The sequence below is a fragment of the Rhineura floridana genome, chromosome 3 (assembly GCF_030035675.1).
Source record: "Rhineura floridana isolate rRhiFlo1 chromosome 3, rRhiFlo1.hap2, whole genome shotgun sequence".
Classification (NCBI taxonomy): Eukaryota; Metazoa; Chordata; class Lepidosauria; order Squamata; family Rhineuridae; genus Rhineura; species Rhineura floridana.
In genome coordinates this window covers 15,238,819-15,310,907 of record NC_084482.1, presented here as the reverse complement: position 1 = coordinate 15,310,907, position 72,089 = coordinate 15,238,819, and the positions used below count along the sequence as shown (strand labels likewise).

The 72,089-nt window shown below is 43.8% G+C and overlaps 1 protein-coding gene across 1 annotated transcript; it reads right to left on the bottom strand.

Annotated features, from left to right (window-relative positions):
* Positions 1–23,061: 23,061 nt before the first annotated feature.
* On the bottom strand, positions 23,062–36,620 carry KRT18 (keratin 18). The gene is made up of 7 exons (XM_061614601.1): positions 36,035–36,620; positions 29,542–29,624; positions 27,845–28,001; positions 27,506–27,670; positions 27,232–27,357; positions 24,100–24,323; positions 23,062–23,316 (listed from the first exon to the last, which is right to left on the bottom strand). Exons 1-7 carry the CDS (start codon positions 36,452–36,454, stop codon positions 23,199–23,201), a joined length of 1,293 nt encoding a protein of 430 aa, XP_061470585.1. The 5' UTR covers positions 36,455–36,620; the 3' UTR covers positions 23,062–23,198.
* Positions 36,621–72,089: the final 35,469 nt, after the last annotated feature.

Sequence of the window (72,089 nt, the reverse complement as noted above, 5' to 3'; positions counted from 1 at the left end):
TAATCTGACGCTAGAGGGCAGCACCAGGTTGCTTCTCTGTTCTGCGTAATCTTTGCTAGTTTTGCCTTGTGAAATTAAATTTATATCTCTCGCTCGCTCGCTCTTTCTCTCATCTACACCCACCCTTTCTCTGTAGCATATTTATCAAATAAACATATATATCAAATGAAGTGTACAGATATATGTTATCGTTCATGTAACTCTGGGCTGGTGGCAGCACCTGGCATCCCTTGGGCAGCTGCCGGGGCCCCAGCACCACAGCAGGGCTCATAGCTTACACCTGCCCTGGAACTTCCATTAAAAATAAACACCTCCAGCTAGTACTCCGAACAGTGCTGCAAAACTCGGTTTAGCATCCATATTGATTTCCTACTATGCTCCTGACATAGCATCACTTAGGGCCATTGTGGGAAATTTAAATGGTGGCTAGACTCAGCCACCTAGTGCTGCTTGTAGCACTGCTTGGAATGCTATTACTTGCCACCATCAGGAAAGTCCAAAGGACCCTACCAGCAGATCATGTAGTCTCTATGGCTGGCAGATGTCTCACTAATCTCCTCTCCAGGACAGCCTTCATAGTTCTAACTATTAAATTGCCATTTTATTATTCTTTCTCAATTTAAAAAAAATCTGGAAAATATCTGATCTCATCTATGTTGCTCCCCGAATACCTTACAGGGACACTGCACTAAGTGATCTGAGGTTACCCACGCTGTGCTCCTTTGCATATGGAAAATGTGTTTGTTCCTCAGCCAGCTGTTCTGGGCAGGCACCAGGAATGAGCCAGAATCACAGTGGGAAATTGTTCCCCTAGTACAGTTCAGGAACATGCTTGGAATCCTCTATGGAAAGGGGGAATCCTGATAGTGCAGTGTTTCTGTTCATATGGGAAGATTATAAGGGCATTCACCCAATTCATTTAGAAGTCTCCTTCAGACCATCCTGCATTGGGGCAGAAGTGGGCAGGAGTGGTGTATGTGGGGATATTAAGGGCACAGCTGCCCCTACACCCTTTGCTCATGTAGCACCTGAACAGGGCTAGAGAAGTATGCAGATGTCTATACTAAAGACTCTCCAGTAAGACCATATCTGCATTATACTTTAAAAACATAAACAGTCATGGCTTCCCCCAAAGAATCCTGGGAGTGCTAGTTTGTTGCAGGTGCTAGGAGAGCCTCTATTCCCCTCACGGAGCTATAATTCCCAGAGTTCATTGGGAAGAGGGATTGATTGCTAAACCACTCTGAGAACTGAAGCTCTGTGAGGGGAATAGGAGTCTCCTAACAATTCTCAACATCCTTAACAAAATACAATTCCCAGGATTCTTTGGAGGAAGCAATCACTGTTTAAAGTGGTATAATAGTGCTTTAAATGTATTGTGCCAATGGGACCTAAGTAAGGTAACAAACATCCAGAGAGCTAAAAAGGGCCAGGGCATTAGAAGGCAGGGTAGTAAAAGATAAACTGGTACTGCAATTGATTCTCCAGCTGCTGGTTTGTTTGGTTTTTGCTTTGGTGAAAACAGTAGGGCAAGAGGTTTGATCAGACCATGCTATGTGTGGAAAAAACAAAAGGAGTGCAACTTCTGGCTGAGATAAATGCCTGCTTTATGGTAACCCCCCTCTGAATACCACTTACCATGAAAACCCTATTCATAGGGTCGCCATAAGTCAGGATCGACTTGAAGGCAGTCCATTTCCATTTAGTTATTCAGGCCTTGCATCAGGTCTTGGGGTAGGTTACGATTTAAAAACAAAACGAGCCCTGCAACATTGGATTTATTGTACCCATAAAGCCCAGCGTTTATCAAAACGTCTGCTGACACTCTTAAAATATGCTGAGGCTCAGGAAGACATCTCCACAAGAGACTTGAAAATTGTATTAATTATGACCTGCATATTTTTGATGACAACATTGCTCAGCTGATTAGCATTGACTTTGTCCACAAGCAGGGTTTATGGTGCTGTAAAGGTCAGCATGCTCCTCTCCAGGTGGTGTGGTAGGGAATGTTTCCCAGTGTGCACCAAAACTAAGGAATATAAGACTCTGTGGCAGTATCAAACCAAACAATTTTGGCTTTAGGCAGAAAATACAGGTGACACAAAAAAGCAAAGCTTGGAAAAGTTACTTTTTTTGAACTACAACTCCCATCAGCCCCAGCCAGCATGGCGCTGGCTGGGGCTGATAGGAGTTGTAGTTCAAAAAAGTAACTTTCCCAAGCTCTGGAAAAAAGCACATGAGGGCTGAAATGCAAGTTTATCTTCCTCCATATGTCTTAATTTCCTGCACTGTTAAGTCTATATTACAGCCATTCACATATGTGGGAGACAGTTAAGAGGTTAAGCGCCAAGCTATAATCGAGGGATAGGGAACATGTGGGATTTCTCTCCCATTTGTCCCAGCCAGCATGGCCAGCAGCCATGGGTGATGGAGTTGCAGCCCCAACATCTGGAGGGCCACAGGTTTTTCATCTCTGCTACATGTGCTGGTGGTAGACCTGTCCCTTGAAATATCAGCCACATACATTTTAGAGGAAAAGGACCATGTGGATGAAGGGGATTGAAGCCTTCCCAAGTCTACCACTAACCTCCCTTTTGGCTGCATACACTTCATACATTTAAAGCACATAACTTCCCTCAAAGAATCCTGGGAACTAGTTTCTCAAGGGTGCTGGGAATTGTAGTTCTGTGAGGGATAAACTACAGTTCCCAGGATTCTTTGGGATAAATCATGTGTTTTAAATTGTGTGTACACAGCCATAGCCCCTCCCACATGTGTTTTTCTTCTAGCCAGTCTCATTCCCAGTATCAGAGACTAGGTAAGACAGAACAGTCTGCAGGGAGGTAAGCCATGAGTGGGGAAGGATTAGCACCTCCAAACACCCCGTTTCACTCTAAAAAAATCAGACTCCAACCCTACTGATTCATAGTGGATTCAATGAGTCTACCACTGTGCCCACAATGGGTCTACCACAATGCTGCCATATGTAATTGTGAACCTGTGATACGTCCAAAATGCCTTCTGTCTGGAAAGTCTTGATGGGAAGAAATTTCCACAACTATGGGCCAGTCCCGAAGACACTTCACTCATTTTCTGTGATATGAACTGTGGATGATATCTATTATCAACCCCCCCCACATAGTGCACCTCTGCTTTGCATGATGTTTAGGTAATAGTTCCTTGTACTTTGGTAAATGTCTTTCAAAGCTCTGATAACATGGCCTGGGAGCACAGTGCAAGGAAGCTGGTGTGGCATAGTGGTTAGAGTGGAGATAACCAACATGGTGCACTCCACATATTGTTGAACTTCACCTCCCATCATGGCCTATTATCAGGTATGATTGGAGTCCCACACCACCTAGAAGGCACAATATTGGCTACCCCTGGGTTAAAGTGTGGGACTAAGGCTAAGATAACCCAGGTTAAACTCCCTATTCAGCCAATGAAATAGTACTGTTTGACCTTGGGCCAGTCACTACATCTCTGCTGGGCCTCCTTCACAGGATTGTTGTGGGGGAGAGAGTACATATGCCACTTTAATATCCTTGAAAGAAAGGTGGGAAATAAATAGGAATGTGGGACATATCTGGCCGATTGAGGCCTGAAAAAGCCTTTCTCATTTCCCCCCCTAGAATTATTGTAGGACTTCCTATCATTAGGAAGAATGAGGCAACCACTTCAGGCAGCTGGTTTTGGGTGTCATGAAAGCACAACAAATTGTTAATTATTTAAGTCCCATCTGCACTATACATTTAAAGCACAATTATACTACTTGGCTTCCCCAAAAGAATCCTAGGAAATATAGTCTGTTAGCATGCTGAGAGATGTTAGGAGACCTCCCCTCTTCCCCTCACAGAACTACAATTCTCGTAGTGGTTTAACAGTATATCCCTCTTCCCAAGGAACTCTAGGAACTATAGTTCTGTGAGGAGAATAGGGGTCTCTTAACATCCCTCAGCACCCTTAACAGACTACACTTTCCAGGATTCTTTGGGGAAGCCATGAGTGTTTAAAGTGGTATGTACTGCCTTCAAGTCGATTCTGACTTATGATGACCCTATGAATGGGTTTTCATGAGGCTGAGAGGCAGTGACTGGCCCAAGGTCACCCAGTGAGCTTCATGGCTGTGTGGGGATTGGAACCCTGGTCTCCCGGGTCGTAGTCCAACACCTTAACCACTACACCACACTGGCTCTCTAAAGTGGTATAACAGTCCTTTAAATCTATTGTGCAGATGGGGCCTTAAAATATTGTTGTTATGTGCCTTCAAGTTGATTACGACTTATGGTGACCCTATGAATCAGCGACCTCCAAGAGCATCTGTCATGAACCACCCTGCTCAGATCTTGTAAATTCAGGTCTGTGGCTTCCTTTATGGAATCAATCCATCTCTTGTTTGGTCTTCCTCTTTTTCTACTCCCTGCTGTTTTTCCCAGCATTATGGTCTTTTCTAGTGAATCATGTCTTTTCATGATGTGTCCAAAGTATGATAACCTCAGTTTCATCATTTTAGCTTCTAGTGACAGTTCTGGTTTAATTTGTTCTAACACCCAATTATTTGTCTTTTTCGCAGTCTATGGTATGCGCAAAGCTCTCCTCCAGCACCACATTTCAAATGAGTTGATTTTTCTCTTATCCGCCTTTTTCACTGTCCAACTTTCACATCCATACATAGAGATCGGGAATACCATGGTCTGAATGATCCTGACTTTGGTGTTCAGTGATACATCTTTGCATTTGAGGACCTTTTCTAGTTCTCTCACAGCTGCCCTCCCCAGTCCTAGCCTTCTTCTGATTTCTTGACTATTGTCTCCATTTTGGTTAATGACTGTGCCGAGGTATTGATAATCCTTGACAAGTTCAATGTCCTCATTGTCAACTGTAAAGTTACATAAATCTTCTGTTGTCATTACTTTAGTCTTTTTGATGTTCAGCTGTAGGCCTGCTTTTGTGCTTTCCTCTTTAACTTTCATCAGCATTCATTTCAAATTATTACTGGTTTCTGCTAAGAGTATGGTATCGTCTGCATATCTTAAATTATTGATGTTTCTCCCTCCAGTTTTCACACCTCCTTCATCTTGGTCCAATCCTGCTTTCCGTATGATATGTTCTGCATACAGATTAAACAAATAGGGTGATAAAATACAACCCTGTCTCACACCCTTTCCGATGGGGAACCAATCGGTTTCTCCATATTCTGTCCTTACAGTAGCCTCTTGTCCAGAGTATAGCTTACACATCAGGATAATCAGATGCTGTGGCAGCCCCATTTCTTTTAAAGCATTCCATAGTTTTTCATGATCTACACAGTCAAAGGCTTTGCTGTAGTCTTTAAAGCACAGGGTGATTTTCTTCTGAAATTCCTTGGTCCGTTCCATTATCGAACGTATGTTTGCGATATGATCTCTGGTGCCTCTTCCCTTTCTAAATCCAGCTTGGACGTCTGGCATTTCTTGCTCCATATATGGTAAGAGCCTTTGTTGTAGAATCTTGAGCATTCGTTTACTTGCATGGGATATTAAGGCAATAGCTCGGTAATTACTGCATTCTCTGGGATCCCCTTTCTTTGGAAGCGGGATATATATTGAACGCTTCCAGTCTGTGGGCCATTGTTTAGTTTTCCATATTTCTTGACACATTTTTGTCAAAATTTGGACAGATTCAGTCTCAGTAGCTTGTAGCAACTCTATTGGTATGCCGTCTATTCCTGGTGATTTGTTTCTTCCAAGAATTTTAAGAGCAGCTTTCACCTCACATTCTAAAATTTCTGGTTCTTCATCATATGGTTCCTCCATGAGTGAATCTGTCATCCTGTCATCTCTTTTATAGAGTTCTTCAGTGTATTGCTTCCATCTTTCTTTTATTTCATCTCGGTCAGTCAGTGTGTTCCCCTGTTGATTATTCAACATCCCTACTCGTGGTTTAAATTTCCCTTTCATTTCTCTAATCTTTTGGAATAGGGCTCTTGTTCTTCCCATTTTGTTGTCCTTTGCTATTTCTATACAATAACTATTGTAATAGTTTTCTTTGTCCCTAGTCGTTGCATAGTTGCATTTAGGGTTCTGACCGTGTTTCTATCTCCTTTTGCTTTTGCTTTCCTTCTCTCTTTAACCATTTTAAGAGTTTCTTCAGTCATCCATTGAGGTCTTTCTCTCTTTTTAAGAAGAGGTATTGTCTTTTTGCATTCTTCCCTGATAATGTCCCTGACTTCAGTCCATAGTTCTTCTGGTTCTCTGTCAACTAAGTTTAAAGCCTCAAACCTGTTCCTTATTTGATCTTTATATTCTTCTAGGATGTTATTTAAATTGTGCAGATGGGGCCCTAAAATATAGCAGTAGTGTATATGCCAGGTGCTTATGGAGTTTTCTTTTGCAGGTGCCAAAATAACATGAGCAGTTTTGGGTACTGTACACCTTGACTAGGGAAGGGGCAGGCAGGGATGCCATTTACTGCTCTGCCTCAGTTGGCAAAACGTCTTGTCTTAGCCCTGAAGCTCCAGACGGAGGAAGCAAGAGCCTGAGTGTACCAGATGTGGTCTGAGGTTGAGGTGTAGTTGTCTAGCACGTAGGAATTTGTTGTCAAAGGGTTGTGTCATTGCCCTCAAGGGTCATCCTAATCTCCAAAGTGTGCCTAGATGATTCTCTGTAGACCTGCAGATGGTTTCTGGAGCCGGCAATATCCAAGGGATATCAGTTGTATCTCTCCACAAAGATAGCTTTGTTTAAGAATTCCTTTGCCTTTTGGCAGGTGTATGCCTGGTAGCAAGCCCTTTCTACAAGATTTCTCCTCCCAAAAATGCAGAACTGAGAAGGAAGGCCTCAAGGGGTCCTGATTAAATTATTTAGGGGATCCCAGGGCAATAAGAATTCCACACACACTAGGGTACAATGATCTTTGTATCTTTTGTATTACAGAGATGTCATTAATTCACACAAATCTTATTTTGCATCATGGGATAGCCAAATTAGTGTTACAGAATGAAGAGAGAGAGAGAACTTGTGTTGTAAAACAAATTTGTTATGGCAAAAGCCAGTTGAGGGGAACTTGTGGCCCTCCAGGTGTTGCTGGATGACAGCTCCCATCATCTCTGATCATTGGCCAGGCTGATTGGTGCTAATGGGAGTTGGAATCCAATGATATCTGGAGGGCACCAGATTCCCCAGTCCTGGCATAAGCTTTCCTGAACTAACTTCACTCTGTTTCTCTTGCTTTCCTAATGTGCCAAATGTATTAACTGTCCATTAGCAGCCATTTATATCAGCTGGAAAGCCTCTTAAGAAAATCAGATTAATAATAATTAAAAAAAAATATTTATGAGTCGCCTATCTGGCCGATTATTCCTTAGGGTCTGTATATAGAGTGGCATTCCAGCTGCTTTTTTCCCCACAGGTAAAATCCAAGCAAGAAAGCAGTTCTCAGCATGTGGCCATCGTCCTCTCCCCCCCCCCCATTTATTCTGAGATCCATGCTGTCTGTGTCCACAAGGTCCCCTGGTTGGTTGCCTAGCACAGAACCAGGGTAGCACAACTATCAGACAAAAAAAAAGGAGGAGCAGGAACTCCAGATGTTATAAAATAACATTGATCATGAGTTGCATTTCAGGGAGGGGGAATCAAAATGTACAAATAATGAGTTGTATCCAACTAAATCATTGTTGGAAGTGTTGGGATGCAACTCAGCTTGATGGGAGTTTGTGTAGATAGAGAGGGAAACCTCTGAGCTTCCTAGACTGTCTTTTTGACCTAACCTGTGCTGTCCTTCCTTCGGGTGTATAAAATGATTCTCTTAGGGTTGCCAACCACATTTCCTGCTCCTCCCTTCTTTGTCTCACCTTGGTAGAGGATGCGTTTTTTCATTTGTCTGTGTTTCCGTTGAGACACAAAGGAGCATTCATGGCTCCTTGCAGCTCCAATTTAGTTGGCTAGAATCATGAATTCGTTGCTATCTGTGTATGTATTTCCTATAATAAACTAAGCTTTCTTATTTTCCATACCAAATGTCTCTGAAGGATTGAGACTAAAGGGAAGGCTACTCATACAGCACTCAACATACAGCCACTTTCAAAGCTATGTGCTATACTGTGCTAAGTTACTTCAACAATCACTGCATGTGCAAAACTGGAGGCAGGAGAGGGACATGAAGTTCTGTTGCACTCACAGAATTTGTTCCACATGTGCAATGATTTAATTGGATAGAGCTCAACATAAATAAGAAAAAGGACCATCAATCCAAAATAAAATAAAAGTGGGGAAAATATTCTCATTAAAGATTCTAGAGTTTTATTCTAGTTTTCTGGAGTATACTACAAAAATGTAATACAATATATCTATATCAAAATATGTCTAACAAAACCAAGTTAAAAAACAAACTCCTGTAAATGAAACAATTCCCAAAACAATTTAAAAAACAAAAACCCACTAAAAAGATGTAAAATGTACTGAGAACTTTTTTAAAAATATCAGAATATTCTGATATTTTGGTGTTTTACCATTTTTGTGTATGCCACCCTGAACTCCTTGGCAAGATAGAAATTTAATTAATTCATAAGTAGTAGTAATAGATTGGAAAACATGAAGATAAATAGTAAAAAAAATAGGTAGCAAAACAAAACAAGGAGCAAGGGAGAAAGAATTATTGCATTATTTTTTTATTTAGTTATTTATTGTATTTGTATACTGCCCCATAGCCGAAGCTCTCTGGGTGGTTTACAGTAACTAAAAACATTAAAAACAAATATACAAATTTAAAACACATCTTTTAAGAACAATTTAAAACACAATTAAAAAAAATTAAAACAATTTAAAAAACATTTCCTCAGCCAGACCTTTAGGAATTAGTCTATGAGGTGGTTTGCATTGAATAACCAAGCCAAATCATAGTTTAGCACGCATGAGCGTTCTTCTGTTCCCAGAGTGTGTGGGTTTCTGGAAATGAGTGGACTCCTGGAGAGGAAATTACAGCCACTGTAGTCCCCACCACAGTTCTCTTGGTGTGGTGTTGCTGTGAGCTCAGCCATGGTTTGGTTTAGTGTGTCATTTGAACTGGGCTCATTGTTTGTTTTGATCCAGAAAGTACCCATCACCTCTTGGGGGACAGAGAGTCAGCTTGCTACAAATTCCCCACTGGTCTGAAATAGCTAATTGGTGGGTCCACACACTGACAGTGAACTGACCATCTAATAGGTCCATAGGCAAGCATAGTTGTACAGTGTATTTCATTGCTGCAGGTTCACATCTCTGGGTTGGGCCATTTCCTTTTTCTTTTGCCCCTAGTAAGATGGACTAAACAGAAAACTACTAAAGGGCATCTTACCTGGGCGCTAATTCAGTTTCTCAACACAGACTTTCTCTTATCTCTGTCTAGGTTACAAACAGGCCAGGCTTGTATTCAAAGATAATGCAGCAACAAAGGGGCTTTTGTTTACATATGCCTTTACCATAATTACTTATCTTCTCAAGGCTATCTCCCTGGTGATTCATTCTTTCGTTGTCACACACACAAACACACACAAACACACACAGAGCCATAGGGCAATCTCTTCTGTCCAACTGGGTTCTGACTCCTCCCTCTACTTTGGGACACCCAATCCCTTATTTGGCAAGAATCTGCCTGAGCACTGCACATTTTGCAGTCATAGGGCACTGTGCCAACATGCCAGTTTCTCTAGAAAGTCCCTCCATCCCCCACAACAAGCATGCCTACAGTCTGACTCCTCACTGAAAACAGTACAAAGGCCATCTTATTTAAAAAAAAACCCAGATTCCATAAAGTCAACTAATGCAGGAAAAGCTGTTGTCCTTGATGCTGAGTGTTGCACAAGTAACTTTATAGGGATTACTAATTGCAAAATCATCCATTCCTAATAAATGATTCAGCTGTCACCTTGGGAGGCTGATAACATAGATTGCAGTGCTGACCAATTTGTTCCTAAGAATCCAGTACCTGAGAACTTGTGAAGAACCATTTCCTCTAAGATTGAAGCTAACCAGTCTTTTATCACAAATGCCACCCTGGGCTCCTACTGGAGGTGGGTTTTTTTTTGTTCCTCAGCTCAATCACTCCTCCCCCCACCCCAGCTGACTTTTCCTGTGCTGGGCATGTGGGCAGATATTTCTGTACTTGTGTGCGGACATTTAAAAAGAAACAAATCCCAGGAAATTTGCAAGAACAAGTTTTACCAGCCTTAGTTATCATTTTTCACATTGGGCAAAGTAGAGACTTATACGTTTTTCAAGAGTGGGGCAACATCTGTCAAGAACTCACAAGTTCCCATCGGGATCATCTCCCAAGCCCAGAGCAACTGATCCCGGCCAGGCACAACTTGCGCCTCCCTTACCAGGGCTGAGTTAAACCAACACCAAGCTTGCAAGGTAGGTAGACTGCCATCACCCCTTAAACCTGGTCACCCACTCTGGACCACGGGGAAACCCATGTTATATAAATTTTGTATAAATGAGCAGAGATCATCAACCGACTGAGATGCGTGTGTCCCAGTATGTGCATTTACCTATGTGGCAGGATTTTACCCTACATTAGGATCATTGAGACTTAAAACTTAGTAAAATAAGAAAAGCTACTTTATTTATAGAAATACATGGTAGATTGAAAGCCATACCTAGTTCTAACTAACTAAGTTGGAGGCACAACACCCAGGTTTGGGAGTTGCCCTCATTGCTCAGGAGAGAGCAGAGACAAAGGTGTCTCCTCTCTCTCGGACAGTCAAAGAAGAGAAGAACAAAGGGCAGAAGGAGAAGGGACAGATAAGCTTCTCTAAGCATATCAGTTTACAAGGAAGGAAGTTAGTCTGAGCATAGCACAGGTAAAGATGGGTAAGTGTAGCCAGCTAGAGGACCCTAACTCTATGTTCCTTCTGGAACACAAACGAAAGAATCCAAACAGGAGTTGCTCTTGCCTCACTTCCAACAACCCAAAGTGCCAGAAATAGACCTACAAACGATTCCAAGAGCCAAGAGCCTTAAGGCAAAATACCCAACTATACGGTAGTCTGTGGCTAATTGGCCAAGATGCTGGATTCAGAGCCAACTTCCCCCTGAAATGAACACATACTGGTAAATAAGAGGTAGCTTTATTAAAATAAAACTGCAAACATGTAGCAGCAAAATAATTCCTTAAACCAAACACCCCCAAGGGCTAGGTACAATACAAACATTAAAGTGACAGATAAAGAGTTCAAGTCACAGATAAAAATAACAAAATTGTCTAGCCTAATCTATACTCACACAATATAGATAAACCAGCAAAGTAACTTCATGGTTCCACATCTCCTCAGAGATGTGTAGCCTGGATAGCAGATGGAAGGTAAAACCCCAACATCACATAACACTAAGAAACATTGGGGAATAAAGACCTAAACTCTTGGTTCTATTTTTATGGGGAAAAGCCCAGCAACAGCCAAGAATTAATTAGCCAATGAGGGGGCTTTCTGATGATGAAACCTTCTGAAGCTTTCGTGCCTAGTGGTCACACACTTCTCCAACCTTCCCAGGCCTGTGACCTTGAGGTATCAGTCTTGACTGATAAGCAGGTGTTTACTGCTTAATTGAGTTCAGCTGTGAGAACTGACAGTCTCATGGCCTCCCAGAGGCCCTAATTGAGGCAAGATGTTTTTTCCACAATTCCTTGCCACAGAACCATTTTAGTTAACAACCTTAGAAACCAGGCGTTCTAGACAATATCCATTTCTGTTCTGTTTCTTTCTCTTTTAATACTGAGGTCTTGCATGAGAGAGATATTTACTTGACAAAGGCTTGCACAAGAGTGATAAAAAGGTCTTGTGCAATGGCTTTGTATTATTATTATTTTTTAAATTAAAAGTCTGATGTATGTACTATGGTTACGGTGTCCAAGGTAATCCCCCACATGCACTGAGATGATGAGAGAATAGCTCCTTCTAGCTGGGTTCTTGAAATTGTCCAGAGGAGAAAGGTGTGTTCTGGGGAGAGTTCAGAGGATATGATCAAGAGGTAAAGCAACAATCTCTCTTTTGATCTTTAGTATATCCCAGGGGATCCCAAGCAGTGATCTGGGGGACCACCAGTAGTCCACAAACTTCATTCAGGAGGCCTGTGGCATGTCCATATTAAATATTCATATTGATCTTTAGTTGTATTGTTATTGCTTCTTTTATTTCTTATATTTTATTGTATTACAAGTAATTATGTTTTTGCATGTTGTAAACCGCCTTGATGGACTTTTACTAAAGTGCAGCTTATAAATACTTTATTAAATAAATAAATAGTACAATAAAATAGAACAGTGGTTCCCAAACTTATATTTCCCATGCCCCTTGAGAATTTCTGAGAGTCTTGGCAGACCACTCAAAAAGATTTTTTTTCTGCCTGTTTCAGCGATTGTAATGTGCTATGCTAGATGCTGTATGATTTTTTAAATATATTGCTATTGCCTCTTTTATTTCTTACATTGTATTTTATGGTATTACAATTTGCACTCCATAGGATTCAAGTCTCAGTACAATTATAAAACACACAATAAGAAATAAAAGCATCAATAGAAATACAGTGAAAAGTCAATATGTGTGTTTAATGTGGACATGTTGTGGACCATCTGAATGAAGCTCATGGATCACTGGTGGTCCACGGCCACAATTTAAGAAATAAAAGAAGCAATAAAAAATACAATTAAAAATCACACCACATCTAGCATGGCACATTACAATTGCAACAGGCAGAAAAATCATGAAGTGGTCTGCGAGGACTCTCAGCAATTTTCAAGTGGTCTGTAGGGAAAATAAATTAGGGAACCAGTGGTATATCCCAAGAAGGTTGTCAGGTCCAATAGACCCATGACACTGTATAACATGTAGTTCTGAATAAATTCAAACGGAGGGTGACTGGAGTCTCAACAAGTGTGCTTTGTAGCATGCCCAGCCATGTAAGTGTGTGTGTGTGTAGCTTTAAAAAAAAAGGGGGGGGGAAGGACAGGAAAGCTTAGCATCAAAGACTTCTGGACCACCCTCTACTGCCCCTTGCATATCCATACAGTTTTTCTCTCTCTCTAAACCTGTGCAAAGGCTGCAGAGGCGGGTAAGAATCTTCAACTTCTTTGCGCGGAGCAATAAGTGTAGACAGCTGCAAAGGCAATTGGCCTTTCAACTTCACTGAAACTGCAAAACCCTTTACCCGTGGCTGGCACTCATATCTCCAAGAATAATATTTATTTATTTATTAAATGTATATCCCACCCATCTTCCCAAAGGGAGCCCAGTTATGACCATAAGCTTTCATTGGAATGTATCGTTGACTCGTCACCCACCCCCTGAGGCCTTCATTCTCTCAGGTGCCAGTAATCTGTTCCTTATGGTAGTCTTAATGTCCATGCTTCATTGATGGATGGTGTCTGACCCTGAATTAACTGGGACCTTTTCAAAGGCTCTGAGGGAAAGCTGAAAGTATCTGGTATAGGGATGCCAACATTCATTTTGGCCTCAGGGCCATGTGTGAGACATTCAGGCCTATCCCCAAGTCGCATTCCTAGGACAGACTTGCTTTCAGTACATTGCTTGCATGTGGGCTCTTCATCTCCCATCTTAAACTGTTCCCAAAATTGTTTAACTATTTGGGGCAAGAGAGTAGCGTTTTCCAACTTAATTGGCTTGGGTCATTAAGTCCAACTCCCTAGCAACAACAGGAATCCTACTTAAAACATATGGAAGAGAAGACGGTTTGATAGGTTTGATACCAATTCTCTCACAGCTACACTGGCTGCCTGTATGCTTTTGAGCCCAATTCAAAGTACAGCTTTTGACTTTTGACTCTCTTTACAGCCAGGACCTAGTATCTACCCAGATCTTTAGATCTCCATCTGAGGCTCATTTCCAGGTCTCTCCTTTGATGGAGGCAGGGAGGATGTTAACAAAAGAAAGGGCCTTTTCAGTTGTAGCTCCCCATTTGTGAAACACTCTCTCCAGTGAGGAACACCTGGCACCTCTGCTGACATCTTTTGAATTTAGCTTTCCTTCTGTTAGTTGCCCTGCTAAAGCTTTCTGTTGCTATTATTAGGGGTCACTTTGTGTATCTTTTTCTTTTTTGTATTCCATGTATTTTTGTGTAAATATATATTATAAGGTGTTTTCACTGATATTTATGCTTTTAAACATGTTGTTCAGTCACTTGGGGACCTAGTTCAAATAAATAAATAAATGATTAATTAACTAACCTGATTGATTAATTAACAAACCTTTGCCAATTGGTTCAGAAGGGCCAGCCCAAAATATTTTGCCATCTGTTGAAGGGCAATATGACTCCCCCTCCAATTCTACAGACAAAATTTGAAGGAATGGGCAACTTCAACACTGGTGATGGGACACCCTCCTTCTCTACAGTACCCGAGGGCAACAAACAAACTTAGAAGGGCAGAGAAGGCTAGCTTAGGGGTCTCAGGTGGGGGGAATGGTGGGGAAACAGGTGCCAATCCCTGTCATTTGCTTTCTGAGGCAGTTGCCTCACTCTGCCTAATAGTAGTGCTGGTCCTGGCTTTTTAAAGAGGCAATCCCTCCTACTGCCCTAAAGAGCAGCTTTATCTAATCTAGCCAAATGTTTATCCAACCTGATTTTCTCCAGTGACAAAGATTTCTAATGACTACAGGTCCATTCCAGTACTCTGTAGGAAACTGCCTTTTACTGAGAGTACTTTGAGATTGGAGTTTATTGTGGAGCTTGGAAGTAATTCATTACTTTTTTGAGTAAAGAGTGGGTAATTCTTTACATTTTGATTGTAATAGAACTAGGAGTAATTTTATTACTTTTGTGGAGTAATTGTAATGTTTCCAGCATTACTTTGGGGCATTACTGTTATGTAAATTTGTATGTTTGTTAAGCACAGAACGTCAGCGGTCTGAAATGTATGTGTGTCAGTGTGCGCGTTCACCTAAGTAGCAGGCTTTTACCCTGCATTGAGATCACTGAGACTTAAGACTTAGTAAAATAAGAAAAGCTACTTTATTTATAGAAATACATAGTAGATAGAAAGGCATACCTAGTTCTAACTAACTAAGTTGGAGGCGCAACCATGGTATTCCCGATCTCTGTGTATGGATCTGAAAGTTGGACAGTGAAAAAAGCGGATAAGAGAAAAATAAACTCCTTTGAAATGTTGTGTAGGAGGAGAGTTACGCACATACCATGGACTGCGAAAAAGACCAATGGTGTTAGAACAAATTTAATGAGAACTATCACTAGAAGCTAAAATGATGAAACTGAGGTTATCACACTTTGGACACATCATGAGAAGACCTGATTCACTAGAAAAGACCATAATGCTGGGAAAAACAGAAGGGAGTAGAGAAAGAGGAAGGCCAAACAAGAGATGGATTGATTCCGTAAAGGAAGCCACAGACCTGAACTTACAAGATCTGAACAGGGTGGTTCATGACAGATGCTCTTGGAGGTCACTGATTCATTTATTTATTTTATTTATTTATTAAATTTATTAGTCACGCATCTGGCTGGTTGTCCAGCCACTCTGGGCGACGTACAAAATAAAAACATACATAGTATGTTCAAATGGTTCAAATGGTGTTTTGTTGGTTGCAGATGCAGGAAGTCGGTTCTGCAGGTAGGTGGCAGTAACTGCAGCTTCTCCCCAGTACTTTTGTGGTAACTGTGCATCTTCCAACAAGGAACAAATCATTTGTCCAAGGGTCCTGTTCATTCATTCCACAACCCCGTTCTGTTCTGGACTGTAAACAACTGTAGTCTGCTGCTCTGTGCCTTCCTCATGGAGAAAGTCTTGCATAGCCCTGGACACATATTCTCCTCCATTGTCAGATCTTATGATCTGTGGCTTTCTGCCAAATTTGTTGAACACAATCCTAACATAGTCCTTCCATTTTTGAAGTACATGACTTTTCTTTTTTAGCAGGTACATTGTAGTATACCTCGTGTAGTCATCTATAAAAGTCAGCATGTAAAAGTTTCCACCCTGGCATGGCACTTTCATTGGCCCACAGAGATCAGTGTGAATTAATTCTAGAGGCTTTTTGGTTTCTCTCTCACTTTTCTTATGAAATTTTGGTTTCACACTCTTTGTCTTTATACAGCACTCATGTGTCTCTGTGCAATTGCATTGTCTCATTTTAATGCCTCTAGCCAAATTCTTTTTCTCTAGAGCTAAACTCTGGCTAAACTGGCATGTCCCATTCTTCTATGCCAAATATGCAAACATTCAGAATTACAGGTTTCCTTGACCATATTTGCATGCATAGCTTCAAGGTACTCTAAATGCAAAAGTCCATCTTTCAATTTTGCAGTGCAACATATTTCTCCTTCATCTAGAACGTGGCAAAATTCTCCACTCATATAAAATTCACCCCCCCCAGTTCCATTATCTTAGTAGCACTTATTAAGTTGTCTTTAAAATCTGGAACATATAGGCAGTTTTTAAGTTCAAGCTGTCTTTCGCCTTCTGGCGTTTTGCAAAGCTATTCCTATTCCTTGACAAAGGAACATTTGTCCAGAATCTGTTAACACACTTTGTGTGTGACTTTTAAAACTTTTAAACAGGTTTTTATCAATTATGAGATGTGAGGTGGATCCTGAATCAATTAAAAATCTGTTTTTATAATCATCTTTCCTTTCATCAGATACATGGTAACTAGAAGTCTTTGTTTTTGCCTTTTTTCTGCCCAGTAGCTTCTCCCCCTTCAGTCTGCCTTTGTTTAAAGTCAGGCTTTGCTCCTGTCTGACACTTATCACAATCCCTTTGAAGATGATTTTGAGATCTGCATTTAAAACAGAACTTCAGTCTGTGTCCCTTGCCCTCCTGTTGATTCAGACAATGACTAATATCTCTATTCTTTGTTTGTTTGTTCCTGCCCATAGTAAGGTTTGCCTTCTCTGACAAAATTTCTTCCTGTCTCTCTTTAAAATCTTGGTCCTTCAAATATATGATCTGACTCATGTTTTGGTCAGAATTGTCTAGCACACAGGAAATTAATTTATGAGGCTCATGGAGAGAGCTCAGGAGCAGTGCCTTTTTAATTTCATCATCAGCTAGGCCCCTCCTGCATTGCTCCAGCTTAACTAGTAGTTTTGTGAACCTTTCTATGTGTGTATTCAGAGTGTCTGCTTCCTTCTCTTTCAGGGTAAACAATTCCTTGTAAACGTACATTACATGAATTTTAGATTTTCTGGCATATTTCTTCTAGCTTCTGCCACATTTCTTTTACATTCTTACATCCAATGCAAGCATTTAGTACCTCATCTGATAATGCAGAAATAAGCAGGGATTTCACCTTTGCATGCTTACATCTCCAGGATGCTGTAACAGTTTCATCCTCTGCTGAGGGTTCAGGATTGGTCCAGGAGTGCAGTCATTCAAAGACTCCAAACCACACAATTGTCCTTCTCCAGCCTCAGGATGCTTCTCTTTAGTATTGATTCTTCAGCCATACTTTCCTGTCTTATTCTGCTTTTCTTTTTCTAACTTAATGTCTCCTTTTGTTGATTTTTTTTGTAAATCACACACAGTATTTAGCCCAGTGGTTCTCAACCTTTTTTGCTCCATTCCCCCCTTTCACCATTGTTCAGAATATAATTCCCCCCTTCCCAAGATAGTCTCTCATAGCGAGTGTTTTGCGAGTGACGGTGGTGTTTCTCGTGAGAGAAAAATTTCTTCGTTTATATTATAAAAGAATTTCTCGGAGCACTTTCTGGTCTTTAAATAATAATTTAATTTTGCAAATGAAAATAATGCTGCATATTCAAGAATCGATTTTAATCTGTGACATTCAATAAACTTTATTGAATGTCGCAGATTAAATTAAAAACAAACTACAATTTTACAGATTGTACATAATCTACAGGACATCACACTTTGCTGAATAGTGGTCCCAATGCCCCCCCTGGAACCCTAAAATTCCCCTCCGGGGGGGAATTCCCCCCTTGTTGAGAACCCATGATTTAGCATTTTTAGCCTTTAGGCACAACTTGCGGTTCAACTTAGCTTACTTGGCCCATAACCCTTTGTTGTGTAAATTTGTATATTTGTTAAGCAGAGAACATCAGCAGTCTGAAATGCGTGTGTGCCAGTGTGTGCGTTTACCTAAGTAGCAGGCTTTTACCCTGCATTGAGATCACTGAGACTTAAGACTTAGTAAAATAAGAAAAGCTACTTTATTTATAGAAATACATAGTTAGATAGAAAGGCATACCTAGTTCTAACTAACTAAGTTGGAGGCGCAACCATGGTATTCCCGATCTCTATGTATGGATCTGAAAGTTGGACAGTGAAAAAAGCGGATAAGAGAAAAATAAACTCCTTTGAAATGTTGTGTAGGAGGAGAGTTATGCACATACCATGGACTGCGAAAAAGACCAATGGTGTTAGAACAAACTTAACCAGAACTATCACTAGAAGCTAAAATGATGAAACTGAGGTTATCACACTTTGGACACATCATGAGAAGACCTGATTCACTAGAAAAGACAATAATGCTGGGAAAAACAGAAGGGAGTAGAGAAAGAGGAAGGCCGAACAAGAGATGGATTGATTCCATAAAGGAAGCCACAGACCTGAACTTACAAGATCTGAGCAGGGTGGTTCATGACAGATGCTCTTGGAGGTCACTGATTCATAGGGTAGCCATAAGTCGTAATTGACTTGAAGGCACATAGCAACAACAAACCCAGCGTTGTCTGCTCTGGCTGATGGCTCTCTGGCAGAAAGAGGTCTTTTCCCATCACTTCTTATCCAACCCTTTTAAATGGAGATGTTAGTGATGGAACCTGGGACCTGCTGGACTCAAAGTGTGCACTCTGCCAGTTATGGTCCCTCCCTCTTTCTTGGAGGTAGCTGTTCCTTGAGGCGCTGGAAATCCAGTATAATTCAATCTGCTGGCTGCAAGTACCTAATGGAGGGACAGTTTCACACCAGTCCTTCCCTTGAAAGTTGCTCCACAGATCACCATGAAGTTCAATTTCCTACGCCCCCCCCAACACCGTTTTCAATATTTAATTCCAAAACATGCTTTCAGTGTTTTTAAAAAAATAGAAGTTCTGCACAAGACTCTTTATCACCCTTGTGCAAGTCTTACCCATTAGGTAAACATCAGTCTTATGCAAGACCTCACTATATTTTTAAAAAACAAAATGCAAATAGATATTGTCCCTCATCTCCAATGCACAAGCATCCATTTTGCCCACTGTGAATCACAATAACTAAGATGAGGTCACCCAGGTACAGAAATATCTGCACACATCCAGGAGTGTAGTGACAGATTCAAAATTGCAGGATCCCTTTTTGATAGTCACAGCCACATCCCCCTTCTAAGATTATACAACCTTCTAAAATTATAAAATAATCTGGCCAGGCTTGAATATTGCTTTCTGCTTCTCCATCACTGTCACCATTTGACTGTCCTTTTTCACTATAAAAAGATAATGCTTGAATTCAGAGTCTTCATGTTTATCTCCTGCTGCCACCAAACCACTTGATGATGTAGATGGGATGCTAACATCAGGATTCACTGTCTCTTCTTCTACAGATACAGAATTCTTTCCACAACTTGTCTTGGCTTTTTGAAGTAGAAACTGATAAAGGCTTGCTTGTGATTGGCACTTATTGGGACTCTTCTCAGTGGCTAACATACTCCCCTTTCATGCTGATTGGCTCGTAGGATGCTGGAGACATAGGGACCCGGCTCCCAAAAAAATAAGGGGTCTAAGACCCTCCAGGACCCCAGATGACTACATCCCTGCACACATGTCCAGAACAGAGAAAGGCAGTAGAGGGGGGAGGATGAGTGTTGAGGGGACAACCTCCCCCCCCCGAATACAGCCTTAAGATTCACCCACCGGTGTGGACTACAAATGAATAGCCATGAATTTCCATGACTGATGGGCACGAATCGTTGTGTGGAAGCTAGTCTGTGCCAAACACACACACAGAAAAATTAGTTCTGAATGATTCATCTGTGATATTAAAGCTTCCATTTGGAAGCATCCTTAGTCAGACCATTGGTCCATCTAGCTCAGTATTGTCCGTGGTGACTGGCAAAAGCTCTCCAAGCCTTCAGACAGGGTTTCCCCCATTGCCCTAGCTAGAGATGCCAGGGATTGTACTTGGGACTTCCTACTGGGAAAGCAGATGCCCTACCGTTGAACTATGGCCCTTCTTATGGCTCCTGCTACCTTAAAAGTTAGAAAGTTTCTTCCTAAATGCCCCCAGCCGTAAACCATTTTTAGCCAAGTCCATTATTATTGTACTCAATGAACACAAAAAGCTCATCCCATCTAGGACAGCCCAAGGCATTTTTGTGCCTGAGGCAGAAAACCTAGATGGGCTGCCCCATCCCTACGAATTAAAACAAGCTACACTCCATTGGGAAATTCTCCTTCTCGGTCTTTTGTTGCCATGAACAGAAGCTGCTAAAGAGCAAGCACCTTTGGGCAGGAGAGCTCCTCAGTTGGTGAAGTCAAGGGGATGAGGAAAGGGTGTAGCAGTTGGAGCTTTACAATTTAGAGGAAAGGCAAGAGGTGGTATGATAGAAGTGTATACAGTTATGCATGGCATGGAGAAAGTGGAGAGACAAAGGTTTTTCTCTCTCTGTCTCATGACACTAGAACTTGTGGACATCCAATGAAGCTGAATGTTGGAAGATGCAGTATACAGTATGGACTGCCTTCAAGTCGATCCCGACTTATGGCGACCCTATGAACAGGGTTTTCTTGGTAAGCGGTATCCAGAGGGGGTTTACCATTGCCTTCCTCTGAGGCTGAGAGGCAGTGACTGGCCCAAGGTCACCCAGTGAGCTTCATGGCCGTGTGGAGATTCGAACCCTGGTCTCCCAGGTCGTAGTCCAACACCTTAACCATTGCACCACACTGGACAAAAGAAATCACTTCTTCATATAGCACATATAACTATGAATTCCCTCCCACAATCGGCTGTAATGATCACTAACCTGGATGGATTTTAAAGAGGATTAGAATTCATGGAGGAACAGGCTATCAGTGGCTACTAGCCATGATGGCTATGCTCTGCTTCCATAGTTGGAGGCAGTATGCTTCCAAATACCAGTTGATGGAAACTGCAGAAGGGGAGTGCTCTTTGTGCTCAGGCCCTGCTTGCAGGTTTCCCATAGGCAACTGGTTGGCCACTGTGAGAATAGGATGCTGGACTAGATGGGCCACTGGCCTGATCCAGAAGGCTCTTATGTACTCTGCCATCTTTATTGGTAGCCCAAATCCACTAGCTAGAAGGGCTGCCTCACGCTACCCCTGCTTTTGCTCAAATCAACCTATCATGTGCCTGTAATATCCATTCACACCCAATCCAATTTCATCCCCCACCTTCTCATTTGCAGTTGTTACTGGTGCTGAAAGAGCAACATATTATTCCTGTTCTGCTACCTGCACAACCAACATAAAGCAACTCTACCCCCACTCCACACACACTCATATGGAAAGTGGTAATCTCTTTGTTTTATATTTAACTAGGGGGTAGTAAAAGTTGCTAGCTATCAATTTTTCACCAGGACAGCACAGGATTTGGAGCAGCTTTGGACCTGGATGATCAAAATCCAAGTATATCTGGTACAAGGCCAAATGGGCTGGAGCAGAGATGGGGAACTTGAGGCTTTCCAGATTTTGTTGGCGCTCCAACTCCCAGACAGAACCTCCAATGGTCAGGGATGATATATTTTAGTCCAATGGACATCTAGAGATAAGGTAGGAGAGAAATGGCTTGGAATGAAGGGGCTGGATTGATGCCTCATCACCCAGTCTTCGCTGGTCTCACACAGGACTTTTGCTCTCAGCAGAATCTCCAAGATCACCTCCCTCTCCGGCAATTAGGCTTGGGGGAAAAAATACTAAGATGCTTTTTCAAAGGCTAATGGCTGGGAAGGGGGAAGTGAGTATGCATGTGTGTGGTGCAACCATAATGGATGTGTGTGCATGCTCTGTGTGTATGCATGTATGTAGTCTATGGCCACACCCACTTTGGCTTGGCCACACCCTCTGCTATCATGCAGCCCCCTCCCCCGAGGGTTGACCATGAAGGAACATGGCCCTTGGGCTGCATAAGGTGCCCCATCCCCGCAGCAGTTCATCTGTAGGGTCCATGGCCCAAGAGAAAGATATACAAAAGCAGCACAAGTCAAGAAACAGCAAGAGGAGAGAAAAGGAGAGGTGGAAATCCTGCCCAACCTCTGTCACCTCCCTTCTCCAGAAATGCCTGCTTCACCTCTGGGGCCAGTTACAGCCAAGGAGCCACGTAGACCCCTAGTGGTTGGTTGGCGATCACTAATGGCCGAGTAAGATTGTCTTCCAAGATAATTTGGTTGGAAGATGCCTGTGCATGAATTTGTTTTATATACACAGTGTTATCCTCCGCCTGTTCTGCCATTGAGGACATTTTTGGATCGTTCTTTGTCTGGTTCTTCTCCCTCGACCTTACCGCCATGGGTGAACCTGCTGGGAGCACGACTCCCGGCAGCATCACTCACAGGGTTCATTGGAACACGCAAACCCACTCACCACTACAAGGTGACAATCCAGTGAGGGGAGACCCCTAGTATTGTTAGCTCAGTGGTAGAACAGCTACTTTACATGCCCCAATGGCATCTCCAGGTACAGCTGAGAAAGACTCCTGCCTAAGACCCTAGACAGCCACTGCTAGTACTATAGACAATTCTGAGCTAGATGGACCAACTTGGGCAGCTTCCCATGTTTTAGTAGCAATTTTAATGGCAGCCAAGTTTCCGTGGAAGCCAGTTTGCCCACTGCTGATGGTTCTCCCCCTGCAATGTGCAACCATGGAGGAGGAGTGTTGGAGTGGAGTTCTAAGATCCATTCTCTGTTCTCCTAAGGCAGTGGGCAAAGACAAATAGGCCACAGTGTGTGCACCTTAGAACATTGCCTAGAATCCACTGCAACACACAGGGGTTCAGTTCCATGGCACACAATTCATAATGGGCAAAGCTGCAGAATATTGAATCCACCTGCAAGAAGATTTCCAGGGTTAGGAGTGTGGGAGGGAGGAGAACTGGCAAAACAGAGGAATAGACACATCCCCACACCATTTATTTTAGCAATGTATTTTATTGAATTGCAATAAAACCCCACCCCAGTCCCTGTCCAGCACCCTCCATCTCTAGCACAAAAGATGCATTATCTCAGCTGCATTGGGTGGTATTTCCTGCCACGCAGGGGATGGGATCAGCGCTTCAGCACTTTGGTTTCACTTGTCTCCGACACCACTTTGCCATCAACGATCTTGGTGGTGTGGGTCTTGTGAGTGGTTTGCATGGTGCTTTCCAGTAACGCATCTTTCAGGCTGAAGAGAGAGACAGAAGATACCGGGGATGAACAAAAGACAGTCCTGCCAATTACACATTACATCTTGAGGAAGTTCAGTCATCTGAAGCCATTTTTAATGGCCCAACGTGAAGACTCTGGAGACTTGCAGCCTCATTTCACAGGCAAGAAACCATGGCCAAGACAAGTGGTGTTGCCCGACGCTACTGGAGTAGGTGAATATGCAAATTCTAGACTTCTAAATACATGATGAAAGGATACCCTAAAACCTTAGAATAAAACTGTTGGTCTCAAACTGTTGAGATTCGCCTGTAGCTTCCACCTGGTGTTCCACTTTATGGGTCTACTCTTAGGTACTGTAAACCATCTGAGGTATAAGTGAGAGTTGTGCCTCCAATTTCAATTTGGTCAGAACAAACTTTGTAAAGAACATGAAGAGCCCTGCTGCATCAGGCCAAAAGCCTATCTGGTCCATCATTCTATTTCCCCACAGAAGCCAACCAGATGCCTGTGGGAAGCCCACATGATCTCAGTTGCCTTCTCCCACTAATGTTCTCCAGTGACCGGAATTTGGACATATGCTGTCTCTGATCCTGGAGGTAGCACACAGCCATTCCAACTACCAATCATTTTCTGTCCCAAATTTTGGAAATGCTGTTCCAGAGCTTACTGGGAAAGGAAAAAAGGGCCACTTATACTAGAGTGACAGTGGCCTATAGGACATCTACGGTCCAGCCTGGGAAAGCCTGATCTACCAGTCATATGTTTCTGCCCCAGAAAGGATACAAGAGCAGCAGCTCACCTCAACTCCTCTCCACCCTCCAGCAGGTGTCTGTAGGTAGCGATCTCAGACTCCAGCTTGTCTTTGATGTTCAGCAGCGCCTGATACTCCTCTGCCTGGCGTTGGACATCGCTCCGCACCTGTGCCAGTTCAGCCTCGGTCCGCAGCAACAGCCCGTTGAGGTGTTCCATCTGCATGGCATAGCGGGCCTCGACTTCATGCAGGTTGCCTTCCAGGCTGGCTTTCTGTAAGGAGAGTAAAGAGAGAGACAAAAAAAAGAGGGGGGAGACTGGGTCATTCCTTGCCAAGCTAATAAACTCCTTTATTGTTCTTAAGTGGCATTTTCATTCCACTGTCTCTCCACCGTATACTACCTCCATCAGGGAACAGGGGGCACCTTTGCTCTGCTCTTGGGAACAGTATAGCTACATATGTCTGCTGCCCTCTGAAGCAGCATTACACCTTCCTCCTATGCCCAAAGTCTTTGGAAAGTAGTGTCCCTTCCACTGATGCTGCACACTCTCATTAGTGGCTCATCTCCTGCACTTTAGCAAGGCTCGTTATACCAGGTTAGACTATTGGTCCATCTAAACCCAGCGTTGTCTGCTCTGGCTGATGGCTCTCTGGCAGAGAGTTTTTTTCCCATCACTTCTTATCCAACCCTTTTAAATGGAGATGTCAGTGATGGAACCTGGGACCTGCTGCACGCAAAGTGCGCACTCTGCCACTCAGTTATGGTCCCTCCCTCTTTCTTGGAGGTAGCTGTTCCTTGAGGCGCTGGAAATCCTGCATCCCAGTATGATTCAATCTGCTGGCTGCAAGCACCTAATGGAGGGTCAGTTTCACACCAGTCCTTCCCTTGAAAGTTGCTCCACAGGTCACCATGAAGGTCAGTTTCCTACGCCGCCCCCCTTAACACCGTTTTCAAGATTTAATTCCAAAATATGCTTTCAGTGCCTTGGACAGGGGTAGGCTACCTTTTTGCAGCCAGAGGGCCACATTCCCTTCTAAGGAACATTCCAGGGGCCACATGGCAGGAGAGGGCAGGGGCAGAGGCAAAAGTGGGCAGAGCAATGGATGCATCTCTTTCTTTTGTTCAACAGGCTACATTCCAGCTGCACAATGTCAGACATTTCTACAAACAGCAATGCCCTTTTGTTCTATTTCTGTTCCATTTCCCCCCACTATGATATATACCTTGGTACTAATATGTGTGTTTTGATAATGGAGTTTATTTTTCATCTATATTTGTTTGACTGACTGGATACTCCCTGTGAGGGTATGAATTGTCAGGTGTGCTGGTGGCAGCGCCAGATTCCTTACAGGGTGAGAGCCTATTGGTGGGGATGGACTTAATCTTCCTAGGTGAAAGATGGAGAGAGGGTGTTTGTATGGTACGAGGAGAGTGATGTGGTGAAATGAATGTTGTTTCATTCTTCTATGTTACTACTGAATTGTTTTATTCCAATGATTTGGGGGGGGGTTGTATTTGATTATTGACTAGTTGCATATTTTACTTGTTTTGTGGAGTGAGAATTGACTATGAAGTAAAATGGTTGGCTTGATAGACAGCATGAGTGTTGAATGACTGTATGCGGGAAGGGAGGCATATGTTTAGATTAGTTTGTGTACGTGGTTGTGAATGATTTTGATGAGTTTATTATGATGTGTTTGTTATTGTAATATGATTTTTATGATGACATATATTGTAATTATGTTACATTTGTTGTATCTTGATTAGGGATGTGCTAGAATTCCATCCAATTCCGATTTGGTACTGAATTTTCCATTAATTCACTTATTTGTTATTTTTACATAGTGATTTTCTGCTGCTATTTTCGGAAACTGATTTTAAAAAAATTCCGTATCTAAAATATTGATATTAACTTCAATTTTGTTTAGCAATTTCCTTCAATTTATCAATATTTCCTTTCAAAATATTGATATTAATATCAATATTTTTACCAAGGGGGAAAAACAGGTTGGTAAAAGTAGCAACTTGCGGACAAAGAACGAACTCAAATCAATACCAGCCTGTTAGGTTGATGGGATGCTTTCAAACCGGCACCGGCCAATGGATCCCATCCCTAATCTTGATGTATTTTGATGACTTTTATATGATTTGCTTTGTGGTTCTTACTTGTTAAGTAGGTATATTGTTTGAGATTTATGTTGTTTAAATGTGGAAATTAATAGTAATAGAAATAAGAGTATTGCTTGGTTTTGAATGTATATTGGTATTGTATTTCTTGTATCGATTTTTCTATTGGTGTATGTAAACCGCTTAGAGATTGGAATAGAAGCAATATATACACAAACAAACAACAACAATAACAAATACACACCTCCATGATTCGCTCAGACAAGCACGAGGCAGTTATTATAGTTCAAGGGCACATTTCAGTCAGGCTCAGAGCTTGGAAAAGTTACTTTTTTGAACTACAACTCCCATCAGCCCCAGCCAGCATGGCCACTGGATTGGTCTGGTGGGAGTTGTAGTTCAAAAAAGTAACTTTTCCAAGCTCTGCATGGAGATGTGGACCAGGGCTGGCGGGGGGGGGGCATGGTCCAGGGAGACTCCCAAGAGTCAAATAGAGAGGCCTGGAGGGTATCATTCAGCCCCAGGCCAGCTCTGAGGTCTCCACCACTGGCCTAAGGCATCTGAAATAATCATTTTTCAAAAAATCATGCAGAGTACGTATCTTTCATCCCAAAGAGCACCTCTCAGTACAGAAGGAAAGCACTGACAAAGCAACACTAACAAGCAACCACGCTCTCTAAATATTATGTATTAGGGCAGAGGTGGGGAACTTTTTCCAGCCTAGAGTCCACATTCCTTCATAGACAACCTTCTGGGGGCCACATACCCGTCATGGGTGGGGCCAGGCATATATCACTCTCCATCCAGGTAAGCAAAAGGTACAATCACAATTCAAGGACACATTTCAGCCAGGTTTAAAAAAAAATCACTAGAGGAAGACACAGAAGAGGGCCAATGAGGGGTGTGGCCTGGGCACAGTCCCAAGGGCCAGACAGAGAGGCCTGGAGAGCCACATTCAGTCCCCGGGACTGAGGTTCCCCTCCCCTGTACTAGGTTTTCAAGAGGTGCTTCCACTGGAACCAATAGAGTCTATCCCCAAGAGTAGGACATACCAGGTTGCGTGCAGATTCCAACTCAATTTCCAGTGTTTGGATGTTGCGGCGCAAGTCAGTGACGGTACTATGGGCTTGCTCAATCTCCTTGGTATTCTGGTTGATCATGACGGTGCTCTCAGTGATCTAGCAGAAAGGTGGGAAGACACAACAGTAAGAGTCACTTCCTGGGTATCTCATCCTTTAATAACTCTGAAACACTATGGAGGCGTGTCAGGGTTGGAAGAGGGCAATGCCAGTTCCAGGGGTAAGCCACAAAAGAGCGTCTGCTTACCTGCTGGCTCCAGTACTTGTCCAAATCTTCAAGGTTCTTCTGAGCCAGGATGTCATACTGTGCCCGAATCTCAGCCATGATCTTAGCCAGATCCTGTGACTTGGGAGCATCTACTTCTACCGTCAGCCCAGAGTTGGCAATTTGGGCTTGTAGGCTGTTGACTTCCTAGTGGGGAGAAAGGTGGGGCAAGGAGACAAAATGAGCACAAATATTTCGGGGCCTTTGACCCTCTTCACAACTGGCTCCAGCCCTTTCCACCATAGGCAGTAACTCCTTTCCCATCAATTGATTCCTGCCACCTCCATTCCTCTCTGCCCAGTGCTCATGGTAAAGACTTACGTCTTGGTGGTTCTTCTTCATAAAGATCAGTTCTTCCTTGAGGGCCTCAATCTCACCTTCCAGCTGTAGGCGGCTCATGTTGGTGTCATCAATGACCTTGCGGAGGCCATTGATGTCATTCTCCACTGACTGACGAATGGCCAGTTCAGCCTCAAATCTAGGCAGCAGGAAAGAAGTCATGAGTTCTTCACAACAATCAATTTGTAAAGCAGGATGTATATGAATAATAAAAAATAATGAATTTTTGTTGACTGCCTTTTACCCAGAATGTGGATCCCGAGGCGGATTACAAAGATTTAAAATTGCAAAACATATGTAAAAACCATACAGAAATTTAAAAATACAAAAACATACAAAAACCATACATAAACAAATCCATATAAACTTAAAATCCTTAAAAACATTAAAACACAGGGGTTGAAATTTAGCCAAATGCTTGTGCAAAAAAAGCCATCTAAGAATATGAAGAGAGGGGGCTGATCTTACCTCAAAGGGGAGCGCATTCCATAGTCTAAGGGCCACGACTAAGAAGGCTCTGTTGCAAGTATTCACCAAGCAGGCTTCAAATATAGTAGGCACTAGCAACGGGCCCTCTTCCCTGGCTCTCGTGCGATGGGCATGACTAATGATGGCGTGCAGGTAATGCTTGCGGACAGTTCAGAAGTCAGAAATGAGAGCTAGTGTGGTGTAGTGGTTAGAGTGTCACTGGGACCTGGGACACTAGAGTTCAAATCCCTGCTCAGCCATAAAAATCACTGGCGATGGTGGGCCAGTCAGTGTCTCTCAACCTAATCTACCTCACAGGGTTGTTGTGAGGATAAAAGTGGGAAGAAGAGAACCATATTTGTATGCCACCTTAAACTCCTTAGAGGAAAGGTGGGAAATGTAATAAAATGTTGCTGACTAAGATTTCCATCAGTTTAAGGTGGATCTTTGGTGCTCTGCAGTTTTCCTTGCCCCTCTTTTATGATCAACAAAACCAGAATAAATTTATTAATGGCAAAATGCTTAAAATTACTCAAAAATTATGCAGAATTTAGAGAATTAAGCAAATTTGTTCAGCTTGCATAATTTATACAGCCTGAGGAATGAATCTTTTCTTGGCACACACGCACAAAAAAGTATTACTTGCAACCCTGTCCTCCACCCTTAGGTCAGGGGTGGGGCCATCCAGACATCGCTGAATTATAGCTCCCATCATTCTACATCACAGGCCAGGCTGGCTGAGACTAATAGAAGCTGGAGTCCAACAACAGATTTCCCACTCCCATGTTCTAGGCATAAACCCATGAGGATTCTTGAGACTTCTGGGCCATAGTTCTTGCCTTCCTTCTTTGGCTGGTTCCTTTAACCCTGATTTTGCAGGAATGCCCAAATTCTATTCATCCTACTGCCAATCAAACTGCATTAGAACTGGGATGCCTTGAGATTGAATATCAGGTGCTGAAGAAGTGAATTAGAATATTCCACAGCATCAGGTAAGCAGGACTGGAGAGGATCTACCTGGCCTTGTTTCTCCATTCCTTATGTGTGCCCAGTCCATAGGTTTTGTTTGTACACGCATACCACTCCAATTTTAAGACACTGGTACTTTTGTCCTAACTACAGACAGAGATAGCTTATGCTCTGTCTCGTAAGATGGACTCTTAAACAGATCCCAGTGCCAAACAGGCCAAACAAGGAGAAAAATCACTCACTTGACACGGAAGTCATCAGCGGCCAACCGGGCATTATCAATCTGCAGGACAACGCGAGCGTTGTCCACTGTCTGGTCAAAGATCTAAGGGAAGGGAAGAAAGCGCAAGGCATATTAATGAATGTAGTCTGAGAAAGTCATATACGAGCCCTTAGTAAGGTTGCCTACTAACCAGGATAAAAAATGGGCATAACCTGGCACTGCTCTTTTAACAACAGCTTAATCTGCAGACGTTTGCAGTTGAAATTTTTCATATCACAGAGATAATACCTGCTAACATCTGCAAATCTGCAAGATGCTTTATTAATTTATAAATTTAGTTAATTTAGTAAATATTATTGAGCAGCAGCTAAAATAGAAGTTGACAACCCTCATCTTTATGCCAGTTCATCTTGGAGAAAGTTTGGGTCACTCAAAAATGACTTTCCCAGCCTTACCTAAGAACAGCCTAACTTCTTCTTTGTTTCTCATCTGGTGAAGGCCAGTGCAACCTGAACCTACTGGTTTTCTGCCAGCCTACACAGTTCTCATTGTTTGTGTAAGCTATCACAGGTGCAATTCACTTCCCTCGTTCCCCAGGTAACAGGAGGGCGAGAGACTCTTAAAGGGACACCTCCTGATTTAGGAAAGTGGGTTTGTCGTAGGGTTGCCAGGTTCAGGGCCTGAGAATGATTCTATATCTTTAAGAGAAGAGAAAATTCAGCCAAGTGCAGGTTTTCTTGCAACACTGTAATGGGAAAAAACACAATGTTACATTCTCCCTTCCCCCTGCACAACTTTTAAAAATACAGAATCATTCTCAGACGCTGAGCCTGGCAACCCTAGTTCGTCGCCACCATCATAAGTACCAGGACAAAGCTATTTTCTTGCATTGTTAATAAGTTGTGTCCCATCCCATCTGTAACTAGCATCTAGGATTATGAAGGATTCAAAAGCCATAGATTCTACTTCATTGCAGTTCTGCTACTGATCCCTTAAATTAAGTGACTTTTGGCAAGTAAAGTAGAAGTGGCATTTTTATGCAGTGTTGTTAATCTCATGTTGATTCTGCTGGCTGTACTGTATTATTAGTATTTTGGTTCCTTGGAAGTTTGAATGCTATTCTTTTTCTGTAGAAAGGTGAGCAACAAAATTCAATAACAATAATGATAACCGCAACCTCCCCTCAATTTCATTTTGGGTGCTTGAGTATGAGGTATTGGTATGGATGCTTCAATTTTCAAAACTGACTCTGCTATTGCAGGAGGGGAAGGGCTGTAGCTCAGTGGTAAAGCATTAGCTCTGCATGCAGAAGGTCCCAGGTTCAATCCCTGGCTGCTCTAGGTGGAGCTGGGAGAGGCTCTTACCTGAAACCCAGGAGAACTGCTGCCAGCCAGTGCAGGCACTACTGAGTTAGATAGACCAATGATCTGACTCAGTATAAGGCAGTTTCCTATGTACCCATGAGAGAAATCCAATCTAGCAGCTTGAAGCTAACTGGTTAATTTCAGTTTAGCTTAAAAATAAATGTAAATGTACTGCCTACAAGTCAATTCCGACTTATGGCAACCCTATGAATAGGGTTTTCATGAGGCTGAGAGGCAGTGACTGGCCCAAGGTCACCCAGTGAGCTTCATGGCTATGTGGGGATTCGAACCCTGGTCTCCCAGGTCATAGTCCAACACCTTAACCACTACAAGTTTAACTTACTACATGTTAATCTCACCCTCCCTCAAGCAGCTTCAGCTTTTCCTCCTGTTGTTATTACTACAGCAACCTTGTGAGATGGGGCTGCATCTATCTCTCAGTTCAGCCTAAAATCACCAGTGAGCATTTTTTGGCTTCAGGGATTTGAACTCACTGGGTCTCTCTGGTGAAATGCAACACTCTTAACCACTGGATCACATTGACTATCCTATTTACAAGCCCCAATAAAAGGTAGAGTAGGGTTGCCAACTGAGGTGGGGGGAAGCAATCAGGAGCATAGCAAGCTGCCTTATACCGAATCAGACCATTGGTCCATCTAGCTCAGTATTGTCTACACTGACTGGCAGCAACTCAGCAGGGTTCTCTCCCAGCCCTACCTGGAGACGCCAGGGATTGAACTTGGGACATTCTGCATGAAAGGAAGATGCTCCACCACTGAGCTATGTTCCTTCTCCTATGCTTGGGGCTTTGACAGCTGCTTGATCTCTAGAAATAAGCATGTGAAGTTTGTCAAGGCAGAGCGATTAGCCATTATCTCCTGCTACTATCCACAGATCAAGGTATTGTTGAAGCATGGATGGGGAACCTGTGGCCCTCCAAAAGTTATTGGGCTCCATCAGCCCCAGCCAGCATGGCCAATGGTTAGGGATGACAGACGTGGTAGCCCAGGTGTGGGAAACCTTTGGCTCGCCAGATGTTTTTGTACTACAGTTCCTATCGTCTGTGCCCATTGGCCATGCTTGCCAGGGCTGATGGGAGTTGTACTTCAGCAGCATTTGGAGGGCCAAGGGTTCCCACGCCTGTTGTAGCCCAACACCATGAGGAGGGCCTCCATGAATCCCGATGGATGTGAAGCTTTTCCCAGCATGCAACAGCTTGCTGAAGCAACGGAAAGAGCTTTCCCTTTTGCATGTCTGCCTCTCATGCAGCTGTTAAAGACAGAGGAGTCAAAGAGGGCAAAAATGGCATGATTTCTTCCATGTAGGAAATCCGCCTCATTTAAAGAAGCCCTTTGTTTCTATAGCAGGAACAGGTAATAGGCAGGATAAGCTCTCTGGAGCATTGGGTGTGTTCCAGGCAACCATACCTTGAGATGTAAACTATCAGGGACCTAATTGTGCGATTCTCCTCCCTCCCCTGCCCCCCCTCCCCTTTAAGTATCCTACAGCCGCTCCCACACATACAAATGTTGGTCATGCCTAGCTTAGAAGCCTGTGTGGTGGTGTTTTTTAAGGAAACTGTGTGGGTTTCCCCCCCCCCATCCAGTTTTCCCGGGAGACCTTCCTTGCTTCTTTTATCTTTGCAGCTGCAGCCACAGCCTCTAACCCAGTTCCTTTGCCTTTTGTCCCATACACCTGTCCTTACCAGGTGTTAAAAGTTGTTTCCACAATTATCTTTTTTGTGTGGGTGCTTTGTTTGCTTATTGACTCTACATGATTCATGAGGACAAACATTTTTTTTATTAATCTATCCCCCCTTCCCTCAACCATTCTTCCTTGCAGGGATTGTCCTTTGCACCCTACTACTATAGCCTCTGGGTGTGGTTCCTCCCCCCAGCCCCACTGGCAGTGTTCCCATTTCCTAACAGTCACGGGGCATGGTGGAAATGCAGTGACGGGGAAGCTTTTTCTACCCACTGCTGCATCTGCATGTGAGATGAGGTTTTGCATGTGATTTTTTTTGCTCATCTGAGAGGGGGCAGGCAGGTGGGAGGGAAAAAAAGACAGGGTTTGTGTCCGTTTTATTTGATTTAGAAGAATTTATAAACTGCTTGTTCAGAGAATCCCTAAGTGGTGTATATAAAAACTATTGAAAGCAAATTATCAGTAGACAAATAAAATCAGCAAAATTTAAAACGGGTATGCATGTATCTACATTCTCCTGGCAGGCTTGCTGGAACAGAACAATTTGTCATGACACAGCACAAAGAGGGTGCCTGCCTAATTAGGCAGGTTAATAGGCAGGGAGTTCTGGAGCACAAGTGCTGCCACACAGAGCTCCACTCCTCACACATGCGGAGCAAACACTGTATGGTAAACTGGCAAGAGTGCATGTTTTACAGGTTGAAGAGGTCAGGTAGGCACCCAGGGGGCAAGGTGATCTCTCAAATGAACTGGTCCCAAGCTGTAGTTCAGGAGAGTGAATTTTAGCGAATGTAGCTTGCATGACAAGGAAAGTCATGTCATGCCAGTGGCAGCAAAAAAGATAAAACTAAAATCTCAATAAAAGTCCTGAATGAGATGCTGTTGCTTGTACACTGTGTACTGCATTGTATTCCTCCAGATGTTGTTGGGACTCCAACTCCCACCAGCCCCTGCCAGATGGCCAGTGGCCAAGAATGATGGGGGTTGGAGTCTAACAACACCTGGGGGGGCTATAGGTTCCCTTCCCCTGGTGTAGTGTATCTTCCCTGACATGACAGTATTTCCTTGTAATGACTAAATATAACAAAAATTGATTGACTTGCAAGAATGACAAAAAAAAAACCTAGAGGGCCTTTCCCTCCCTATTGAGTAACCCAGAACAACTCTCACTGCGGTTACCTATTTCCTTCCCCCACCCCACTCAAAGCTTTTCTGCCTTTTAACAGCCTAGTAAGCGTCACAAGACGTCACCCTAAGAGTTGGAAACGACTTGCACTATAAGTGCGGTGACACCATTACCTTTACCTTTAACAGCTGCACAACTGCCAGAATTTCTGTAAGTGAGGCTCCCCACCCCATTTCTGCTTAAAGAAGAAAGCTTTCAGTTGCTGAATGTCGATGTGCACAGAGGAGATGAGAAGCTGATAACTCAAGTCCCATATATCAGAGATAGGAGATGGGGTTAACAGAGTAGATGTGCCCTCTGGCACCTCTTGCTTGAAATGAAGCACTGAATTTCCAGTTAATGATTGACCTGTGTTACGTGTACATGACTACCAAACCATAGACCACGCTTGGTCAAAAAACTCTGTTAGGAAGGAACAAGGGTGAAGTTTATGTTGAGGATATGCGAAGGGATTTTCAGGATTGGCTCAGAAGAACCTGCCAGCTGTACACCAGACACTTTTATCCATATTCTACTTACTTCCGCCTTTTGGTATTGGTTGGTTGCTTGCTACCTACCCTCCCACCCCCACTCCCCAGCAGGGAGTCATGTGCAGAACTTTAACAGGTTAAGATTTTTCTTCCTCTTCTTTGGGAAGCCGTGAAACAGTATAAGGCGGGGAGGGGAGTGGCAAATCTAGAAGTGTAATAGGATACCCCTCTGGATCGGTTGCTTTACTGATGTAGGAGTGTGTAGTCCTATTCAAGAATTAATTAATTTCTAAAATTAAAAGCACTGGAACTCACGCTTCCATAATATCACACTCTCAGTTCTTGGGACCTCAAATCCTAACCAAAGACCTAAAGAAACTGGTTACTTAAGCTTATTTAGTGGTGAGAAGGGCACTCTTCCCATGAGCCAAAGCACCCTTTTCTCTGTTACGACAACCAGTTTTCAAGAGTTGCTGAGGCATTGAAAATAGGTTTCATCACTGAGCCCTGGTTCACATTAAAAATGCTACATATAATAGTTTTTTTATATACAATGTTACCCTAATTTTTAAAAAAGCGATTATCTGTTTTAGCACCATGTGTGCCTGGCACATGAACAAGGCGGCGAGCAGGCTGTATGATGCAGGAAGATTTCAAGGGAAGCTGCCCAATGAATTAGCAGGAAATAAATCTTTCACTAGATGCTTGTGCGTGGAGTAAAATTCTGAATAGTACTGCTGACCCCATGGATGGAAGCAAAATAGCAATAATCATTTCAAACTGCTGAACCCAGAGCAATACTTATCTGATTAGCATACATGATTAGCATACATTGGGGGGGGGCAGTTTGGGTTGTCAGCTTTTCAAATAGTCCCTGTAGCTATGCCTTTAACAGTGGCTTGATATGCAGGAATTAGAAGGGGATATGTTTTTTCTCTGTGCTGTGAAATGTTTCATTTGGTAGTTCGTGTACATCAAACCACTGCCAAAAGCAGTTTCAGGGCCATTTTGAAAAACTGGCAATCTTACTGGTGGGTTAACATTACAGGCCTCTTGATGGCTGTCTAAGGAAAATAGATAAGGTAGGCAGATTGTTCACCTCTAGCTGGACCGGACTGAAGCTGAGAGCCAGTGGCCTAAAACCACATCAGAAAAAACAGACAATCTATATCCTGACGACCAGGCCTGTTATTATATTTTAAACATCATTTTGTAGATTTCCAGGGAAAATTCTAAATTGGGATCAGATGCTGCCACTTCTGGACTAGCAGTGACCATTGTCTCCCTGGACACAATTTGAGGCAGGGCTCAGCTGGATTTAAACCCTACAGCCTCTTTTCAATATCAGAGCTCAGTTGTGGAACATATTAAGTTAATAATGGAGATGTAAGCCTGTAAGCATGTGAAAGTACCTTTTCTCTACCAGTGACCAGTTCCTGCTGCTTTTAACTTCTGCTTCGTTGATATGTTATACTGAACTGTTTTACTACAACTTGTTTTTCAGTCTTGTAAAACTCCCTAGAATATTTGATTAATGGCTGGGATTTGATTTGATTAATACATCCATCCATGCAATCAGCATGCATGCCCCTGGATTCGGTAAGAGTGGGGAGGGGTTTGAAGCCAAAACTGTGGCTTGTAGATAGCCTTGGAACCCAAGTGTTTCTAATTTTAGTCATATAAGTGCACCGTTGCTCTGAATTAACCTGGTATTAGAGTGGACAAATGCAGAGACTCCTCGCCGTCGGCGCCAAGCGCCAAGGAGTCAGCCGAGCCGTTTTCTCTCACCTGATTCTTCAGATCTTCGATGATGTCAAAGTAGTGGCTCCAGTCCCGGGTGCTGGGCCCTTTCTTCTCCATGTACTCTCTGATCTGGATCTCCAGCTTCCGATTTTCGGCCTCCAGGCTGCGCACCTTCTCCAGGTAGCTAGCCAGGCGGTCGTTCAGGTCTTGCATGGTTTCCTTCTCGTTCTGGACCACACCGGAGCCGGAGAAAGAGAAGCCGCTGCTGACTCCTCCATAGCCGCCGCCGCCGCCGCCACCGAGGTAGCTGGAGCCGAGGCTGCCAGACCTGGAGATAGAGATCCTCGAGCCAGAGCCCCCTGCGCCGGCATAGACGCTGGCAGCGCTGGCCACAGGGCCAAACTTCAGGGAGCTCCCGACTGGCCTGTAGGAGCTGGAGTAGACAGTGGATCTCGAGTAACTCATGGTGCCTGCGGAGCGAGTGGACAGCAAAGGACAAATCTGCACAAGAGTGAGGGGTGTGAACAGCACAGCCTGCCTCCCTTTGGAATTTATAGCTAGGAGCAGGGCAGAGGCAGCCGGGGAGGGCCGAGCTTGCTGCCATGCCCCACCTCTCCCCGCTCCGCCGTGTGGTTGGGAGAAGGTGCGGCCGCCGGGCTACGATAAACCCTGGGTTTGTTCTTTGCGGGTTCTCTTCCCACCCCCATCCCGGATGGCGGCGGCGGCGGCGGCGGGTCACTTGAGCGAGTCGCTTCCAAAAAGTGGAAGCAGTGAGTGGCAGGAGTCTGGTTTTACGTGAATGGATCCGTGTGCCAAAAGTAACGGCGGCCATCGCATCTAAGGGCAAGCCAGGTAGATTCCAATCATTGTAAAGCCCTACTTTATAAGGGGTAAAGAAGTGTTTCTTATTCAAATGATATCCCATCCCACTCACCGAACACTTACAGGGCGATTCACAGAAGCACTTTGGAGGGCGAGGCTTTTGTCTCCCCAACTGGTGGTAACATTTATTTGGTGGTCCCAATGTATCACCGTAGACCCAGCCTGCGCTATACATTTACAGCAGCTTCATCGCAGAATTCCCTGAGTAGAGGGATTGATTGTTAAAGCACTCTGGAAAGTGTTGCTCCCTGAGCGGTAATGGGGCTCTCCAAACAACTCTCCGCACCTTTAACAAACTACAGTTCCCAGGATACTTTGGGGAAAGCCATAACAAAGTGGTATAATAGCGCTTTAAATGTATAGTGCCGATGGGGCCTTGATTAAGACTTCAATCCTAAACCCACGTACAAGGGAGTAAGGTCATGTCCAGCCACACATTTAAAATACATGGCTCCCCCCCCCGGAAGAATCCTGGGAACTGTAGTTTGTTTAAGGTGATGGGAATTGTAGTTCTGTGAGGGGGGCATAGTAGTTCTGGGGATTCTTTTGGGGGAAGTCATGTGTTTTAAATGTATGGTGTGAATGTGATGCAAGTCCCACCTGAATTCAATAAGGCTTACTTCTGCCTAAAGATTAGTATTGCGCTGTTATTTATTACAGCAGGGTCCCGCTTTACAGTGCTTCGCTTTACGGCGCTTCGCTAATGCGGCGGTCTCAGTTAGATGCAATTAGACTAATGCTCCATGCATACTGCTCTTGTTCCCCTTTTACGGAGGTTTTCGGGCGTCGCGCACCATTCTATTACATGAGTTCTGCTTTTCAGTGGTTCTCGCTTTTTGGCAGGGGTCCAGAATGTAACCCTCCGTGTGAGTGGGGCCCTACTGTACTTAAAAGTTTCATTAGCTTTTTAGGAAGATAGCTTGATATAGATACATGTTAAATGAGCAAATTTGTAACAAACTGCTGTATGTGATTGTTGGGAAGGATTTGTTGTTGGGAAGGATCTGTGGTGCAGCTAATACATTATGGCAACATTAGGCCATGGATATTTTTAAAAAATCTGTGTTCACAATAAAATCCTTTGCTGTTGACTGGGGTGGGGCAAGGCCTTGCCCTTTCCTCCAGTGTTATCAGAGCCCCACTGGCTAGCCTTGATTTCATAACCCAAAACCTGTGTTGGACTTTGCAAAGGTGTGTCTTGCTCAGCAGCACCCTGCACTCTCCTGTGTTGGCTGCAACTAGGCCAGCCTTCTGCAACCAGGTGCCCTCCAAAGGTTTTGGACTACAACATTTCCCATCATCCCCCACCATTGGCCACGCTGGATGGGACTGATAGGAGTTGTAGTCCGCAACCTCTGGAAGGCACCATGTTGGAGATGGCTGTTCTAGACCTTTCTTTTCCCTTGTAAACATAGCAAATCAAGTTATGAAGGCTGAAAACTCTGGTGCATATGGCATCCAATTCCCGCTCCAAATCTCCACACAGATACATCCATAGAGTTTGTTGTAATTCAGAACAGCACTGTTAATTGTTTCTTGTTTTGGTTCAACTCCCATCTCTTTCACGGATTCACTGGGTCACTCTCAGACACATCGCCCAGTACTGAATTTCAAGCTGCAAATCCTGAATTCAATTCTACAGCTCAATTAATAGGAACACACAGCAGTGGCTTTGAGCAGGTACAGAGTGCCTTTCCCAGGGATGGCTCCAAGTATTTGTGGACCCTTGAGCAGGATAGTGAAAGACTTATGGTGTAAATGGAGCCTCAGCCCCACATTCAGTCTACCCACTCATACCCCAGTCAAGTATTGGCCCATGTTAGATTATTTGCTTATGCATCGCCAAAAAAAGAGGACAAAAGAAGACAAATCTGCATAAAATCTGCATGTGTTGAATTATACATATAAACACAAAACTAGAAATAATTACTATAAGTAATTATAGTGGTGAACTCTGGCTGGATGACCTGTGTACTTCTTACTCAGCCTGCTGTCCAGATGCCATTAACTGTGACGGACAACTTCAAGGCCCACTCCCTGCACTCTTCCCTTCATGGTGTTCTTTATATTTAAACGAGACTTGGACTGGACTGCCCTTCAAATAGATGGCTGTCCTCTGTAAAATAGGGCAGATAGCCATCCCAGCCCATGGTAGTGGTATCAGGGCACAGGGGTGGATGGGAGTAGGTCACTCTTACATGGTCCTGGCCACCTAGAGGCACCTGGCTAGTGCCCTAGCTTTTTTGAAATGAGAGCACACCCCAGAATCTCCTGCTGCATCGCAAAGATGTGGCTCAGTGGGCCACTGAATTGGACTAGGCCTTAGCAAGCACCTGTGTGGCTTTCCTTTGCTACTGAGGAACTGCAGCCAGCTTGGCTGGTGCTGATGGGGAGTTGTGGGCTAAAACACTTGAAGGGCACCAGATTAGCAAAGGTTGTCCTAGGGTTAGGAGATGCCGATATTTGTTTATAATGGCATTGAAAGCCATTATTATTATAATTATTATTATTAAATTTATTTATACCCCGCCTTTTGGCCAAAGGCCCTCAAGGCAGCTTACAAAGAAAAATAAACACAAGTATAAAAATACATCAATAAAAGCAATACAATGTACAAAAATTAAACTAAATAACAAATAACATTATTAAGGAAAAAAAGTCCTTTTTGTTCTATGCAAGCCTCACAAGGGTCTGTCCTGTCCTTTTGACCCTCCAGCAAGAGTTTGTTGCCACTTTCCAAAGTGGGTGAAGTTGACTTGGCATTTGGACTTCTTACTCTGTCTTAATGTGTATATATTTGTATGCTTCTGTTATAGTACCCTTAAGAAGAAATTGTAAAGTTCAAAGGACATCAGGCCGTTTTTTAAAACACAAATCAGTCTTCTAAAACACCTTTTGGATGCTGCTTCTTTTTTTGGCCATGGATTGGTTGGTTCAAGTTTGCTTCTTTCTGGTCCAATAGAGGTTAGCCAAATGCTATTGGGAAGCACACAAAGCAGGGTAGGAAGGTACCTCTCTCACTCTGTCCCTCATTGTTTGTCCCCAACATCTGATGTTCATAGGCGTGCTGCCTCTGAATGTAGAAATTCCATGTAACTATCATACGGTTCCTCCAGGCAACCTATTGAGCATTCATCCTGATTTGCTTGCATAAAGCTTACGCAGAGGTTAGATTACATCCAGTCTTGACTGAGCATTCATTCTGATTTGTTTGTGAGGTGATTATAGGATAATGGGCATTCGTCCTGCATTCATCCTGATTTGCTTACAGTGTGTTTATACATCTTCCCATTAAACATTTGTTCATTCCACACTTTTCACTTTCCTAGCAGCAAAAAGTCAAAAAAAGTTTTAAGTGGATTTGTTGCATTAGGGTGACAGAGTGCTATCATCCACTTTAATTGCACAAACTTAAATTTCCCGGTATACACTGGAGTCTCTCCTGCAAAATACTGAAAGCCTGGAGGCACCCATAGCTAGACATCTGCATGGAAACCCCTGTGGCTTTCTGGATTATATGGGGTAATTGGATGGGACTTTATATATGTATTGCTGCCAATTAGAGTGGCCAGATGCACAAACAAAAAGAAAAAGGGAAGGGGGCTCCTGCACCTTTAATAGTTGTGGAGAAGAGGTAATTTCAGCATGTACAGGCCCTTTTCTACACAACTTTTAAAGGTGCAGGAGCCTTGCCTTTTTTTGTATCTGGCTATGCTATTGTCAATTGACCAGGAAGGAAAAACAAACCAGTACCTTGGTGTACTGATGTGTCTTTAACAGCAGTTTGATCTATAGAAACCAGCAGGTAAAAGCTTCTGCAGAAGCACAGTCATTTTTTAATGTCAGCACGTTACACCACAGCATCTGAGGCCTGTTAAAAAATTGGCAACGCTTACTTGTAAGGAGAATCAACTTACCTGCTCTACACTTCATGAGTAAGAACGCTCACAAGTGCACATTCAAAGAGTGTGTGTGGCGAGGGGAATCTACCATTTTCACTACTTTTAAGCCTCCTTAATTGTGACCGCAAGAGAGTGGTTGCCCTGGAACCCTGAAACAGAATAGAGGCACACTCTGGCCCCTGCCATTGGCCAAGGGACCAAGGCCCGCTGGGAGGCTGCCTCCCAGGGAAGAACATCACAGCAAGGAAAAGATTAGTCCATCCATCAGCCACAAAAAGCACAGCTGCAAGGAACATGCTTCCCCACCACCACCACCAAAAAAGAACCCTTGGCTCCAGCTTCCAATTGCTTTGGGACTGCAGAGGGCAGCATGTTCTGACCCCATTCATCAGCCAGAAGACTAAGGGCTACTGGACTGTATGTGTGAGCTTTGGGTTTGTTTGTGTTATTACAACCTGTTGAAAGTTGCCTTGACAATAAATTGATTGAAAGTCATGGTATATATTCTCAAAATGAATAGATACAAATAATAAATAAGAGGGAGCAGCAATTGATTCTTCTTCCCCTAGGCCTCTCACCAAGCCTCCTCTCCCACCTGCTGGGGGGCAGGATAGAGGACAAAGGAGAGTTGCTTGCTCCAGCAATTGGGATGGGAGGGCAGACAACAGGGACTGGGGAAGTGTGAGGTAGGAGGAGTCACAACAATGTCATTACAAGAATTCTGTAACTAAGAATGAGTGTCTGAGTTTTCTTCTTTCCTCCTCCCTCCTAATTCTTTTTCTTCTTACGTCATGTTTCATAGATGGTAAGCCTGAGGGCAGGGAACTGCTTTATTACTGACATTTGTAAGCCAGTCTGGGCAGGAGCAGCTAGCATGGTACCGTCCATCACCCTCCTGAGGGTGGCATTGCTGCTGAATTACCAGGTGGCCATGGAACAGGGTGGCGAGGCCAGGACTATGCAGTTGCACTGTTAGAGGCAATCTGGCACTCCTGCCAGTGTGCCCCAGCCTTGCTGCCCCCCTGCCCTGCACCCCCTTGGTGAACAGCAGTGATGCCACTGTTGGGAGGAAGCACCCCACCATGCTGGCTGCTTCTGGGGGGTCTTTTCTTTTTTGCTGAAGAGCAGGATAAAAATGTTATATGTAAATAGAAAAAATATCTTGCTGTTGCAGAGCTGGCTACAGTGAAAGGCAGGATCTCTAGGCTAAAACCGAGTTACACCATTGAAAAGTGCTAACCTTATGTGATTTTAGGGATGTATCTTAAAGTTCCCTCACCTGGAAGGTTTTTTTTTCCTGTGGTGGAGGTAAACCAAGCAAACCTTTTCCTCTTGAAAAATAACTGTCATTTAGAAAAGACAAAATAACTGACTGCCCTTTGGATGATAGTTTGGCATTCTCTCCTCTTTTATTTATACCTGCCTTGAAGCTTCTTGCTTTGTGGAACCGACTCATTGGCTCTTCCAAGGGACACGTCAGCCTATAATAACCTGAATGGGCAGTTTCTGTGACTGGAAACTTCAGCTTGCCCAGCTGGTTGTAAATTCCAAAGAAGATTGAATGTACAGATTGAGAGAGACCTTATAAGTTGCTCCTGAAATTACACTGCATGAAGCCCAAATCGTGAATTTAAATGGGTCATTGACAATGTACCCATCTTTGCTAACCCAGTCAACTTACTTGATTCTGTGCTTCCTAGCATATCCAGTCTCTTCTTAACATAGCAAACCTATTCTTAATTAATGCTGTTGGCTCTGATATGTCACCTAGCACATAGAATTGTATTGTCTGTGTATGCTGGGTTTGTGTGTGCGCGCTGTTTCTGTTTCTTCATTCATGTCAACCTGTTGCTGTGTCTAATGCTCTGGAGAGCAATTAATTTTGCCAGCAGGTCATTTTTAACTGTCCCCTCCCTCCTCCGAATGTGCTTTTAACAGTGGCTTCGTCTGCAGGCAACACACTGGATCTGCATAGAAAAGCTTAACTTGCTGATTACTGTAGCTTTATAGCACAGTGGGGAGGAGAGCCTGGCTGGGAGTCCAGAGTCTGTGAGTTCAAATCCCACTCATGTCTCCTGGGCGTCAAGGGCCAGCTAAAGAACACCCCTACAGTGAGTGGCTCAGGAGTTAAGTGCCCTGCCACCGGTGCAGCCGTGGGCAAGCTGCATAGTCCCAAGGATCCCAGTTGCCTCCCAGCTGGCAGTTGCAGACAAGGAAGGGGCTGGCTGGTGCAGCTGTGGCAAGCTGAGCAGGCCCTCGCCAGCTGTGGAGGACTAGCCTCAATGGGAGGCAATGGTAAACCCCCTCTGAATACCGCTTACCACGAAAACCCTATGCATAGGGTAGCCATAAGTTGGGATCGACTTGAAGGCAGTCCATTTCATTTTTCAAAGGCAGAGGTGCAGGCTGATCCATTTTTTCCTGGTTAATTGGCAACCCTGTTTGAGAAAAGAGTGGGGTGTGGCATGCCATGACTTCAACTGGACCTTTTTCCCAAGTGGCCTGCTGTCAAATTGCATTATAATTTCACATTTCTCTTTTGGTAATTGGAATGGGGGCAGAATGAGATGATAAATCTGTGGACCAGATTTAGCCCAGGAGCTGCTGTTGCTGTTCCCTAACTTAATAGGAAAAAAGCTGTTATTCTTGAGATATCGCAAGAAAAGAAGGGTCTGTACAAACTGGGGGTGGGAGGGGGGAATGAAGGCTCAATTTTAAAATAATTTTTATTTAAAAGTATTTATATATTCCAAAATTGCTACGTAGTATACAGTCTAAAAACAAACAATATATTATTAAAACAAAAACACAATCTAAAACCAGTAAAACAGCAATATAAATACAATATTAAAAATGATGATATGGCACATGTTTTGCATGCAGAAGGTTCTAGCTTCAGTTCCTAGCATCTCCACTTAAAAGAATCTCAAATAGCAGGCATTGGTAACCTCATGGTTGGATTACTGCAATGCACTCTATTGGGGGCCTCCCTTGAAGCTGGTTCAGAAGCTTCAGCTTGTGCAAAATGCAACATCTAGGCTGCCAGTTGGTGTAGTCAATCTTGAAAGGATTACACTAGCTGCTGATTTGCTACTCCATTGTCTTATAAACAGGTGTAGTCATACAGGGTCATGGGGGATCTTGGAACCTTTACTTTTGAGGGAGCAGGGTCCCTAAGTCTCCAGCATCCTACAAGCCAATCAACGTGAAAGAGGAGTGTATTAGCCACTGTGAAGTGTCTTCTAACCTGCTTCCTTGTCCTTTCCTGGTGATTGGAGCCAATCAGAGTTGAAAGGAGGTGAGTCAAACAATGAGAAGACTCTTCTCAGTGCTAACACTCTCTTCCTTCATGCTTATTGGTTCCTAGGCATTAACAAGGATCTCATTCTCAACCCCACAGTGAAAAAAGCAGGGTGGGGGCATGGCTGTGATTGACATGAAGGGACCCTACACATCTGAATTTGCCACTACACTAACTGCTTATAAAGCCTTGTACAATTTGGGACCTGGTTACTTGAGGGAGTGCCTTTTCCCATACAGACCTTCCTCTGTGTTAAATTATATAGGGAAGGAAGGCCTCCCTGGTAGTGCCTCAGCCTGAGATACGCTATGCAGTCCCCTGAGGAACGGCCTGCTTGGTGACCACACCTCAGTTATGGGATTACCTCTTTTCTTAGATACAGCTAGCACAGACTTGTAAGAACTTTAGACCCTAGCTAAAGACACGGCTTTTTGCGTTGGCATTTGCTGGATATTAGGGCCTGTGCCTGCCTCTTTGTGGTCACTATCCAGTTGTACAGATTCGTTGGAAAATTTTTAGACCTGTTTATGTACGCTTCCTCATGGTTAGTGTTACCAGGTCTCTGTTTTTCAGCTGGAGTCTCTGGTTTTTGGGGGGCCTCTCCGGCTAGCACCCCTTAATCTCCAGACTCTCAGCTTCAATTAAAAAAAAAATTAAGTTTCTAGGTGGTCTGGTTCCCGAGATATACACCAAAACGTCAGCCCCCCCGCGACTGTTTCATCTATTTAACTGATACGATGCGGAAGTTGGTTCCTAGTTCCCAGTTCCTTATTTGCTTGAAAGTACAAAACACTAAAGAAGAAGAAGAGTTGACAACTACAGCAACTTCAAACCAAACTTAACATGCCTCTGAACCCCAAAATATATGTTGGGGTACCCTGTATGATATATCACTCGGGAGACTCTCCCTGTCAAGAATAACAATACATTTATGCAATCAAAATCATCAGGCTTCTGATATTATCATAAATACATAATGATGTCATAAAATCATAAAAAATAAGTAACTGGGGGTGCCCACCCCAAACTCTGCTCTGGGCCAGGACAAATCATATACCCCAGGAAAGGGGAGGGTGTCCTCTACGAGATGCCACTGCGTCCTGCAGGAGAAGGATGAGGGCATCTATGCAGACAGAAAGGGTAGAGAATCTTCTTACTCTTACTCATTTCTCAGACCTCTTTCTGAAGTGAAGGGTCAAATCTGTAAAGAAGTTTGGAGCAGCCACATTAAAAGATAAGGGAAGGGCATTGCAGGCAGGGGGTTGCCAACCCTGCTTGGATATGGATGTCTTTGCAGAGGATCCCTAGTCAAGCTTTACCAACAGCACAATCCAAACTATCTACTCAGAAGTAAGTCCTGTTGAGTTCTATGGGGGCTTAGTCCCTTAGTGCATGTGTTTAGAATTGCAGCCTTCAGGGGCATCCATCTTTACTCCTGAGTGTTCCCATCTAACATCTCCACAACACTAGGCTCCTTTCTTCCTACAGTGGCCTTCTGGTGACTGGCCTGGCCTGAAGGCACTTAAACCCTTCTTGCCGAAAGCAAGTAGGCTAGATTAAATGTTCCCTACCCAGGCTCCATCTTTTAGCTAAAATGTCTAGCTTAATTTCCAGTCAGATTTTTTTTTAATTGTACACTCCAAGCAACTGTGGTTGATGCTTAATGTATCATGCTTAATGACATCACTCGGGCCCACCCCGTGACATCACTCGGGCCCGCCTCTAAAATCTCAGGTTTTGGGATGCTTCTGACCTGGCAACCCTACTCACAGTCGATATCTATGTGTATAGATTTGTTGGAGTAGAAAACTTTAGACCTGTATATGTAAAATTTCTACAATGAAGGAACAAGAAACAGTTGAAAATGGTCTGGCCTTTTGCAGTAAGCTTTCTCAGATTTGGAACATCAGTATTCAAAGCTATGCTTGGCCATGGAGCTCACTGGACAGACAACATTATTGCACAAGGTCCAAAGCCTTCTCCATTGCGGCCCCCCTATTATGGAATTCCCTGCCAGTTGACATTCATCTAGCCCCATTCCTCCTATGCTTTCGGAAGCAATTGAAGACCTGGCTTTTTGATTAGGCAGTAGGAGAAATTTGTTATAGCTGTGCAGTTAAAGATGTGGATTGGTTTTTTATAGTTTATTCTGATTTTTAATCCGATTTAATTAATTGTTTGGTATTTTCTATTCTGATATGTATTACATTTCCATTGTACGTCGCCTAGAGTGGCAGGATTTTACCTGCTAGATAGGCGTCTAATAAATTTTGGATAATAATAATAATAGAAACATAGCATTGTTGTGAGGAACTACAACGGTGGGATAGGGAACAACATCCAGGCCATGACCCACCCTGCTTTTGTAGGACCGGCTGGTGCTGGGGAAAGCTTACTTGTATTTTGCCATCAGAGAAGCTGATCAGAAGTTCAACTGAAGGTGTCGGACTCGCAAGCATAGAAGGAAAGAGAGAACCAACTCACAGCTTTGTTGGGGGCAACCTGAGATGTTTCTGCTGCTCCAGGTGCCTGTACCACCCTATATTTTCACTGGAAGTTGTAATAACTGTTTTTTAATACTGTTATTTGTTATTTAATTTTTGTAAATTGTATTGTGTTATTGCTGTATTTCTATATTTGTGTTTTTCTTGTAAGCTGCGTGGAGGGCCTTTTGGCCATAAGGCGGGGTATAAATAAACTATCATCATCATCATCGTAGTTTCTCTGGTTGTTGAAAGTGATGTGATATATTTATTCCTGCTGTTTTATTTAATCTATATATGTTGTATTTCAACCCACTCTGGGATTACTATCGCAATTAAGAGTGGGTAATAAATATTTTAAATTAGGTGGCAGGGAAACCTCTGGCCTATGGGACTTATTAAGCATGCCTGGCCTCCCCATTTGGCCCATGAGGCCATTTTGGCCAAGCCATACCCACCTGTATGTGGAGCAGGTAAGGGGAGGGCCTGGCTGAAAGGGTGTTCACAGGCACTGCCAATCAGTTGATTAACAGGGCATGCAAAGCTCCTGTCAAAATACAGGGCAAGATAGCACTTTGAATGGTGCTTCTGGAGACGTCTTCAGAGGCCCCTCTCAAAGTGCTGTTTTGTGTTGTGCTTTGAATGGCGCTTTTGAAAAAAATCAGTTGTAGAAAACAGTGGGGGGAAAAGGTGACCTGAAATTGTTATCATATCAGGTGATAGGCTGGTGGGCAACTCACCTGTCAACCATGGCCCATGAGGGGTAGAGGAGACAACAATCTGGCCTGCTGGGCTAGAAAGGTTTTCCACCCCTAGGACATTTAAATTATTTAAAAAGGTAAATAAATTTTATTTATTTAAATAAAAAAATTAATAGGACAGATCCCTTGCCTTGACTCAGTGGTCTGACTTGATATAAGCAGCATCATATGTCTTTTAAAAATAGTATTGGTGTCATGGGAGAGGCCAGAAGCAGTACTGGGATGCAGTCCCTCATTAAATAACTACTTTACTACTACCTACTGGTTACCTATAGCCCTTGGACTCCACCTCCCATCAACCCCAGCCAGATTTGTCAGTGGTTAAGGATGATGGGAGTTGCAGTTCAATAACATCAGGACCACAAGTTCCCCATTCCCAGGAAGCTTCTCAGTTAGATCAGATCAGTTCAGCCACTAGTCAGCCTTGATAGCTGATCAAAATGTTAGGCCAATAATGGCTGATATGTGACCAGTAGGAGAATGCCTCTGTTCTTGAACTCTCTGCCAGCCATTTTTGTTGTGGAATTGGAAGAGAAATGGGAAAGAGATTCTCATTAGATCTGCTGAATGTGTAGCTAGGTATAAATGGCTGGGACATTGTGAGTGGTGGTATTGACTAACCAAGTTAACTAGTAATTTTATAAACCTTTATCATGCCAACCCAAAGCTCCAAGTTGCAACCTTGCAAGTTTTTCTTCATAAGGAAAATGATCCATGCACCTCTTTCTGGAGGAGAGTGAGGCATATCCGAAAGGAAGAAAGTGATTTAAGCACAAACCTCGAGGATGGGGAAGCAGGAAACCCTGTACCCATTCTGGGACAGACAGAAACTGGATGGATTATTAATCATGAGTTTGTTACAGCTCTTAAATGTTCTTATAATGTTCTTTACCCATTACACAGATAAGATTGTAATTTCAGTGCTGACCTTTGCTCAACTCCAGACAAAGGGCCACAAGCCTTTTTGGACCAGCAATATTGTTGGCCCCAGTCACAGAATGGCTGCCATGGGGACATGACATATTGCCACACGGCTGCTGTGGGGGCATTGCATAACACAAAAGTAGACATATTACAGTAATTGTTGCTTCCCCACACCCTGGACAACCTCATTTATAAATAAGTCATTTATATCCTGTTGGCCCTGATTATGGAGGTCAAACAATATTGATATTTCACACACATACTGATATTGTTGCTGTCTAGTAACAACAGGGAGTATTCCCCAGGACCAGGAAAAATATGCAGGGTGACCGCACCACATAACACCACACTCGCTCTCTCACGCACATGCACACACCATACACATGCAGACCACAGACACACATACATCTCTCTCACTTACTCATTCACTCATATGTACACATACACTTCACATATACATATCTCTCTGTCTCTCACAGACCACACATACACCCACACACCCTCTACGCATTCATACTTATAAACCTGCCCCCCCAGAAACACACACATCTCCCTCTCACAGACTTACATACCCTCCCTTCCCCCAAAGCACCATGTACACATATCCCTCTCTCTCCCAAGTGTATCTCTCCCTCTCTGACACATATGGGTGTGCACAGGAATTTTTCCAACAGGGGGGATTTTCTCGGGGGGTGCGCAAAACATTGAAAGGGTAGAGCAGGTTTATTTCTTGCACAAACAACGAGAATGGTGTCTGTATATTTTGTCTTATATCTCAGGTTCTAAAAATAATGGAAGCTTACTCTTTTTTTTTTTTAATGAAAGCTGGGAACCTAGAGATTATGGTTTATCCCAAAGGCATCAAAGACGGTCTTTGTGGGTGCCAGGTTAGTGGCCTCTGCTCCAGACAAAACCACTCTAGGAACAGAGGCACACTTACTGTGCTTCCGGTTCCAGTGCATCCCCACCTCTCTTTTCTGAAAACTGGGGCACATGATGCTAGTCAAACCCCACCCCTTTTTACTGTAAATCACGGTGGGATCAGCTGGAGCATGCTTTTTAAAATTCAGCTTCAAACAGATTTTGTAACTGATCAGCATGTCAACCTGTTGCCCTTCCAGGTGTGGCCAGTTGAAATGTTTTGCTGTAGGCAACTAGTGTGCTCACCGCTTCAATCAGTAATGTGGCTCAAGTACGGGAAAATAATTTCCCAGTGTACTAGGCCTGAGAGCATTAATCAGTGTAGAAAATTCATTAATCCAAGATTAAGTAAGATTCAAGTGGGGAAAAATCCACTTATGTTGATCCCTAATGAAAAGGTGTCCTCTGCTGATAACATAGTGAACAGTTAATCCAGTATGTTTAAGAGGATTTCCCAAACAATGGCTTACTCATCCATAGCCTTTAATCTGGGGAAACCCATACCTTTATTAAATAGTGTCAAAATAGCCATAAAATTGGTTAACAAAAGGGAAGTTAACAGATTATGTCAGACGCTGGCAATGAGAACCCCCTATCTGCCTTCTCAAGGCTTTTCTTTCAGAACTGCAGGCATACAGATGACTTGTCACAAAGTATAGCCCATGGTTCCATAAGGATAGTGGAAATGCCTTGACTCACTAGGTACAGCCCTTAGGCCTAATTATGTACCAATCATTTATACCATCAACAAGCAGCCTTTATCTTATTAATTCTTATTCAAAGTGTTGGTATTAACCTATAAAGCCTTATACGGCACGGGACCACGATACCTGTTGGATCGCCTCTCCCGATATGAACCCGCCCGTACACTACGGTCTACTACGAAGGCCCTCCTCCGGGTTCCGACTCATAGGGAGGCCCGGAGGGTGGCGACAAGATCTAGGGCCTTCTCAGTGGTGGCCCCCGAACTGTGGAATAGTTTCCCTGAGGAGGTGCGCTTGGCGCCGTCATTATTATCTTTCCGGCGCCAAGTTAAAACCTTCCTCTTCTCCGAGGCATTTTAATTTAAGTTAATTTAATTTTAAATGTAATCTGATTTTAGACTTTGTAATTTTTATATGCTCTGTTGTATTACTGTGTAATTTTATTGTATTTTTTTTTTTGTTCACCGCCCAGAGAGCTATTGCTAGTCAGGCGGTATATAAGTTTAATAAATAATAATAATAATAATAATAATTTCCACTGGGGTGGCCGTGTTAGTCTCTTGCAGCAACGTCTTGTGATACCTTCATGGGCGACAAATTTATTATGGCATAAGTGTTTGGAGGGAGAAATATCAATAAGATATGCAGACAATACCATACTACTAGCAGAAATCATCCAAATGCCAAGACTAAAGTAATGAGAACAGAAGATTTATGTAACTTTAAAGTTGACAACGAGGACATTGAACTTGTCAAGGATTATCAATACCTTGGCACAGTCATTAACCAAAATGGAAACAATAGTCAAGAAATCAGAAGGCTAGGACTGGGGAGGGCAGCTATGAGGGAACTAGAAAAGGTCCTCAGATCCAAAGATGTATCACTGAACACTAAAGTCAGGATCATTCAGACCATGGTATTCCCGATCTCTATGTATGGATGTGAAAGTTGGACAGGGAATCAACTCATTTGAAATGTGGTGTTGGAGGAGAGTGTTGCGGATACCATGGACGGCGAAAAAGACAAATATTTGAGTGTTAGAACAAATTATACCAGAACTATCACTAGGACAACCTTTTCCAACTAGTGGGCCACCAGATGTTGTTGGACCACAATTCCCATCAGCCTCAGCCAGCATTGCCAATGGTCAGGAAAGATGGGAATTGTGGTCCAACAACACCTGGTGGCCCACTATTTCAAAAGGCTGCACTAGGAGCTAAAATTATGAAACTGAGGTTATCATACTTTGGACACATCATGAGAAGACATGATTCACTAGAAAAGACAATAATGCTGGGAAAAAGAGAAGGGAGTAGAAAAAGAGGAAGACCAAATAAGGGATGGATTGATTCCAAAAAGGAAGCCACAGACGTGAACTTGCAAGATGTGAACAGGGTGGATTGTAACTAGGGTTGCCAGGTTGGAACCATTCAAAAACCTGAGAAAATGGGGGCAGACCCTAGTGACATCATGGGGCGGGCCCTAGTGACATCACGGGGTGGGGCCTAGTGACATCATGGGGCGGGCCCTAGTGATGTCATTAAACATGATACATTGTATCAACCACAGTTGCTTGGAGCATACCATTAAAAAAAAATTCTCTGGGTGCGACTTCCGGGAAGGGTGACTTAGCCTGTGCCTGCTTTTGAGACGGGCTCCTGCCTCAAAAGAAGCTTATTCAGATATATCAGTCAGATTTTTTTTTTTTTGACTGATTAAACTTCTCCCGGGTAGGGAGAAACGAAGAGATTAACCTCAAAGCCTATTTTTGTTGGGACGACCAGATCTCATTAATTTATGGGACGAGGTCCAGCCGACGAAGGTGGGACGGATTTTCAACAACAAGCTCTATCTGATAAAGCGAACGTTCATCTTATCTTCTAAGAGAGAACGCACTAACAGGCAAGCACCCTTCTTTCTATATTTTTCTTTTACTTGACTTAAATTGTTGCTGTTTAAAAGAGATTTGCCAGATTGATCGGTTTTTGACATCTCACTGGGGAGCCATAACTTCTCTCTGCTACTCACTAATTAATAGCTTATCTCTGTTTTTGTTGCAAAAAGCTGTCCTGGATTTGCATTCTAAAGATATACACAGAAGAGGGATTTCTATTCCAGATTTTTATTTTGAAGAATATTATATTGTCTGAGACTACTCTCTTTTTGGTCTATTTTATTTTGACGAATCTGTTTCCTGACGACCGCCATTAATTGTTTCGATCCTGGGAACTGCATTTTGTTTACTTAAGCATGGAGAGATAAGGCTGTCTGTTCTGTTTATACTGTGATGTCACCAAGTTTGGAGTATTAACCCAATTGTTGCTGAAATAAGAAGTGGTTTTCCTATATTTTTCTTTTAAAATGGCAATTAAGAAAGTGGCTGAGAATCTGGAAATAACTATGTTTCAGAAAATAATGGATGAGATTGAGATAACGAAACAAAACCTGCGACAGGGTTGTAAGGAGCTGAAAATTGAATTGAGTAAAATGAAGCAGGAGATTAAAGATATAGGGGTCCCTGTGAGAGAGGTGACCCTGGAAGGGGTCCCTGTGAGAGAGGAGACCCCGGAGATTGGAACAAACGTGGAACAGGAAAAAGATTTGGAGTCTATGGACTTTAGAAACAAAATCTATTGTTTGGAGACACAGGAGATTAAAGACATAGGGGTCCTTGTGAGAGAGGAGACCCTGGAGACTGGAACAGGGGTCCCTGTGAGAGAGGAGACCCTGGAGACTGGAACAGGGGTCCCTGTGAGAGAGGAGATCCCGGAGATTGGAACAAACGTGGAACAGGAACAAGATTTGGAGTCTATGGACTTTAGAAATAAAATCTATTGTTTGGAACTCAATGTTATCTCTGAAGAAATTAATGAAGATTCTAGAGATAAAGTTATCAATGGCATGGATAATCTTCTGGACTGGAATGATGTGATGGAGCCCAATATAGAGAAAATCTATGGAATTAACTGCAGCCATGTGACAATGGAAAAACTTTCAAGAGATGACCCAGTGTATTTTGAAAAAAAGAACAGAGATATGATTTTACAGCAGTATTTCAGCAACCTATTCAGAATGGATGGCAAGAAAATATTTGGGATAGAGGTAATTCCCATCAGACTCTTACTATATGACTATGGCTTTGACAGCAAGATTATTATGGAATACTGATAATGGAAGATTGGATACTGAAATTACTGGACTTAACAAGACTACTGAAGATGGAAGATGGAAAATGGAACTAATAGGGATAATAGAACAATGGCTACTGAAATTACTGAACCTAACAGATTCTGATGTGATGGATTAATTGAAATGTTTATTTTGACTATGGTTATGACAATAAGATTATCATAATTAGTAATGAGATGGATTAATCGATATGCTTATCTGGAAAAAAAAAATTGATAGATATATTTCTTAAAGAATTGAAACCTCTCTTTGACTTTTTGTGGAAAGAATAAAGTAATGTTTATGAGATTTGATGATTAAGTAAGATAACTACTGGAGGAAAGTGATTTTATAATATGACTTAAGAGACAGGATTGTTATATATTATAGACTTATAACTGATTTGATCTTTGACAAATGGGAAGTCAATATTTTACTCTTTATTTTTTATTTTTTTTTTTTGTTTTTTTTTTCTTTTTTTTTTTTGTTTAACTATTTTTGATTTTGTTTTTTGTCTTTGAATGTTTTATGATTTCGTCTTGTATGTTTTATGAAAATCTGAATAAAAATTATTGAAAAAAAAAAATTCTCTGGAGATTAAAATAGAAATCTTACCTAAAATAGGGTGTTCCTAGGTCCATCTGAAGTGACAAGGTCATTCTTTCTCACAAGCTTAGGGTGATGCAAAATGGAAATGGACTGCCTTCAAGTTGATCCCAGATAGGGTCTTCATGGTAAGCAGTACCAAGCAGACAGAGGTGGTTTACTATTGCCTTCCTCTGAGTCTGAGAGGCAGTGACTGGCCCAAGGTCACCCAGTGAGCTTCATGGCTATGTGGGGATTCAAACCCTGGTCTCCCAGGTCACAGTTCAACACGTTTAGGGAACATTTAATATAGCTTACTTGCTTCTGGCAAGAAGGGTTTATGTGTCCTCAGGCCAGGCCATTACTGGAAGAAAGGAGCTCAGTGTTGCAGAGATGTTAGATGGGAGCACAGATGGATGACCCTGAAGGCAGCAACTGTAAACATGCTTATTAAGGAACTAAGCCCCATAGAACTCAATAGGAGTTATTTCTGAGTAGATATGGTTGCAGCCATGTTAAATTAAACCAGAACTATCACTAGCTAGCCAGTACAGAGCAACAATCAAGTAGGTGAAATCTGGTTTTCCTGTTCAAAACCCATGCTTGCATAGAACTCTGTCCCAAGTTCACTAAGTTATTTAGTGGTACAGGTTGCGGAGGCAAGGTGCCTCTCATTTTTCCTGTCCTGCACCTGACTTTCATAACACTATCTGGCCACTGAGAAGGTGGGAAATGGACTGGATCCAAGTGTCCCCTTTTCCAAGCTTCCATCTGTTTACATGGCTACTTCTCTGGAACAGGCCCGGCTGAATGCTTCTTATTTGTACTCATCTGTTAGTAAAAAGTACCAATTTATACATGTTTGTGTTTTTTATCCATGACATAGAATCTTGTTGGTACAAAACTTTTAGTGCAGTTTCATACCTTTTAAAATGTTTTCTACTGAGGTTTTTAGTATTGTTATATTGGTTTTAAGATGCTGTGAAACACCTAGAGTACACATTTGGGAAGAAGTATAAAAGTATAGCTAACAATAAATATTGCAACTGGAAATCTGATCATCAATAACTCTTTGCATGCTTCTGGGGGCAGCTTTTAGATCCAAGCCTGCAGGATCTAGAACCCAAGAACTCCAAACTGGGCTAACTTGGTTTAAATGGAGCAAACGGGATTCTTTGATGTTTTTTGTTATCGTCTGTCCCCCTCGATAACCACTTTGCTTTGGCAGGGGAAAGGCTCAGGATGCACCTCAGCAAAGATGTTGATGCTAGGCCCTTAAAAGATGCAGCCCTTTGCTGTGGGCTGCAGCCTGGCAATTCTGGCACCAGATGCTTATTCTCTAGACAAGCACGTAAACTTTTGTCTATAATTAAGTGACAAGTGGGACTATAACAAAATGTTGCAGTATATCCTCAATTCATAGCAGGAGTACTTCTGTTGAGGTATCCAACCGTTCAGCCATGCCCTCTTCTGGGATGCTAGAAGCAGTAAGATACTCAAGTAGCCAATCACCTTCCTTTTGGAGGAAGGGTGGGATACAAATTTTATAAATAATAATAAATAATTTTCTAACTTCCTCTATGTACTTCTCAAGGGAGAAGAAAGGCAACCACCCTCATTTCATGACCAAGTGGGGAGTAAGGGGGGAAGGGTCTCAATGACTTTGTGGGCACCAGTGGAGGACCTCAAGGCACAGTTGTACCCACAGGCACCACAGTGGTGACCCTTGCCTTAGATCATGCACCCCAAATGTAACATTTGGAAGTGTGGGGAAATATTTATTTGCTCCTCTTTAATGGTGTGGCTAAAGCATGCCAAGGGGTAAGCAACCCCCTGGGCCAGGCGACATGCTCAGCAGAACCCAAGTGATAGTCCTGTAACACTTCGGACTGCAGGTAGGTTGGTGGGGGCTTTTAAAAAAATCTTACCTACATTTATACCCCATTTCCCAGCCTCCAAGAAAGAGGCATCTTAACAGTAAAAAAGATAACATACATAGAAAGCCAGAAATAAATAAAGAGAAGAGCTGCAAGGTCTAATTGGTTAGTCAGCTACATTTTTATCAATGAAAAGGGTGCCACAATTCATTGCAAAGTGCTTCTGATGCCACATGTACCATTTTAAAAGATGCCTAATCTCCTCCACCACCACCTTTTTATCTCGGGAGGGAACAGCTCTTCCCTCCTGCCCAGTTGTTTCTAGTATGCAACCTTTAAAAAATATATATATATATATATATATATATATATCAAGTGATTAATCAGGTGAGACTGAGAGCCCTAATAAAAAGGGATAAAACAGCCGCAGACGGCCAGTTCCACTAAAGACAGGTTGCAAACACCTTCCTGAAAGAGAAAGATCTCTTGACCAGAGTACCATGTAGGCAGAAGGGAGGTTTGACTCAGAATGCTCTCTCGCTTTCAAAACACAGTAAAATAAACACAGAAGAATCGCGTCACACAGAAAAGGCGCATGTTGGCAGAGGGGGTAACAGCGTTGAGAAGGCTGCCCCCCAGGTCCCATCTCCGGTCTCCAACCGCCCTTCCAGGGAGGGCTGGGAGGCACCCCCGGCCTGCCAATGCAGCCAACGCTGAGCTAGACGGAGCAGGTGCCCGGCTGGGTCCAAGGGTGGTTCCGATGCTCCGGAAGGCACGGAAACACCCCGATGCGCGCGTGCTTCATGGCCCGTCTCCACAGGGCCTTCCGTCCCTCACCCTGACGGCAGCGGCAGGTGCAGGCAGCCGAGGGAGAGCCTGGTCGTGGCGCCGCGCGGCCCGAGCCTGCGCTGCCCTTGCGGCTCTGCCCGCCTCACCAGCCGCCTGCGCCCGCGCTGCCCTTGCGGCTCTGCCCGCCTCGCCAGCCGCCCGCATGCCAGGCACCGCCCGCGGAAGCGGCTTCCGTGGCAGCGCGCCCGCAGGAGCCCAGAGCAGGTCTGCCGCACTGGCATTGGCACAGCCCCCCCGCCTGCGGCCTTCCACTCAATGCAACGGAAGCTGTGCCGCGCAAAGAAAGCCAGCTGCAGGCGGGGAAGGCAGAGGGGCGCCCCTCCCCCTGCCTTTATTCCTACCCGATGGGGGAGGTGTCCCCAGCCACCTACCCAAAAGGACAGCAGGACTCACGGGCAGGGGGTGTCTCCACCTCCCCTCCACGACCCTGGTCCGTCTGCGCACCGAAAACCAACGTCTCCCCTCGTCCCCCCGCCCGACACATGCAAAGGAGGCAGGAGCCCAACGGCACCTCCGCGCTGCAGGCCAGCCACACACACACCCCGAGCAGCCCTGCGAGGTTGCGCCCGGCCTCCCCCTTCGGACCTACCTTCTTTGACTCCCGGCAGCTTGGACTGGTCGATGGCATGCTGATTTCAGCCATGTTGGCCGCCCAGCTGGCTGGCTCCCTCCGGCTCTCTGTGCACCAGGACGAGGAGGAGGAAGGGGGTGAGCCCCCCACCCGGCCACTCCTTTCCCTGCCTCCGAGGAGCTGGCGTGGCAAGAGTTACGATGGGGTCCCCCAGGCAGAGACGCTGCGGCCGCCACTGCTGAGCTCCATCGTAGCCACTCCTGCCCAGCACCTGCGCCTCACTGGGAAAAGGCAGGCGGGCGGGAAGACGCTGCTTCCTCCTCCTGCACCTGCGCCTGCCAGGGAAAAGGCGGGTGGGCGGGAAGAGCCTTCAGCAGCATACGCATGCATGAATCACGCATGCGTGGCTGGGGGAGGCGCTTCAAAACCGGAGATCTACCTATTTAGCGTAAATATGGCCGGAGGCCGGAGACGGCCCCCTTTTGCCGGAGACTCCGGCAGAAAACCAGAGACCTGGCAACCCTACTTGTAACAGATGCTATTGGAGGTCGCTGATACATAGGGTCGCCATAAGTTGTGATCAACTTGAAGGCACATAACAAGTGTTTGATGTTATTATCATTAATTGAATTTGTACCCCGCCCTTCCTCGCAAAGGAGCCCAGGGTGGCAAACATATATAAAAAAAAGTTTTACTACAAAAAGAAAAGCATTCCAAAAACACAATTGCAGTTAAAAGCATTCTTTCATCCAGTGATCTCTGGGTTGCCAGGAGCAATCTCCCTCAGCCATCAAATGCCTGGGAAATGTTTCCAAATTCCTCCTGAAAGTCAATAGTGATAGAGATAAATGCAACTAGCTGAGGAAGGCATTCCACAAATGGGGAGCCATGGCTAAAAAGGCACCACTGATTAGGGATGGGAGGATCTGTCAGTTTCAGTTCTCAAACTATAAGCTTTAAAAAAAATCCCATGTGCAGGAAGGATTATTTGCTGCCATTGATCCCTAGCCACAGAGCCTTAAGTGCAGCAGCATAAGTGCATCTATTTAACATATCAATGAAGTCCTTGGTGGGAGCTGTGGCCAGACAATTGGCAAGTGCCTGCAAGGAAAGACTTGCCTTCATCACAGGATGAATGAGTTCCAGCAGCTCCGGCCTACTTACGTGCCTTGAGAGACTCTGTTGCTTAATAGGTGGTGGGTGAAAGGTTAAACCAGGAAAGACATAAGAAGAGCGCTCCTAGATCAGATCAAAGGCCTATCTGGTCAAGCACTGTTCTCCCACAGTGGAACATTGGTTGCCTCTAGGAAGCCCGCAAGCAGGACATGAGCGCAAGAACACTCTTCCACTTCTATCCCCCACCCCAGCAACTGTATTTGTGGGCCTAGTATTCAAAGGAAGCATACTGACATCATGGGGTTTTTTCCTGTTCCTGAATGTGTTTTTAATGTGAGAATCTTTTGTAAGTCATTGAGAGTTCCTTACATCTTCTTCATCTTCTTATTATCATCATCATCAGTTTGGGCAAAACCAGACACTATATGGAGATTGGGATGGAAGAAAGGCAACCCTGGATTCAGTCTCTGACCCAGACAGGTTATCATTCGCACAATATGATGAATGCTCTAGTGTCTGCATGGGTTCCATATTACCTTCTGGGCTTCACTGAAAGTCCTGAAGATGACCTACACAGTTTTATCCACCTGGGCCCAACGTAACTAACAGACTGCCTCAATTTCCATGTGCCATTATCACCTTTATGGTCTTAAGTATACCACTTTCTCAATGTTCTCTTAAGTATACCAAAAAAGCACATAAAGTCAAGGTCTAATCAGACATTATACGATTCTGAAAAATATATGTAGAAATGAATGGTAGAAAATATAGTCTATGGCTGATAGCCAACAGAATGCACAATAATGCCCAATTTCTATTGCACATGCACTTTACTACACAGAGTGTGATGTGAATTGTTGGTTCTGTAGACATGATATACATACACTTCCAATGACAACACAGCAATACAATGCAGAGGTGTACTAATAGAGAAATATAAAATGTGAAGATAAAATACACAGCAAATCTCAAATAATATGCCACACACGTTTCGACTTGAAACAAGTCTTCTTCAGTGGCATCTATTCTGAGAGCTTCTCTTTGTGCATGGATTCAGATTATATAATGCATGTGAACTATGTTGCTGCTGCAGATATCATTTATGAAAATTACTTAACAATTCTTCCGTAAAGCAGTATAATACAGTATTATTTATTTATTTATTAAATTTATTAGTCGCCCATCTGGCTGGCTGGCCAGCCACTCTGGGCGACGTACAAAATAAAAACATACATGAAAACATTAAAAATCTCATCAATTATAATAAAACCTAACCCACCCCAAAAGCCTGCCTGAACAGCCAGGTCTTCAAGGCCCGGCGGAAGCTCATCATAGAGGGGGCATGGCAGAGATCATTTGGGAGGGAATCCCAAAAAGTGGAGGCCACAATTGAAAAAGCCCTCTCCCTAGTTCTCACCAGTCTAGCTGTTTTAACTGGTGGGATAGAGAGAAGGCCTTTTGAGGCTGATCTTGTTGAGCGGCATCCCTGATGATGTTGGAGGCGCAGACTGGGATGAAACCATATAGGGTTTTAAAGGTCAGAACCAACACCTTGAATTGGGCCCGGAAAACAATGGGTATAAGCCTCCAATGTGCTAACTTCTTACTTTTATAGTCATTCCTATACAGCATGCATATGCTTTCTGTTCATATGTGCCACATCAGAATCTCGAGAGTGAGCGCTCAGTAGCTGCCCCTCAACTTTGGAATACTCTTTTCCTGGAGATCAGGAGGTTGGGGTTGAAATGAGGTTTATTGGGACAGAGAACTAGAGAGGCCAGTGTTTTTTAGCAACTACCTTCCACATCACTGCCAAGGTGTTGCTCAGTCCTTAATGCTTCCTTGTGGTCTGGATGTTGGCCCCCACCCTTTTCTTCATAAATTTTAGAGCTTATTTATCTTATCTGGAGACTTCCAGCAGTTCAGTCACAAACTACCTACTTATACACATCCCATCTGAATTTGGTGTGGCTGCTCAGAAAAAGTGTTCATTTTTACTTTTTTTGTGGCCATCTTGAGGACTTTGTCATGGTTAATGGCCATCAGGTGGGTGGATTGACATAACTGCAGCTGCTGTGCAATGGAAGCTGGGGGGAGCCAATGTGATGCCCTCTAGATGTTTTAGACTCCAACTCCTGTCAGCCCCTTCCACCATGGCCAATGGTTTGGGATTATGGGAATTGTAGTCGACAACATCTGGATGGAGGCTGTGCTGGAAGAGGAAAGGGTGGGAAGCTTGTCCACTGGAGAGTCACCAAAGCTCAAACAATGTGACACATTCAAGATGGCTTTGTCTGACCAGGGATAGGGAGAAACAAGAGGAAAACGTTACTGTGGATGGCAGTGAGCTCTTAATCCAAATAAATAAATAAACTCAGCACTTCAAGCAGAGCACAGTTCTTCAACCTTGGGTCCCCAAATGTTGTTGGACTACAGCTCCGATCATCCTTGCCATTGGCTAAGATGGCTGGAGTTGATGGGAGTTGTAGTCTGACATCATTTGGGGACCCAAGGTTGAAGAACACTGATGTAGGATCCCCAATATTGTCAGATAACTTGATAGAAAGAGCAGAATGGTGAGAGCAGATGAGAGCATATTTTAAAGCTGTGTTTGCAGCAACTGCAACAAGCCAGCAGCTTTTGAATTCTTCGTGTTTTGACTGCACATTATCCTGGGTGCTTCATATATGTTTTACAGGTGAGATAATTCATAAATGCAGCTTGCTAAATCAATAATAAAATACAACACAATGTCAAGAACTCTGCAAGTTCTGAGAATCCAGCAATGAGCATGACCCATGTTGCATCTCTTTACGCATCAGGCCAAGATGAAACGGGAGTATACTTCTGGAAACTTTTGTTGTCTCTCAGCCAAATATGTGAACGGGCTCCTTTTAAATGTGTTGCATTTGCATTGGCATCTGGTATTATGGAAGTTCTAGCTGGGGTGGTCCACCTGTGATGGCTCATTTGCATATACCAAATTTTCATTTGCAGGGCTGGTGTAAGAGACGATGTTGGTGGGTATCTGCTGTGGCTCATGTCCCTTACAGGGGGTTCCCTGCCACTCTCTGGAGCCGCAGTAGCCAATTGGCTGGGACTGATGGGAGTTGGAGTCCAACAACATCTGGAGGACACTAGGTTGGGGAAGGCTGATCTACAGAATGATCACCCAAAACAGTTGCCTCAGGGCAACTGTGTCCTAGCACAACTGAAAATACACTGTGAGTTACTATGTGGCTCTCTGTTGTCTGATAATCCCCTGTGTGCAGACCAAACCACCTCCTCCTCATTATTATTAATTTTCTGTCCTAGATGGATTAAATTTTTGTTATTATTATTTTTTATTTGTTAGATTTATATTCCACCCTTCCTCCCAGCAGGAGCCCAAGGCGGCAAACAATTGCACTAAAAACTTTAAAACATCATAAAAACCAACTTTAAAATATATTAAAACTAAACATCCTGAAAAACATTTTTTTAAAAGCTTTAAAAACATCTTTTTTAAAAAAAAAAGGTTTAAAAGCATATTAAAAAGCAATTCCAACACAGACGCAGACTGGGATGTCTACTTTAAAAGGCTTGTTGAAAGAGGAAGGTCTTCAGTAGGTGCCGGAAAGATAACAGAGATGTCTAATATTTAAGGGGTGGGAATTCCAAAGAGTAGGTACCATAACACTCAAGGTCCATTTCCTATGTTGTGCAGAACGGACCTCCTGATAAGATGGTATCTGCAGGACGTCCTCACCTGCAGAGTTCAGTGATCGACTGGGTTTATAAAGGGTAAGACGATATTTTAGGTATTCTGGTCCCAAGCTGTATAGGGCTTTGTACATCAAAACTAGAACCTTGAACTTAGCCCGGTAGCTAATACATAGCCAGTGCAATACTTTCAGCAGTGGGGTGACATGTTGGTGATACCCTGCCACAGTAAGCAGTCTTGCCATCGCATTTTGCACCAGCTGCAGCTTCCGGACCAACCTCAAGGGTAGCCCCACATAGAGCACATTACAGTAATCCAGCCTGGAGGTTAACAGGGCATGGGTAACAGTGGTCAGGCTATCCTGGTCCAGAAACTGCTGCAGCTATCTTTCCAGCCAAAGCTAGTAAAAGGCACTCCTAGCCACTGAGGTCACCTGGGCCTCTAGTGAGAAAGACGGATCCAGGAGCACCCTTAGACTATGGACCTGCTCTTTCAGAGGGAGTACAGCCCCATCCAAAGCAGGCAACTGACCAATTATCCAAACTCAGGAACCACTACCCACAGTGTCTCCATCTTGCTAGGATTCAGACTCAGTTTATTGGCCCTCATCCAGCCCACCATCGAGTCCAATTAGTGGTCCACTGCTGCGGGGGCCGAAAGACAATCACCCAATGCTACTCTCTGAAAACAACCCTGGAGATCGGAACCACTGTAAAACATTGCCTTCAATACCCATCTCACCAAGTCGGCCCCCCGTCCTTCTCCTGATAAAGGTCATCCATCAGAGCGACCAAGGTTGATTCAGTCCCATAACCAGGCCTGAACCCAGACTAGAATGGTCAAGATAATCTATTTCATCCAAGAATACTTGCAATGGCTGAGCCACAACCCTCTCAATCACCTTCCTTAAGAAGGGGGTATTTGCAACCGGGCAGTAGTTGTTGCTAACCAATGGGTCCAGGGTGGGCTTTTTCAGGAGCGGTTGGATCACTGCCCCTTTCAAGGTAACTGAAACCACTCCCTCCCACAATGATGCATTGACCATTCCCTGGATCCACTCGGTCAACCCCCCTCAGCAAGCTTTAATAAGCCAATAAGGGCAAGGGTTGAGAGGACTCGTTGCTGGCTGCATCGTTGCAAGCACCTTGTCCATTTTACTGGACCCCCGCCTTGGGTATTATTGTATGCTGATCAGCATTAACAATCAGATTTTAAAATATTTCATTATAAATTTTGAAAAAGACAATAATAAAGAAAACATACACCAAGGATAATGGAGATAATATAGAATAAAAACTAAGCAAAAGAAACTAGAGCAGCAAATATATAAAATCACTACAGGCATATGTATAGTATTCTGTGTTGCGCTCTTTCGTTTTAGGATTGTATTAGTCTGCATCAAATTCAGATGAAGACCATTGTCAACACAGCTGGTCTCCACTAGACAATGGGCATTTAGTGTCACCTGTCTCGTGCTGCAGGATGCTGTTCCAGCAGAGATTTGGCAGGCATCCTCATTTTTGACTTCCGGGCATGTCGTGACGATGCAGGTGTTTAAATTATTAGCCAATCTCTTTAATGATTATTTATATTGTTTTAATGGTGTTTTACATTTATTATTCATTAATTAATTAAATTTATATCCCACCCTTCCTCCCTGTAGGAGCCCAGGGCAGCACCATGATATAGTGATATATAAATATTTTTACAAGTAAAAAAATGAATAAATGACAACACAACAATCAAGAGAGTCCCCCTTCCTACCATTTACTCTGGGAGAATCTCAAAATGTTCCAGAAACCTTGTATTGGGATGGAAATTGGGATTTGGAACCTTCTTTATTTGTGTGTGTAATAAGATCAAGCCTGATAGCTAAGAGCCCTGACCTCTGATCCTCAGGCAGCACGTTCTATCACAGCCACATTCCAAAGTTTTGCATGCCAGACAGCCACAGGCAGATTCTTGGCACCTTCTCAATGGTGAGAAATAAGCAATGGTGTTGCCAGCAGCATGAATTTTACATGAAGTCTTTAGAGGCAATTTCCACAATACTGCAATAAAAAAAGCAGTCTGGGGTCTCTTAAAATCAGCTTTTTAATAATCAGACTCAATTTCTGCTAAGACATCTGTCGACAATATTAGCAATAGGATTTTGAGGCTGCAGTTGGATACCTGATTACTTGGGAGTGAGCCCTATTCAATTCAGTAAGACTTACTTTTCAGTACATTTATACAGTATAGAGTTGCACTGTAAATGGTCAAGATTGACTAGCATATGATCTTTTCATTTACATATTTACTTAGCAGCTTTATGTCTGTCTGTCTGTCTGTCTGTCTGTCTGTCTGTCTATCTATCTATCTATCTATCTATCTATCTATCTATCTATCTATCTATCTATCTATAGAGAGAGATAAAATTAAAGCAAACTCTCCATTACAATTCTGTATTTTGCTTTGGGTGGCCAATGACCTATCAAAAGTCTCTCCTCCCATAGAATGCAGGAGATATCACCAAGCCAATGACAAACTGTTATGTACCTTCTCCAAAAACGGCTCTCTCAACCCAAGGCATTTACCTGGCTCAGGCAGGCATCTTGGTGCCCCTATGGAAAGCCCACAAGCAGAAATGGAGCGCAATAGCACTCTTCTTCCCACTTGTGATTCTCAGCAACTGGCATTCAGAGGCATACTGCCTCCAACAATGGAGATAGTACAAAGCCCTCATGGCTAGTAGTCTTTGATAGCCTTATCCTCCATGAATTTGTCTAACAAAGCTGGCTCTGGATGTGAAGGTTCTCCATGCCATGGTGGAAGTCTGCCTGTAAAACTGCTCTATACATAACAGCTGAGGTAAGGAACATACCACAATGAGACCATTTATCTATTTATTTATTGCAAGTCTGCACAAGGCAAGAACAACTTGCTTATTGGCTCTAGGAGTGGTGAGCTGTGATCAAAATTTCCTGTGTCATAGCAGGGTCTCTGCTTAACAGTCATCATCCCATAGGGCTCCGCCAACTTTACCTGAACCTTCCTTGTGAAAAGGGAACACGTTGAGCAACGATGTGGCCATTTTGTACACATCTCAAGAACTGGCCCCTACAGCTCAAGGATAGAGCACATACTTTCCACATCCTTGGTTTAATCTCTGGCATCTCCAGACAAAAGATCTCCAACGGAAAGGCTGAGACGTGTGCTGGGCTAGATAGAACATTGGCCTGAGTCACTATCAGGCAGGTGCTGACTTCTTCCTAAGCTACTAGCAAGATCCCCATATGTAGATGTTTCTAGTAGGGCTGTGCACAGAGCCCCAAATCTTCCCTGCAGTTCCAGTCGGGGGGGGGCATCAGACTCATTGTTTCCTCGGCTCAGCAGCTGATGAGCAGAGGGTGTGATCCTGTACATTACTGGTTTGCAAGGGGCTTTCCTTGTAAAGCAAAACAGCACTCCACACCCGCAGGATTGCTCCCTGGGTATGCAAGGGGCTTCCAGCCTGATGCCCCACATCCTGACAGCCCCAGAACCCTTTGGATCATCCATCCAATGTGTAGTGATCTGTGGCTTTTTGAACCCATTTAGCTGAGGAGGCCCAAATTCCCTGGATGGGACTGCTTTGGCTTGGGCCTTGGCCAAATCCAGTGAACAGCCCTAGTTTCTAGTACTTGCCGTGGCATTTTACTGCCTGAGGCAAAGGGCAAAGTGCCTCTTCCCCTCCCAATCTACTTACATAAAAGTTGGCTGGAATGGCAATCAAATCTTACTTCAACAATGTCAATAGCATAGCATCCTCCACTGCACCAGAGAGCTCAGGGAGTGGAGAGCAGGCCATGTGGCAGACACAGCTCAGTTCTGCAACACCTCACTGTTGCTCCCTGCTCCCCAGCATCTACTGCCTGAGGCAGCTACCTCACTCTGCCTAACGGTAGGGCTGGCCCTGTGTTGTATACCAAAATCTATCTGTCTGTCTGTCTGGCCAGCCAACAGTGGATGGGGCCGGAGGCAAAGTTGGGTGGGGCCATTCCCTTTCCCCTCTGCTCTCTCTCTCTCTTTTATTTATTTATTGCACTTTTAAACCGCCCTATAGCAACAGGCTCTCAGGGCGGTGTACAACAGGATAAAACCACATTTAAAACCAGCGAATGTGGTATAAGTATAAAAACATTAAAAATAGATTAAGACAATTAATTAACTATAACATTAAAATTAAAAACTAAGACTAAAATGACACCTTTTTGACACCTCTCTTCTTTTTCCCTATTCTCATCTAGCATTCTGCTGGTGGAGGGAGAGATCATTCTTACCAGAGGTCTCAAATGATCGATGGAAGAGGGATTCTCCCCCCTCTCCTCCTTTCATTCCATATATTTTAGCTTTCATCCTGGTTCCCCACCACCACTCCTGTCCCTGGTCTCTCCCTCCAGGCTCCCCCTGCTCCAATTAAAATAGGGCAAGGGCCACATGAGATTAAGCTGAGGGCCACATGCAACCCTCAGGTCACAGGTTCTCCTGATGTAGGGGAAATGGTTTACCATTTTGCTGCCCCATGTCAGTGAGAGAACGAACGCCAAGTATCTTTCTGAAGAGCAGGGCTGGGGGACCTGTGGCCCTCCAGGTTGTTGAACTCCAACTCCCATCAGCCCCAGCCAGCACAGCCCATGGTCAGGGATGATAGGAGTTGTAGTACAGCAACATCTAGAGGGCCACAGGTTCCCCATCTCTGCTGTCAGACAATCCTGACTTTTATCAACGGAAATATTTACATTGGTGCATATTTTTCTGACTTCTTAGTCATGCCACGCCTGTGGAGTGCAGCCGCTTCGACAAAGGAGGAGTGCCGAGTGGGTGGCCATGCCCTCGGCCCTGACTTGACCCTTGGAGCAACTTATAAAAAAAGCAGGAGGCTGCGCCAGGCGCAAGTACAATCCTGTTGGCATGCCATTAAGCAAGATGGCTTCAATAACTCAGGGGAGAGCCTGTCTATTTTATCTGCTGTGAGCCCCACCGCATTCCTGGTTTATCACAAGAGGCAGCAAAGGGAGAGGCATGGTGCTGCACCAACAAATACATATCCTCTCCTGTTGTTTCTGACACCCATTTTATGCTTGCAATATACAATTCAATCATATTCCCAGACAGTTTCTTTTGTAAGGACAATACCAACTATTGTTGTCAGAGTACAAAAGGTCACAGGCCAATATTTCTAGTTCTCTGGAAGCTGGGTGGGGTGCAGGTGTGACCCACTCATGCCCAGTCTTCAAAGGATTGCATGTGTGTGTGGAGCAGTCATTTTTACAAGGTATTTCTGGGCTCATTGTTAATTCCAGCTCATTCCTGCACCCATGGAAAGTCCTGTCCTGTTGTCATCTCCTTAGCAATCTCTGCCTGATCTGTTCTTGATCTCTTCATTGGAGGAGGTATTAGGTCTATCATTGAGAAATAACAGGAAAAAATGTCACCCCCAGGTTTTGAACCACTATTTTTACCATTCCCTCCCTGAAACAGCAAAACATAGTGGTCCTGTGGAGCACCTGGCAATAAAACTGGGCCACTTGCAAACAAGGTAGAGGCTTCTGCATCCTCCAGAAACTCACAAGGCATGTGGGGGAGGGAGATATGAGTTCATAAAAATGTTTAACAAGAAGAAAAATAAAACCAAATCGGCTCATTGCCCTCTTAGGAGCTACAGCAATTTGAGGGCAGTTGAATGTCAGGTGAGGAGGGAGGGAAAACAGGTGGGGTTATAGGACTTGGGCTGGATGTCCTCACAGGATCCCCCTCCAGCCTTGTGATTCTGCTAGAGCGCTGTCCTTCAACCTTGGGTCTCCAGATGTTGTTGGACTTCAACTCCCATCATCCTTGGCAATTGGCTAAGCTGGATGGGGTTGATGGGAGTTGTAGTCTGACAACATCTGGGGACCCAAGGTTGAAGAACACCTGTGGAAGAGGAAGGCTGCTAAAATGGTCAAACCAGTTCCTTTTGTTAAGTAAATAACCCTGGGCAGGTATGTTAAGTATCCCCATTTGTAATGTAAACTAGGGCAATATATTGGCACAGGAACCAAACAGCTGGAGACACTTCAAGTATGACAAAAAAGGCATATCTTTCTCCCCCAAGTCTGTGTGTGTGTGAAAGGGGCCAATAGACTGGCAGAGGTGAAACTGAGTCTGGAAGAGACACAAAGGCCTACACTTGTTGTCTTTGTGAATTTAATGCTGTGGCATTGGGGGTTCCAACAGAACCCTGATGGACAGTAATATCTGTTGGAGTTAATGCTGTGAAGAACACTGGTCTTGAGCCTGCCCTGTGTCAACCAACCAACCAACTAACCAGATTGTTGTTTTAGTATTTTCAAATTGTATATATTTATGGCTGTAACCTGCCCTGAGATCAGTTGACAATGAAGGCTGTGACACAATTTTTTACTACAAACAAAGAAACCCCTCAGATTTGCTCAGCCTTGTGTAAGCTGACCAGGCTGAGGTTGTTTGAGTGCGTGCCAAATGCTGTTCCCTCCTTACCAAGTCATCAGCAGAAGTTTTCATACATTTATTTATTTATTTACTTACTTATTTATTACATTTATATCCCACCTATTCTCCAAGGAGCTCAAGGTGGTATGCATGGTTTCCCCCCTCCACGTTTTATCCTCACAACAATCCCGTAAGGTAGGTTAGGCTGAGATACAGCTCCCATCTTCTCTGGCTGGGGCTGATGGAAGTTGGAATCCAACAACATCTGGAGGGCCACACATGAGCCAGCCACCCTCCCCCTCCCAGCTTAAGACCTTGTGCAGAGCTGTCTCCTTTTAGAGTCTGAGCACAGCATGACTCTATATTGCATGAGGTACTCAACCATGAGAACCGACATAGGAAGTAAAAGGTGATAAGCTTATCAGTTATGACTTACTAGATGTGAGAATTCACCTTGAAGGTGTGCCCAGTCGCTGGCTGACTGCCTGCTTCTCCTCTCTCCCACCCATGGGAAGGGACTAGAGCTGAAACTAGGTGTTGTCACGTCTTCTTTTTTGCCTTTTGCTTATGTGCATGTATGTGTGGATTTATGTTCTAGTCAGAAAATCCATCCAGAGAAGCAGAAGGCGATGGAATAGTCTGTATTCCATCCTGCACCAACTCTTAGATTGGGTTTTCAGCTCAGGAAAAATGCATGTGCATTTTCTTCTATAGATGTGGATTTGGATTACAGCAACAGGTGTGCAACCAGTGGGTTGTAGCCAATGCTGCCGTTCCCCTGATGCAACAGGCTTCCGCTTGTGCAACAGAAGTTTCCCCCCTCCCTCTTGCAGCCCACCTGTGAACCTCAAAATCTGCTCCAGAGGTTCGGGGGATCATCCAGAGCAGATATTGGGTTCACGTGGGGAGAGAACAGGAAGGGGAAGCCCTGTTCTGCAAGCAGGACTCTGTTCGCAGAGCACTGGATACGGCCCAATGTTTTTACTTATTTAACAATATTTATATACCACTTAATCAATAAAAACCTCTAAGCAGCTTTTATAAAACAATTTAAAATATACATAAGGAAATATCTATCTGTGTAATTGAATATTTATTTGCTATATTCTCTATTCTTCATAAGGCCCTCAAAGCGGCACACAAGTAGAGATGTGAAAGCCCAGGGGAAAAAAACAAGAAAATTTTGGAGGGAAATGGTTCTTTTCCATTTTTTCCAAACCTTTTTTGTTTTGTTTTTGAGAAAAAATTGAAGAAAAATGGGGGGGGGAATCCAAGCCCTCTCCCAATTTCTCCCCATTTTTTCTCCAGGCCTTTACACCTTTCCATACCACACGAGTAAAATCATATGCTTTGCAGTAAAATAGCATGAACTCTGCAATAAAATAGTAACATTTTAAAAAGCCAACTGAAGCCTGCTTGTTGCAATGGATACAGAAATCATCTCGCAAGGGTGTGGGATGCTACATTTTCTCAACCCTGAAATCATAGTCTTTAACTGACAGGGCAACTTCATTCTCACTCCAGCCCAAGACATTTTGCCACCTAAAGCAGGAAATCCAAATGCCCACTGTATGCCTAAATAAATAAATAATATCAGATTATATACCTGATGCACTCCTACACACACTTTCCTGAGACTAAATCTGAATGAACTCAATAGAACGTACTTCTGATGAGATGTGTATAGTATTGCACTGTAATGGAGTAATTACCTTGCCTCATAGTAGGGCCGGCCCTGAGTGAAACGTGATTGCATTAGTGTCACATAGGTGCCTGTGATATCACAGTGGTGATAGATAACTGCTACTGGGAGAAAATGGGTAGAGAGAGTCAGTTGGGGAAGGGGAGAGAATGGGTAGAGAGAGTGTTCAGCCAGGGCTCACCTGAAGCCAGCTCAGCCAAGGCCAGGGTTAAATCCCCCCAAATGGGCATTCTGGTGGTGTGGTGGGGGCAGGATGGGGCAGGAGAGACATACCCCTATTGCAAACTCTTTTCAGCTCTTTCACATGTCCTAGCAACCCAATGGAAGGTACACTGGTGAAAAGGGTGGTGTAAGTCAAACTCTGTTGTAAAGGCTTGTTTTCCCTCTGTCAGGCTCTAGGGCTGGATCAGCCAGTAGTAGCCCTGCTCCTGAAAGAAGGGTAACTTACTCTGGCTTAATTTAGGCTGCTGTCAATTATGTGGCTTCCTACAGTTTGGATTGCTCTGCCATACATTTTACATTTTTTGGAGGTATGAGGTTTCATTTCATTTATTTATTTATTCTCTCTGTCTTTGGTCACAAGGTTTCCCATAACTAATAACATTATAAAAATCAATAAAATGTGTTTTTTACAATAAAAATATAACAGTGTTGGGCTATTATATATGTCTTGTTTAGGGTGGCTATTTACACATAGCCAAACAAGAGGAATTCTATCACCAGAAAAAGGAAGGGACGATAGAGGGTACAGCTTTGCATAAAATTTGCATATTCTAATATGTATATATAGATGTAAATGTAAAGGTACTGGCTTCAAGTCGATTCCGACTTATGGCGACCCTATGAATAGGGTTTTCATGAGGCTGAGAGGCAGTGACTGGCCCAAGGTCACCCAGTGAGCTTCATGGCTATGTGGGGATTCGAACCCTGGTCTCCCAGGTCATAGTCCAACACCTTAACCACTATACCACACTGGCTCTCTATGTATAGATACAAATATATAAATAATTACTGTAATTTAAATAGAAATACAATGTGCTTCCCCATACAGTAGGGCCCCACTTATATGGCAGGTTAGGGACCAGACCCCCGACGAAAAGCAAAAACTGCCGAAAAGCAGAACATTCCTGAGCAACAGCTGATCGATGTTCCGCTTTTCCGTGCATTGCCCTCTCCCCTCCCTCGCTCGCTCACTTGCCCTCGTTATGGTGGGGGAGCAGTGCTCCCCTTCCGCGGCAGGCTCCCTGCTGTGGATCACAGGGAGGGAGCTGCCCGTCCGCCCGCGCCTGCTTGCTTGCCCTCCACCGCCTCCCTCGCTCATCCCCCCTTGCCCGCTCGCCCTCCCCCCTGCCTGTTCACTCACGTGCTCTCCACCGTCTCCCTCCCTCATCCCCCCTTGCCCGCTCACTCTCCCCCCTGCCTGTTCGCATGCTCACTCGGCCTCCGCTACCTCCCTCACTCGTGCCCCCTTGCCCGCTCACTCTACCCCCTGCCTGTTCGCTCAGACGCTAGCACACCCTCTGCTGCCTCCCTCGACAATAAAATGGTGCCGGACGCCCTTCTTGGACTCAGCTGTTGAGCATGTCATAAAAGCTTGGAAACGTTTCTTTTTTGAACTACAACATCCATCAACCCAACTGTAGTTTAAAAAAGGAACGTTTCCAAGCCATCAATTTGTGCACTCAGCGCCTCTCTTTTCCAAGCTCTTAGCATCATATTGCAAAATCACAGCAAAAAAGGAACAAGCGCCGAACATATGGAAGACGGATACAATTCAAAACCACCGCATTAGCGAAGCGCGAAGAAGCAAAGCGCCGGAAAGCGGGGCCCTACTGTAGTGGGAAAGATTGTGGCTGCATATACACCATACATTTCAAACATACTATTTCCCCCCAAAGAATCCTGGGACCTGCGGCTTGTTAAGGGTGCTGGCAACTGTAGCTCTGTGAGGGGTAAGAAACAGTTCCCAGGATGCTTTGGGAGAAAGAATGCACTTTAAATGTATGGTGTGCACGCAGCCTGTGTGCCTGCTCATTCTGCTTTCCAGGTGCTGCTAACTGTTGAGGGGTCATTTCAAGGCCCCTTTCTGGCTTTCCCTTCTTAGGGTTCTGGGACAAGGCAGCCTTTCAAAGAGAGGACTGTCCTCTGTAGGAAGCATGGTTAACTTATTATATCTGTTC

Bases quoted from the DNA above. Each gene is read 5' to 3' on its own strand.
- KRT18 (XM_061614601.1), bottom strand. From the start codon at position 36,454: ATGAGTTACTCGAGATCCACTGTCTACTCCAGCTCCTACAGGCCAGTC. The intron at 27,671-27,844 runs GTAAGTCTTTAC...TCTCCCCACTAG, and splicing joins TGAAGAAGAACCACCAAGAC to GAAGTCAACAGCCTACAAGC. The intron at 27,358-27,505 runs GTAAGCAGACGC...CCTTTCTGCTAG, and splicing joins ACAAGTACTGGAGCCAGCAG to ATCACTGAGAGCACCGTCAT.